This window comes from Mya arenaria, chromosome 15, assembly GCF_026914265.1.
Source record: "Mya arenaria isolate MELC-2E11 chromosome 15, ASM2691426v1".
NCBI lineage: Eukaryota > Metazoa > Mollusca > Bivalvia > Myida > Myidae > Mya > Mya arenaria.
In genome coordinates, this window is record NC_069136.1 from 18,098,941 (window position 1) to 18,151,640 (window position 52,700).

The 52,700-nt window shown below is 33.7% G+C and overlaps 2 protein-coding genes and 1 pseudogene across 3 annotated transcripts; 2 read left to right on the plus strand and 1 right to left on the minus strand.

The window, feature by feature from the left end:
• The window catches only part of LOC128219167 (glycoprotein 3-alpha-L-fucosyltransferase A-like), a 2,840-nt pseudogene extending 2,596 nt beyond the window's left edge, over positions 1–244 (plus strand).
• Positions 245–17,964: 17,720 nt separating this feature from the next.
• On the plus strand, positions 17,965–26,321 carry LOC128220804 (glycoprotein 3-alpha-L-fucosyltransferase A-like). Of its 2 annotated transcripts, none has more exons than XM_052929362.1 (3): positions 17,965–18,025; positions 23,298–24,717; positions 25,472–26,321. In XM_052929362.1, the coding sequence occupies exons 2-3, from the start codon at positions 23,783–23,785 to the stop codon at positions 25,818–25,820; spliced, it is 1,284 nt and encodes a 427-aa protein (XP_052785322.1). In that variant the 5' UTR covers positions 17,965–18,025; positions 23,298–23,782; the 3' UTR covers positions 25,821–26,321. The 2 variants fall into 2 exon arrangements, with proteins under 2 accessions (XP_052785322.1, XP_052785321.1); XM_052929361.1 differs by lacking the exon at positions 17,965–18,025 and adding an exon at positions 20,746–20,785.
• An 18,219-nt stretch (positions 26,322–44,540) lies between these two features.
• Positions 44,541–50,810, minus strand: LOC128220321 (uncharacterized). Its single transcript, XM_052928680.1, has 6 exons — positions 50,583–50,810; positions 49,921–50,131; positions 49,324–49,424; positions 48,897–49,003; positions 45,561–45,725; positions 44,541–44,834 (listed from the first exon to the last, which is right to left on the minus strand). Exons 2-6 carry the CDS (start codon positions 50,053–50,055, stop codon positions 44,683–44,685), a joined length of 660 nt encoding a protein of 219 aa, XP_052784640.1. The 5' UTR covers positions 50,056–50,131; positions 50,583–50,810; the 3' UTR covers positions 44,541–44,682.
• Positions 50,811–52,700: the final 1,890 nt, after the last annotated feature.

Genomic DNA, 52,700 nt, shown 5'->3' on the forward strand with positions numbered 1-52,700 from the left:
TGCCGGGCACCTCAAACACCTAAATTAGCAAGACGATGGCTATAATGACTATTTCCGCTGGAAACGTACCGGACAGTTTGTTGATACAACGTTTTGGTGCAGAATTTGCTAATTACTATGGGATACCGATCTCACCCACCAATCAGTACACGACTTAGAACAATGGTGGCGGGGCGAAAATATATGTATAGGCAAACGACGCTGGGATGAGATATCAAACAGCAGTAAATTACATGTGCGATAATGAGGGCTTGCAATATACTACGCGTACGTGTAGCCACATATGTATGTATCATATGTATTTGTAATAAAAACTCGTTGATATAATTCTTCTTAAATTTGATGGGATAATAGTCTCATTTATTATCGCACAATTCACTTTTCTGCTTGTGTTTCGCAGCAATTTATGGATTTCTTACTTAATGTGACGTATCCAAACGCCATGTACCATATTCTTTAAACAAAAGCTCTTTTGTAATTTAGGTCGTAATCCTTTAAATAAATGTCGTTTTGTCGTGTTTTCAGTACAAATAACTTGAGCATATCCAGCAATTGTTGGAAATCAAAATATGATGATATTGTGATACATTCGGCCTTTCTGTGCTGTTGTTTTTATAGACGGAAATATGTAACAAAGAGCTTTGGCGAAATAAACAGAGCAATTTTTATATTTGTTTGCATTTTTCTTTCTGCCATTGTATTTAAATGTATGTGTAAAATGTATACTCCAGAACTCGAAGCACAAATATCCCTTCATGCATTAAGCTCTGCCATAGTTGTAAATATATTTATTGCACAGTTAACGGTTGACCTGATCTTATTGGACTGAGCAACTGGCGGTTGAATGCACATTGTTCAGGGTTCTTTTTACCGAACGATCGTTTCAGGAATATAAAATTAAAAATCTGTTGTTTTTTTCAAAAATAGTTTAGATACATTAAACAACATAATTTAATTTAATTTAAATTAGTTTTCAAACTATTCAATTAAATGATTTATGAAAAACACATCTAAAGACACCGGTTTGCGTTGTTATTTTAACCAACACTTTTTTACTTTTGGTGACAGACTGTTAGACACTAGGATTAATTTGGTATGTTTAGTCGAGTTTATCAAGGTCTGCCCTCGCCTTATGGCTGCATAATGGCTTGACCCCGACGTGACAGCATCACCACTTAAATTGTCTTTATATGCCATTAGTGACATGAGAAGGAAGAAAGACTTAAATTCCCACTCAAATCCAGATATTTGAAGTATTGAAGAAACAGAGATAGATACAAGAGATCTGAGCGCGATACCCTAGCTCTTTGCGAAGAGACCTTGGTTATTTAACGGGCTCGGTGTATAGCACCAATACACGGGGATATAACTGTTCTGGGTTTAATCAGTACTGAGAACACAGTTTACCAGTACTAACCTTTAAATGCTGAGCACTAGACAAGGGAGCTACTGGTACCATATTTTAACGCAATTCTGTTTGACGGGGCGAGGATTTGAAACCACGACCATCTGCACCCGCAGCGAACACTCTACGACTAAGATTTATTAAATGCAAAGGCCTTTTATGTGTGTCATCTAAAGCAATTAACACAATCACGTTCATGTTTGACATTTTTGGCCAATAATTCGAGGCTCATGGTCAAAAACTTAAAGTGACACTCTGATGCAAATTTGATACACACACAAGTAAAACAACAATTTTGAGTGATGAACCTTTTACTTCTTACTAAAAAAATGCAATTATGTAAAATATAAATAACTGATAGCAAGATTGTAACCGTGTATTTAACAACTGAATACGTCAAAATAAATTGTTAGTGAATGCTAAAAGATTTACTGCGATCTTCTATCGTCTCATAACGTCGTGTTTTCTGCACCTTTCTTTCCAAATATACTCAGTACGCTTCATAAGTTCCATTATTTTCGACATTTATTCATCTATATTGGTATTTTAAAACAATTGTATCAATTGTGATAAATGGAAGTAAGAGTGCATCGTTGATAAGATTCCGGAGGCGTTACCGTTTATCGATGGTGTACAATACTCTGTACCTGATACCTGCGTGACCGACGTGGCCTACACGAGGCACCAGTTATATGTCTCATTGGTGAACATTGTATTTTATCAAGGACCGCCAAAGTCTTTCAACATTTTATAACGTTTTTGCATATAAATGCAAATTATTTTTTGTTGTCGTTTCTCGACATATTGGAGCGCGGCAGGTCGCCACTGCTACCCAAGCAACTACCCCTCAAAATTGGCCTTCTCTAACGTCTAATCCTGGATCTCTCTAGAGAATTGTTCCAGTTGTATTATAGGCATCCTCAACAAAGTCGTTGTCTCCTAGTTGAACTATTTGTGATATTTAATAAAACATGAAAAAGGAGACGCAACAAATGGTAGGAAATTAAATATTAATCAGATATTATAATACTTGTTATTACTAATCAGTTTAGAACAAAGAAGTTGAAACTTCTATGAAAGTTTCTCCAGATATCTATTGATACATATTCTCGTGTATGTGCCATCGTTTAAAACAATATGAAATGCGTTTAAACACCTTGGCGAAACCATATTGATTTTATGTTAAGCTCACTCTCTCCCTCCCACCTATCTCCTTCTCTCTCTCCTTCTCTCTCTTTTTCTTTCTCTCTTTCTCGCATAAATTGCTTTGGCTAAGTACGCTTTATCATGAGTAAAATACGTACACTAAATTAAATCAGCTGTATAAATCTTCTTTAGCTTTGAAAATTGTATTTTGTTTCTTCGTTGGTTAAATCACAAAACATTCTAGTCAGTTGACGTTAAACATGGAATTAATTTTGCATTGCCCTATGCTGTCTCACGGTTGTACAGCATTAATGGAAATATTTGGACAAAATTGAAAAATCTCCTAGACGTCTCGTAACTACTCATTAACGTCAGCGAGACTTCATTACCCGTCAAAGACGCGCGTATTCTAACTGATAATTAACATCAGTACGCGGCAAGTTTGTAATGAATTGGCAAGAGGAAATCTTCAGTATTGGACAAAAGCGGGTAACGAAAGGGAAAGGGTATACCTACCATCGGTTGTAAAACAGTCTGAAACTGTGAACTATATCCCTCCACCAAAAAAAGTATTTTTGAGTTTCTTTTTATTTTTTTCAATATGGTGATAACAATTCACCACAAGGTCAAAGTAACTGATGTTTCATTTGACAAAATGTCCGCACCCATTCCTTTGAAAATTGCCTAAACAAGTTGTTCAACCGACAGCCTTCATTTCTATATGAAATCAGTCTAAATGACAGGCATATTTTGAAATACTTAAATGCCACAAAATCTGCATAAATTGATTGCTATCACATTGCGAAATGCTTTGGACGGTTTTACTTAGTGTATTTCAAAATAGCGTTTATTGTGCCATTTATAGGACTATTCCATAGTACTATACTTCCACGTGTCTATATTTATTCCAAATCAGGAGATACTGTCTACATATGTATATACATACATATATAATATATATATCATTCAATTTAATAATTCAATATGCATACTTCCTCGTGTCATTATTTATTCCGAATCAGGAGATACTGTCTCGTAATAAGAGTATACTTAGAAGCTGATAAGTCATATTTTAGAGATACTAAGTCATAATTAGAAGATACTATCTCGTAATGAGGAAATAACCTGGATAATTAGATAACGGTATATCAACATTAGAAGGTCCTTATATTTATGACGACTAGCTTTCTCTGATTAGAAGATTATAAGACATTTAGGGATAAAAAGTCATTAAGACTCTCGTTGGTAGGACTAATTATCTTCGTGATCCAGGTTCTAGGTCCAGGGCTCGATTTATTCAAATAGAAAGTCCTGATTACGATAATGTAACTCCTAATAATAACTAAGAATATCATTATTTTGAATAAGTATCTTCTAATTTGAAAATAATTCAATGAAAGATAATATATAGCATGGCAGTGCTTAAAGGCCTTGTAGATCTGTCCATTCCGCTACATATAGCTTATCATTAGACAGGTGTTTCATGATATGCCTAAAAAGATATAAAATGGCAGTTGATTGTAATTAATCAGTAAAGCTCGCCACATTGTATACGAACGTATATTGTATATGTTATATTAAACTCTGAACTGTAAAAAATGAAAAATAAAAAAATGAATAATATTATCATGATATGGTCATGATCATAATCATCATCATCATCATCATCATCATCATCATCATCATCATCATCATCACCATCATCATCATCATCATCATCATCATCATCATAATAATAATAATAATAATAATAATAATAATAATAATAATAATAATAATTATTATTATGATATTACTAATAATACCATTACTGTCATATATTTGTTATTCTCATACACCCTGAAATAAATTAACTATATTATTGATGAAAGACAGATGCTCCACTGAATATAAAATAATGAAGACAGAATACAAACTGTTATTCTTAGCTCACCAGAGCACAAAGTGCTCAAGGTGAGCTATTGTGATCGGTCTTTGTCCGTCCGTCCGTGAACAATTGCTTAAAATCATCTCCTCTGAAACTACTCGGCCTAATTCAAAGAAACTAAAATACAACAAGGGGTCACAATTGATAATTAACAACAACAAACAAAAATAGCCGACTTCATGTTTTGCTTTAAAAAACATATCCTCTGAAACTAACAGTCCGAATTCAATGAAACTTTACAGGAAGCTTTATTGGGTGACCGTTTACAAAAATACAATAAGGGGTCACAATTGATCAACAACAACTACAACAACAACAACAACAACAACAACAACAAAATGGCCAACCTCCTCTTTTACTTTAATAAAAACATCTCCTCTTAAACTACCAGTCCAAATTAAATGAAACTTTACAGGAAGCTTCCTTGAGTAACTTTCTGCAAAAATACAACATGGAGTCGCGACTGATCAACAACAACAAAAATCTGGCCAACTTCTTGTTTTGCTTTAAAAAAACATCTTCTCTAAACTACCAGGCCAAATTCACTGAAACTTTACAGGAAGCTTTATTGCATGACTCTCAACAAAAATACAACAAATCATTGAGATTGATCAACATCAACAACAACAACAACAACAAAACTTACAACAACTTACTGTTTTGCTTTGAAAATGTCTCTGAAACTACAAGGCCAAATTCAATGAAACTTCACAGTTAGAATCATTGCGTGACCCTTTACAAATATAAAACAAGACATCGTCATCAGTAAAGATAAGGTTAAATTGCAACATTTTTATTAATGCTGTTTCACAGAGGTGTGGCCCTTTGCATAGGTGAGCATTTTAGGGCCATCATGGCCCTCTTGTTTCAATTTACATGATATAATTTCATCAGTCATCGATGACCGATCGGTCTCCGATAATTGATGGTAAGAACTAAGTACGATGTCAATACTACGACAATATGCATACGGTGTTGATTTTATACCTGGACAAAGGTGCATTCCTAGGGAATAAAAAAAGCCTTTAGATACACCACGGGATTTGAAAACACTTTTTGTGCAGTTTTCAGCCAAAAAAACCCGCAGTGTTTACCAAATAATCAGAAACCACGAGATAAAAGATTTGAAGACTTCACGAATCAGATAATCGTTATAAAGGCATGAATAATTTATTTTCTGAAACAGAATCTCAACTTCTATGCCATTTGTTACATCCGTAGAACAATCAATTTCAATAAAGACATTTTTCCGAAAAAGCTATTTGTTTCACTATATGGCGGTCAATTATTCATAATCAGGAAGAGTAGAGGTGTATTATTTCACTGGCACATATGTGCGTCTGCTTTATGCATTTTGACACTTCACAGCATTTTCTGGAAAAAAAAAGTAGTTGTTATGACTGAGGAAATAATTGATCTAAGGTTTAGAAATGAGGCGCTGCTGTTAAGGGATTACAATTCAGAAAGTTTTTCCTAGTATATTTCATATACTATAATTGTATTGAATAATTCTATATATAATTGTAAATTTTCTGTTGTGAAGATGACTTTCTAATGTCTATTGCTTAGCGCTCCGTACATTCGCTGTCAACAATAGAGTTCTATTCATTGTTTTAGAACAAAATGAATTGCAACTGCTGAATTGCTGCTGCTACTGATGATGATGATGATGATGATGATGATGATGATGATGATGATAATGATTATGATGATAATGATGATGTTGATGATGATTATAATTACATGTGCTCTTATTAAGCCTTTGTACAAAATAACCCTGAAATCTCCGAACCACCTCATTTACTCTCTCAAAAATTGACATTTATGCCCCAGTTTGATTAACGCATCAATAGATAATGAATTGATATGGCAAAGTTTGTATCATGCAATATGTAACCGTCAGAAGTAAATGTGGTTTTGGTAACGTTTTTTTTTTATTTAAACGTAATTGAACTTAAGCCTCTTAGTTATAGTCTTTTTTGTTTAGGCACATTTTGTAATTTTTCATTTTTAAAAGTTTTGATAATCCTAAAGGGAACTTACTATTTAACTGCCAAGCAGGATTAAATAATTAAAGAGCGTATATACCTATGATAAAGTCTCAGATAATGTTTGATAAAAACCGAAGGTTCACATGATTCAAAATTAAACAGAAACTGAGGTGAAATAACAAAGGATTCCCTTCTTTAACCACTGACTCACCATATGCTAATGGGGTAGATAAATGGGCGAAACATTAATTGCGCTTTAAAAACAGCACCTGGACAGTTGTCTGACTCTTTTTGAGGTTTTAGAATGGAGAAAAAAACAAGAGAAAAACTATATATTTTCAAAATGTCGAATGAAAAATTAAATTTAGCTTTCAATTAAAATATTTTATTAAAAAAATAACAGTAAGTATGACGTTTTTGTTAAATGATATTTAAACCAATAACTTTTTCGACATACAATAGAAATCAAAAGTATAAAGCAACATAGATTTTATTGCATTCCCTGTGTGGCGGATCCGTGGCCAAAATGAAACACACTTGACTGTCAATTCAAGGGTCGCAGGTTTTATTTCCCGCTGCAACACTAAAACAAATTACTAATCGTCTTCTGGGAGTTCGGAAAATTTCAAAATGAACCACCAAGTAGTTAAGCTACATATAATAATAAAAAAGAAACTTCGAAAATAAACTAGCACAAACGCCAATGATTTGCTATAATTGAAGACTTTGTTCTTATATTGATTACGCCTTTAAAATGGGAATTCCCCGGCATCGGTGGATATTTTCCTTTTAAGGAATGTCATTTGCGAAGGTAAGTTATTAAGCTAATTTGCATCTTCTAAATTTATAGAGATTTGTATATGACTATGATTTCAAAGATACTTTACTTCTAAAACTTATCATGAATTAATATATGATATAATATATCTGTCAATAGTCGGATGCATTTTGAGATTGGTTTTATTCAAAAGACAAGGATTAAAGCATGACATTACACCTTAGAAACACACTCTAAAGCATGTCATTACAGCTTAGAAACACCCTCTAAAGCATGACATTAAACATAAATATTACCTCTAAAGCATGGCATTAAACCTTAGGAATACACTCTAAAGCATGATACTAAACCTTAGTAACAACCTCTACTGCTGTTTCCTCAAAAGTGTGTTTTTCATTAATACCACAACATAGAGTTACTTCCTCGTTCCACCTACGAAAAAGACCCATGTTGTAACTTAAATGTTATAAGTGATATCAGAGACGTTGCGACACTCTACGTGCACGTATAATTAGTTGTACACGAATATGTGGTAAATATTAAGGTTGAGTTTGAAAGTCGTTTTAGATTTTAGCTAGCATTTCCATTCTCGCTGATACTCGCATCAATAACCGGTCGTCGTGCACGTCATTCTAAAGTCATACTCGAATGACGTATAAACGTATTCTAAACGTATACGTACGTGTTCAGTTACCGTTTCGAAGTCTTAACTTTATATAAGATAAGTTTCGGAAATCGAAGAACAGATGGTTTATTGTTGTTGTTTTCATGAATATGTTTTCTTCAAACAATAAAATAAGGTCCAACAGTAAGCGAGAAATGTCTTTTCAAACCATTGGGATTACAGTATTTTTCAAAATGTTCCACTCTAAATTTTATTTCTTTATTGTTTTATGTTCTGTAAACTTGTCTCTAACATATTTGCAGTTCACATTCATTTTGTAAAGAAATAGCTTGTCCGATTATTTAATGACGTAAGCGTCTAACTTCTTTAACAGTATTGTCTGGAGTAAGTGGGAACTTGCCATATTACGGTTAATAGATAACACATTACTTTAAAAGGCAACAAAATAATGTTTTAAAACCATATTTTGATATTATGATTAAATGACAAATTCACAAATTAGAGCTTTGCATGACAACACTTGTTCGTTAGTCAAGGAATACAAGTCAACATCTAATAACAATAATAACGGTATTATGTTATTGGAGTAGTCATAAACTGTCTAATGTTTAACAACTTTTCATGAAGACAACAATACAACAACGCCCTCGTGGCTCTTTTGCATGAAACACAATCCCTTGGTATTTGTTAACAAACGAAAAAAAGGAAAACACATAACCTTGGTATTTTTTCTCGAAAAGGAAAAATAAACAACAAACAAGGAAACACAAGTTCTTGTTAGAATATTTTAACGAAACAAAGGAACCCAGTTGATCTTCAACTTTACATGGCGATAACTTTAGCCACACATGGGAATTTACCTCTTATTGTGTCTCATTAGCTGCCAATATGACTTCGTTGATTACGATATAAAACAGAGGGATGTCAGACTGCATTTGAAGATCATTGTTTACAGAAACATTCCATGATGTGATAAATAAGAAACTATCATCAAATATATTTTATTTTATTATGCGATTTCAATTGATTACAAACCATGCATACAGTTGATATTTTGTAAAATATAAATATTTTTCACTCGTACCACTTTCAAAGTTTGCAATTCACTAATTGAAATACCAAAATGTTTGTTATCAGTTGGCTAAAAAATGGTCATGTTTTATATGGTCAGATATTGAGCACGAACCTGTGTGTGAAATTTGAACCCAATGCTGGCTTCAATGATATCACTAAAAATTCAAATCAGAGCTGTATCGTTAATTTTGATTTCAAATCACGAAATGTTTTGCCGATAAGGGTTGGTAACATATTAGCAAATTGAATCATATTTAACTGGGAGTGAGGATCCGCCAGTAGTTGTTTGATGTTTGTCCATATAGGAAGGTACAATAATAAAAAATCAACATATTAAAACAAATTTGCCAACTGCGTATCTTTAAATCGATAAATCTAAAGAGTTAGGCTCAAACAATTGATAATTTTTGATAACGAAATTAATTTATTATAAAATATAACATTTCGTGTGATTATAAAAAGAACTTCTTAAAATGTCATAGTTTATTAGATGATATAAACGAATTTTAAATTGTTAAAAAATAATTGTTACTCCGTTCAAATACAAAAAACAACAGTTTCCTACCCTAGTTTCATATATTATTACTGTAATGAAAGTCACTAACGAACTGAGTATGAGTTTGGGACTTAGAAAAGCAAATCATTAGGATTTTTTCTTTAAAAAAATAATAATTCACGAGCAAAGATTGAAAGCGAACTGCTGTTTCTGTTACAAACAAACATTTTCTGCAATCAAACGCATACCACACCTTTTGCAAAATTTAGTTGTTTTTGGATATATTCAAACATTTAATTTCAGTGCCTGAGTCTAAAACTTAGGTTCATGACATCCAGCAGTTTGAACATTTCATTGTCTTGGTATGCTGAATGTTGTATCACCTGCACGTTCTCCTCCTCCTTCTGTCTGGATTAGTAACGTTTAGATGACATTCATTGATTTAACGGCTCCTTTTTGTTTTGTTTTGGTCTTTCATCATATCAACATGATGGTTAATCTAAGTTTATACTTCTTAACTATTTAACACCATAGGGCCATAATAAAACCAATGTGTGCAGGCAGACTTCACACACCCTATAAATGTGTAATAAAATTAATGAACATAAATTTATCATACACGTGTCCGCATTTTTTCAGTTCCATGTAGAGTTGTTGTTATTTTTATGTGTGATTTTCAATTTCTGTCAAACAGGGATTCAGCAATAAATCGGAAAACATTTACATTCCACCAGTATATTCGTATTAAAATACATATTTTGAAAAATAAACTTAATTTAAAATGTCATCGTAACTTTATAGTTCCACCTATATTTCTTTTTCAGACACCATCACCAAACTTAAGCTTTCACACGCTATGTTGTGTCTATTTGTCTTCCAGGAGACAAAACAATCATCTACCGGAATTAAAACGAAAGTGATGCATCTGCTTATTTTATAGGATTTATTTTGACACCAGGCATAAGAGCTTTTATGAAAATTGCAGGAGGGAAAATCATTTAACTGCAGTGTTTTTTTCGCATATGATCAAAGTTAAATTATTCAGGAAAGTCTTCCATCTAAATTGGTCGTAACTACCAAACGAGCGGTACGGACAGCCTAAAGTGTCATGTAAGATGAAACCGCCTCGGTTTGTTCAGTATAACAAATATTGCTACAGATTCCTCTAAACAAGGGACATCCCACGGAGTTTAGAAATATATTGGTACCAGGAATGCGTTTATTATAACGCAAATATCTGGCTATTGGTGTTAATAACACTGCAGTATTCATTACATTATGGCAGTGCGGTTCAGTAAAGTCAAAAGTTGAGATTACTGATCGGATATTTTCTGGAATTGACAGTAGGTCTTCAGATTGTGCTTTCGTTTGGTTTATACTAATTTATTTTAGCTCGATTGTGACAAAAGCTGATAGCTTATAGAATCACTCTCGAGTCCGTTTCCTGGGCAGAAACCAGTACTGCGTCCTTTTTGAGAGGCTATGAGAAAGTACCCCTGGTGGGGATCAAACCCACAACCTCTTGGGTGAGAGGCGGACACCTATACCACTAGACCACTCTCACCCTTTCGTTTAATGAAGCACTAAACATTCTTACAACTACGATATTCCCACAGTTTGAGAGATGTTTATTAAACTATAAGCCATTTACCGTTGTCAAACGTCTGAAGGACACAAAATTGTGAACTGCAAGGCCATCCGAATAAAGAAGTATTTGACACTTTAAGGAAATAGTGTTGAACAGCCTCTTCTTCTGTGACGCGGAAGCATAAGTGCCCCGCCACCCAGACCAAGTTTGGGTCATGTTCGCGCTGGAAAGCCCGAAATCGTCGCCTTTTTACGAGGGTCTCAGTGACGTCATACATTGGAAAGCTACGTTTCTCTACAATTCTACGATGGTGACTCAGTAAGATAAATTTCAAGTTTACCATAATTTTGCACAGTTATCTGATTATAAGTCGAAAAAAATACACAGAGAGCAAAACTAAACCAGCTGCAATATTTGTGTCCAACTGTTATGCGCAAGAATTGAGTATGTGAAAGAGCTACATAAGTACATGGATTTGGACTTTTATGGCGGAAACGTGAGAGTTGATGTAGGGTTTGTGAATAACTGCTTTGAAAATATGCAGAGGGAATTTAAGTTTTATTCGTCTTTGAAAACGCCAGTTGTCGTCAATTTATTACCGAGAAGTTCTTTCTTAATGCATTAAGGTAAGAATCTAACTTAATTTCTGTCTCAAAATGCAAGATTCCTTCTAAAATTAAAATTGAAAATAGATTTTTAAACTTTTACACAATGCTAAAAAGTGTGATTAAGACTGAAACTAGTTTTGTAATTGATACGTTTACACTTAGCAAGCTGCGTGTGGCGCCACCTTTCATCCACGTGAAGCCATTCAGTCACGCATCAATGAGCAAGACGATGAATACAATACCTATATCCCATGGAGAATACCGGACAGTGTGTTGATGCAATATTTTGGTGCAGAATTTGTTCATTATTATATGATACCGATCTCCTCCACCAATCAATCAGCGACTTAGACAAATGGTGGCGGGGTGTTTATATATATATAGGCAAACGTCGCTGGGATGAGATATCAAACATCAGTATATAACATGTGCGATAATGTTACTGGAAGGGTTGCAAAATACGGCGCTTATAAACAATTTGGCTTGCAGGCTTATTGATATCCGCATTACTCACTTGATTCGTGTTTTTTATAATTATCATGACGAGGTGCGCAGATAGAAGTTACCCGTACAAGTCGTGTTGCGCAGCACTTCTATCGATTACTTACAAACAGTAGCATACCTTTAGAGTGCAATGTACCGTACTCTTTTAAACATAACTTCTCTTTTTAACTTAAGCTAACTCCTTTAAATAAATGATTGAGTGCAAATTTTTCAGCGGATCCATGGTTTGGAGGAGCACCCCGCCCAAAGCGTCAACATATATCTGTTGTCAAAATATTAAATGAAATATACTATGTTTAAAAATTATCTCAAGAAATAGATTTTTTTGTTGTATTTCGGTGTGTGTGTTTTTTTTCCACAAGGATTGATTTTGTATGTTTTTTTTCGAGTTTATCATTATCTGCCCGCGACCTTTGGGTGCATTATGGCTTGACTTCGCTATCACGCCACGAGTTAATTTATGCTTAAATTCCATAGTAAACATCAGATAGAAGTGACTGCAGTTTCCAGTCAAATCCAGATTTAAGAAGTCTTGAAGATATACAGTAAGGGAGCTTCCTGTGCCATATACGCTATTCCACTGGGAAGTATCAAATGCAAATTTCTTTTATGTGTGTCGACTTAAGCAATTAACACATTCATGGTTATGATTGACAATGTTGACCAATAATCCGAGGCTCCTGGTCCTAAACTCGAGAATAGCCTGCATGCTAGATTTTCCTCACAAGATGATACTCCTAATTAGGAGAAACTGTCTCTAATTATTCTCTAAATAAAAGATGATAAGTCATAATCAAGAGATGTGTATTAAAATTAGAAGGTACGATCTCGTAATTAGTAGATACTTTATCTAATAAAAAGATGATAAGTCACAATTAGGAGGTCTATTACGATATAGTGTCTCCTAAGTATAACCTTACTAGGTCTTAGTATCTGCTTAGGACCATTCTTATGTTGACTCAGTATTGGGGACAATTCAATCGAAAATATTAGAGTATATGGCATTGCTTAAGGTGTTCATTACTCTGCACCTGATTTATCAATCAAAGAGATTTACTGATAGATATGATATGACTAAAGATATAAAACGGCAGTTGATTGTAATTATTCAAGATAGCGCGTCAAATTGTATGCGAACGTAACATTTATTTCACTTGAGGTATAATAATAATAATAATAATAATTGTAATAATAATAATAATAATAATAATAATAATAATAATAATAATAATAATAAACATGATATTTATAATGATTATAATTTAAAAAAAAGTATCGATAGTGATCATGTCAAATCGAGTATTGAAATTGTATCCTAAGACCAGTTGTTCGCCTATTGGTGTACCATTTACCATTGTATTCCATTATCTATCGATCATTGATCGGTCTCCGATATTTGAAATTAAGAAATTTGTTAGATTTTAAACATTATTACAATTTGTATACGATGTATACTTTACACGCCGGAAAAGGTGCGATCAGGGAGAATATAAAACGGCCTTAAAATACAGCACGGTCTTAAAGTGTTTACAACAAAAAACGCAGACTTCACCAGATGAAGCAGAAATCGCGAAATGAAGAATCTAAGAACTGTTCGTATCAGGCAATAACTATTAAGGCTTGAACAATTTATAAACTGAAACATTTCGGCATTTCAACTGCAATGCCGTTTCAACATTCTTAGAACAATCAATTTTAATAAAGAAATATTTCCGGAGAAGCTTTCTGTTTCCTTAAAACGCAGTCAACTATAAAAGAAATAATTCATGTTTTCATAGTCGGAACAATAGTGATGCACTATTTGACTGTCACATATGTGCATCTGCTTTATGGATTTTTACATTTCTGTTCTTAATAGTTGTTTTGGAAATCAGGTACTGCTGAGCAGGGCTATGTAATTCCTTTTAATATCATCAGATTTCAGACAGCGTTTTAAGGTAGTTGCCATTATATTATTATTTAACTACTGCTACTGCTTCTGCAACTGTTACTGATACAAGTACTAATACTGCTTTATTTCTGCTACAAATACTAAAGACTGTGTACGAAATTGCTCTGAAATTTTCAAACCCCCATCTATTCCATCTGTTATACTGACATTTTTGCGCCAATTTAATTAACGCATAAATAGATAATTAATTACTCAAATTATTTTACAAAACATGAAATAGCATAATTTGTATCATGTATTTTGTAAGAAGAGACAGAAACAGGAGAAGAAAGGTCGACATTTTATTTTAGCAACCGGTCATTGCGGTAATGATTTATTTTAAACCGTCATTGAATTAAAAAAATAGACAATCGACAAGGTTATAATAACATGACGCGTTTCCTAACAATCTTAGATTCCTTTCAACAGGTATAAGATGAGCTCGCTGTTTTTTTGTTTAAGAATAAGTTGCTTTTTCCTCGTTTTAAGAGTTTAGGGACTCTTGAAGAGAACTATTTTAAAGAAAATCGTGCTAATTTTTGTTTTGGCAAAATAAAATATGATTCTTTCACCCGCAACGCTAAAGATATTTCGAGAAATTGACTACAATAAATTCTCATTAAAGCTTCACGGTGTCGATTCTTGGGCCGGGTGTATTTGCGGTAGGTTTGTGGTCATCAACCCGGACGAGTGGGTTTTCCGGGTACTCACCGACCTCCACCCTTTACCTCTATAACTCAGGATCGCTTATGCCAACAATAGTGATTAGTACAACGTTGCAATTGTTCTTTCACAATCGATGTTGAAAATTGATTTGAATGATTTTAAACACGTTAACATCGTGAAAATGTGGTCAAAGTTTTGCCGCTCTCAGGATACTCTGCATTTTATCGTTATAAAATTAAAAAAACAACTTATTGTTCAACAATGATATTTTGTCAAGTCGTTAATATAAATAAAACCTAATAATTAATTATGCGAACGATATGGCAATATGACTAAAGTGTTCGAACTTTCTTACCTGCACGAAGCACTGCGTATTGGGAATATTGTTTTAATCACTTTGATGAAGTTATTTTTTAGGGAGAAAGCTTTAATAGTAACTTTCAACATGAAGTATAGATTAACCATACATTTCAAATGCAACCATTTCAAAGTAATACGATATTGCTTTTAAAACGATCAAATGGATTGTTGAATGCGCTAATGCTTTAAATGTATATTCTGTCGAATCGGTTACAATGTCATTATGTGAATTGTTTTTAATATTTAACCCGCAAAAGACAGTTCGAATTGAAAGTACACTTTTTTAAACGAGGATCGTACTTGAAAAAGTCTGGAGATATACTTTTCTCCCACCTCAGATAAGTAGATCCAAAAATTTAACCAAGCTAGAAATTCTTACCCACGGGCAAAGATAAAACAAGTACCCGTATGGAACTCCTTTTTTATGGTCATCACATTGTAATTACCTCCCTTGTTGAAGACTGTCGTCTGGAGCATCATATATTTTTTTTGTCTTGTGGCAATATTTCGATTTCTAATTAATTATTTCTCGCTTCAAATGTCACCATAAAAGAGTATTTTAAGACCGATTTGACTATTTACATAATCTGAATCACTGCACGCATATCCATGACAACCATGAATTATTACATATCCATACGCATTTATTTTCACTACGCACAAAAGAGTTCCAGCAAAAAAATACCTTTTTACTTAATTTTGTTTCATAGCCGCTCCTGTATGAAAGGTTCATCTGTACCATCGCGCAGGGTGTTTTGCGGATTCATTTTCAAATAGAGAATGAAAAACGTCTGTTCTTATATACATGTAAAGTCGCATTAAATTTGTTTATGTATTCGAAAATATGAAAGTCTGGGATAGTCTCTTATAACTTTTCTGAAAATTCGAAATTAATTACCAACGTGATGAGCTAGAACATACATAAATGAAAAAAGTAAATTCGAAAAAATATAATGTGGCGGCAGCTGATATTGAAGCAGTACAACGAAATACCATGTTTTTACCCGATTGTATATAGTAACTCTGATAGTGTTCGATGAAAACATATTTATTTTTTTAAATTGTCACAATTGAAATGGAAATTGTGAACATTTGAATTTTTATGGTGAATATATTAAGAACAGTTGTGTGATGTTTGAAGATACATGAACACATATTATTTATCACTCATACCGGCTATGTATATGTGGTTCGATATTAAGAAACTTTCAAATGCCTAATTCAACCCTTTGTTATGTTATTTAGTCCTAAATACAATCAAATGACTGCTGCTGCTATCACTAATACTACTACTACTTCTACTACTACTACCACTACTACTACTACTACTACTACTACTACTACTACTACTACTACTACTACTACTACTACTACTACTACTACTACTACTACTACTACTACTACTACTACTACTACTACTACTACTACAACTACTACTACTACTACTACTACTACTACTACTACTACTACTACTACTACTACTACTACTACTATTTCTACTACTACTACTACTACTACTACTGCTAGTATGACTACTACTACTACTACTACTACTACTACTACTACTACTACTACTACTACTACTACTACTACTACTAATACTATTTCTACTACTGCTACTACTACTACTACTGCTAGTATGACTACTACTACTACTACTACTACTACTACTACTACTACTCTACTACTACTACTACTACTACTACTACTACTACTACTACTACTACTACTACTACTACTACTACTACTACTACTACTACTACTACTACTACTACTACTACTACTACTACTACTACTACTACTACTTCTACTACTACTACTACTACTACTACTAGTAGTAGTGAAAGAGATGTGATATTGCATGTATTATTAAAAAAATGATCAAACTTATTATCGGATGCGGTAATGCTTTAAATGTACATTATGCTTGATCGGTTAAAATGCCATTACATGTAACAAATAAAATATATCAAAACGAGCGCATTAATTGTAAAGAGTCTAAATGAATACCAGAATAGATGCCAGAATGCATTTAAGTAATATATATATATCTGCGCCGCATCAAACCCCTTTGTTCTGTGAGTACATACAAACAACATTCAATACATCGTTTATCTTGATTTTAACCAATAGCGGCCGATTGCGGATTTACTTTAAAATGTGCTTGAATAATTGAATAGCTATCACGACTTTACACAAAAGTAAATGTTGACTACTAAGTTATGATTTAAAGAATAAGTATCACTTCAAAATAGAACAGAAAAAATCAGATTAAGAATAACAGAATCATCTCCTTCAAAGTCCAATATTTTGCTCTTTGAGTGTTTAAAACAAAACAATAAATCTGAAAAAATCCAAAAACACACCACGGTGATAAAGTAGGACAAAATATACAAACATATGAGGATATAAGAGTTAAACTTGAAAATTAAAAAAAAAAATGCCAGCAGCAGGATTTGAACTCGGTTACTACGTGTACCATGAATGACCATGTCCATAGACCATGGTAAATAGTAACTCTGAGACAGTTTGATGTAAGACATAAACAATATTATCAACATTGAAACAGTAAACCGTCGAACATGATATGTTTATTGTTAATGTTTTGAAAACTGTTTACAATGACAATTGTTCGAGATGAGTACTTCAACCCTTTGATTAAGATGAGTACTTCAACCCTTTGATTATTTTTTATTATTTAATATAAACAAATTAACTCCCAAATCCGAGTATGGGCCTTTAAGATATTGCCTTTCAACCCAGATGTTTGTTATCAGTAACTTTCTCTTATCTGAGACCATAACCAAACATTGTCAACCGCCGGCCAATAATTTTCTAAAACTTAAGCGTATAACATCTGAGCTCCTTCAAAGTGTGACCAGGCATATGTGGATATTTTCTTTTTATAGAATGCCGTTTTTTTGAAGGTGAGTTATTTAGCTAATGTTTATTTCCTACCTTTATACACATTTATACATGGTACTGATAACAAAGATATTTTCTTCTTAAATTAGGCTTAAATTAAGTATGTGTTTAACATGAGCTTTTCATTCAATAGTTTGATTTCTCTTGAAATCGATTTTATTCCAAAGACACAGATTGCAGTATACAAGTTTAAAATACAAATAAACAGCAGTAGCACCCTCTTTAACAGTAACAAAACCCAGTTGTTGAAATATATTGTTTTTTACCATTGCAAGTTGACAGGTGTTTTATGTTACATGGACATAAATACAGTTTTCATCATGCTTCTTCAAATAAGCCTCACTGTTTTTCGATTCAGATTCGTTAATTACAGATCTTAAAGGAAGTTAAGTAAGATAACGATGCAGCTGTTTTAATGAAACTAACTACAACTCCAATTCAATGTTAACAAAAAGCATTCTTTAAAACAAAAGCATATTTGTAGCGTTAACATTGTATATTTGTTGCATACATACACATTGCTTTATTTTGCATTTCTATGGTATGTTTAACCACTGCAATTGGGGTGGTATACCTGCCTCATTACACTATTATGTATGTTATATGATCTGGGCTTAAACGTGATTTAACAAACTGTTATAAAATTCTACCTCACTACGAATAATATACCTGAATTATGATAATACTAAGGATGTCTCTGAAATTGGTATTAACATGCTTTTATAAACTGTTAATCAAGGTCTTCTACCCAAGAGTGAACAAAATGTTTTATTGTCTCTTGGACTATAATTGTCTGGTTACTCATCTGGAATGGTAATGCTTCTTGAAAACAAATAAGTATTTTAGAAGACTACTGCATTGCCATGTCAATATTTCATAGGAAATCGCGCGTCAAAAAGCCTCTTAAACGATCAGTCAGTACTGTGAAATTGGTTTGTAAACAACTGGTTCATTATTTTACTAAAAATCTCAGTCATAAAATGTTTCCAAATGATACAAATATTAGTTTGGGGTTATCACACATCGACCATTTGCCAATTAATACCTTGATTGGTAGCTAATTCCAATATCATCTCTACTTTAGCAATGTGTTTTTATCTAACTTGGGCAAAGATTCACATTTTGTCTCTATCCTTAGTGATATAGCGAGAAACGGGAATTTCTATTGTAAGTTTAATATTTGACATTAAAGGGACTCGATCTTCTTTTGTCATCAACAATGAGCTTTCCCGGTTATGCATCTGAACACACTAATATTATTACATAACTCTTTGATACCGAGATTGCAGAAAAAGCAACAATTTAAATATTAAAAAAACTGGTTGTAGTGGCGAGCGAATCCACGCCTGTACAGCCAAGAATTTATTTTAGAAATATGATACAATATCCACTAGCCCGAACGGACTTATCAAAGGGTTCTGGATCAAAACGTGTTTAAGCTTAAAAAGAAGAAAACCATTTGTCAAAAACTATACATGTCAAAACTAAGTATTAATATTGCTCCATTTTCTTACGCGTACATTCTTTATTCGTATGCGAAAACATGCTGGACTGAAAGGGGCGCGTCTTTCCACTGATCAAACATGATGTTAAACGGTATATATATGTATCATTTATTTTGGGGTCTTTATAAAAATGAATGTTCTGCAAGCTTTGCTGGGCTTAAACGATTAGTTTCCATCACGAATGTAGCGTAACACTATGGAGAACTCCCTACGTGTCCAACTAAACTCTTAAAGTTCACTTTGAACATAAAGACAATGATTCCGAGTCCATATTTTTATTTACGTTTACAATTTCAACATATCTATTTACAAAATGTGAGCTACAAGAAGGCAGACAAATATCGTTTGCTCCCAAAAAGTAATCTCAAGCTCAACCCGGACTCAACCCGGATTTCTTTACACAGAGAAATGTTCCAACTTAAATACCAAGAATACGAGGCAAATGTGACAGCTTAACGACCCAAATCCTACGTTTTTTTTTGTAATTAACATGACATTTTATGCATTACTGTACATTTGTACCCAGTCGGCTTTCCACCACTTACGCATACATTAACAATCAAATTTGCCGTACAATCATTAATAAACGTTCGCTATGGAAATATATAAGTCAAATATCCATTTAATTAAAAGCTATTTATATCATAAAAATAACGTTAATAAGCATATTATGTTACACGAATTCCAGATAAAAATACCATTTGCGAGCCAAACGATACCCGTTCCAAACTTGAACATAGGAACAAGGTTGATCTTTAACTCTAGTGGTAAATCTGGCCACACAGAGAACTCTAAATGCTAGTGTCTCATTGCTGTGAATTTGATTACTTCGTATAAAAAGACGAATTAGAATATATTTTTAACAGAAATATGCTTAGATATGATATGAAGCATTACAAAGGTTCTGTTATAAAACATCATGTTTGTGTTGTCTTATTATGTGATTTAAAGTGATTAAGAACCGGACCTACAATCGATGGTTTGTTTACCTTAAATACGTTTAACTCGTAGCACTATTAAAATTTAAACTTTCCTTATTTAAATACCTGAATTTTTGTTATCAGTAGACAAGTTGAAGTAGACTAGTTGATCTCGTACTTGTTCTATAAGGTCAGACGACGTACACAAACTGTATCATTAATATTAATTTTAAACATTTACAGAAAATGCTCTGTTTTGAAAAGGGCGTTTTTTTGTTTAAACTTGGATTAAGAGCTTCAAATGAAGGTCTGCTGTTTTTAATGTTTACTCATAAAAGTAAGTAAAATAACTAAAGTTACATAAAATGACCCATATTATACGAGCTAAGATGGAAGAAATGGTGTTACAAATAACCATTTCTACATTCTAACGCAAGTTTTTTTTAAAATAATTAGTAATTGTATAGATATTTTAAAACATTAGATATTCAAGGCCTGTATTCACTAAACATTGCTATTTCTGATACAAAAATAAATCATGCACAAATCGTTTGTCAGGTATAGTTATATTATAAAACATATAAGATTTCAGTTTTCTGAGCCTGAACTCAAACTCAAGGCGTTAATGAATATAGGCCTTGCAACCTGTGTCTGCGTCTCAGAATTCAGGTTCAAGACGTCTGTGAAAATATACCATGATAAATGGGTCTGAGTCTCAAATTCAGGTTCTAGGCGTTAATGAATATAGACCATGGTATATGGGTCTGCGTCTCAACTTCAGGTTCAAAGCGTTTGTGAATATAAGCCATGTTATGTGTGTCTTAGTATCAAATTCAGGTTTATGGCGTCTGTGAATATAGGCATTACTATCTGTGGCTGCGTCTCAAATTCAGATTCATGATGTCAGAAATATAGGCCATGTTATCGGTGTCTGAGTCCCATATTCAGGTTTAAGACGTCTGTAAATATAGGCCATGTTATCGGTGTCTGAGTCTCATATTCGGGATCAAGTTGTCCGTATATTTAAGCCATGTTATCGGTGTCTGAGTCTCAAATTCAGGTTCAAGCCGTCTGTGAATATAGGCCTTGCTATATTTTGCTGCGTCTCAAATTCAGGTTCAAGACGTCTATGATTTTAGGCCATGTTATCGGTGTCTGCGTCTCAAATTCAGATTCAAGACGTCTGGAAATATAGGCCATCTTATCTGTGTATGCGTCTCAAATTCAGGTTCAAGACGTCTGTAAATATCAGCCATGTTATCTGTGTATGCGTCTCAAATTCAGATTCAAGACGTCTGAAAATATAAGCCATGTTATCTGTGTATGCGTCTCAAATTCAGGTTCAAGACGTCTGTGAATATAGACCGTGATATCTGTGTCTGAGTCTTAAATTCAGGTTCCAGACGTCTGTAAATATAGGCCATGTTATCTGTGTCTGAGTTTTAAATTCAGGTTCAAGACGTCTGTGATTTTAGGCCGTGTTATCTGTGTCTGAGTCTCAAATTCAATTTTATGACGTTAGTACATATAGGCCATGCTATCTGTGTCTACGTCTCGAATTCACATTCCAGGCGTCTGTACATATAGGCCATGTTATTTGTGTCTGAGTTTTAAATTCAGATTCAAGACATCTGTAAATATAGGCATTGCTATTTGTGGCTGCGTCTAAAACTCAAGTTCAAGATGTCAACAAATATAGGCCATGTTATCGGTGTCTGAGTCTCATATTCAGGTGCAAGACATCTGTAAATATAGGCCTTTTTATGTATGTCTGAGTCTCAAATTTAGGTTCAAGCCGTCTGTGAATATAGGCCTTGCTATATTTTGCTGCGTCTCAAATTCAGGTTCAAGTAGTCTGTGATTTTAGGCCATGTTATCGGTGTCTGCGTCTCAAATTCAGATTCAAGACGTCTGGAAATATAAGCCATGTTATCTGTGTATGCGTCTCAAATTCAGGTTCAAGACGTCTGGAAATATAAGCCATGTTATCTGTGTATGCGTCCCAAATTCAGGTTCAAGACGTCTGGAAATATAAGCCATATTATCTGTGAATGCGTCTCAAATTCAGGTTCAAGACGTCTGTCTGAGTTTCAAATTCAGGTTCCAGACGTCTGTACATATAAGCCATGTTATCTGTGTCTGAGTCTCAAATTCAGATTTATGACGTTTGTTTATATATGCCTTGTTTTCTGAGACTGAGTCTCAATCAAAGCTTGATCATGACGATTGTAAGTATATACCTTGACTTTGGTTAACAAACCTCGCAGTTAGAACATTTCGTAGCCTTGGTTTTGATTCCTCTGGAGAATCTTCTCCACTTTCAACTCGGCTGTTTTACGCTGTGTTAGATGAAATTCATCGTCATTACTTAAGCATTACATCGGCTCTTATTTGTTTGTCTTACACCTTATCCCCATGAGTGTGAATTCCCTGAGTTGAGACCTCTTACTCTTTAATACCGCATCGCCAAAATAAAGCCAATATCTTATACACTAAAACAACTACCACTGTCGTGTAAGAAAAAGTTTTAAAATGTATTATACCCGTAGACCTATATAACTAATGTGTGTCGACATTATTAGTTCAATGTCGAAAGGTTTATTTTCTGTAAAGGGATGGCTGGCTATAAACCTAATGTTTCGGAAACAATACCTTACTTTAAATTGTAAAGTTTTATAAACATTAAAACATTAAGATACATTATTGTGAGGGGGGGGGGGGGTCAGTTTGAGCATTTTACTAGTGAACTCTCACTGAATTCCCATAAAACGTAGCATTCAAATACATGCATTGCTAAAAAAGCAAATTCAATGCTGGCTATTACTTTCAAAGTAATATTTCATTTTCAGAGAACATCGCCACATTTAAGCTGCCGAACGCTACGTTGTGCCTATCTGTCTTCATGGCGACAAACGATCCAGCTTCTTGAAGTGAAAGCTTACAGCAGCGGCGTTAAAATTCCAATGAAAACTGTAAAGTTATGCATCTGTTTATATTATAAAAAAATATTTACAAGTTGACAACCTGCCTGAGAGCTTTCAGGACAGTCGCAGGAGGGAAATTATTTTACTGCAGTGTTTATATCGCTAAATGTTATTTGAAATATTTTGGGAAATTCTCCCATCTAAATTGGTCGTCACCAAAAAACAAACGATACGGACTCCCTAAAGTGTCATGTAAGATCGATCTGGCTCAGTTTGTTCCATAGTACACATTGCTGCAGATTTCCAGCATGTGGATATCACGAGCAGTTTAGAATAATAAGGTACCATGAATCCGTTAATTATTAAGCGAATATCTGGATATTGGTGTTAATAACGCTGCAGTTTTCATTATGGCATTTCGGTGCAGTAAACTAAAAAGACAGTTTATATTACTGATCGGACTTTTTCTGGTATTGGCATTAATTCTTCAGACGGTACCTTCGTATTACGAAGCACAGAAAAACATTCTCATGGCTTTGAAACTCTCACAGTTTGAGAGTCGCTTATTGAACAATAAGTCATTCGCCGTTGTTAAGCGACTGAAAGATCCTGTCTCGCTCTGGAAAGTACATCCATCAGACGACAGGATTTTATTGCAAGCTAAGTTTAATCCTAAGATTGACTTAGGTCTCTCGCCTAAGAGGATTCTTCTGGAACAAGGACTGGCGGGCTGGAACGTCAATGGTGGAAAACAAGCGTTTGTTGATCATGATTGCCCTGTAAAGCACTGTGAACTGCATGGATATCCAAATGGAGAAGTGTTTGACGCTAGACTAATTAAGGAAATAGAGTTGAGCCGCTTTTCGTTCGGAGGTGCGCAAGCAGAAGTGCCCCGTGATTCAAATCAGGTTTGGATCATGTTCGCACTGGAAAGTCCGGAAGCATCGCCTTCTTACGAGGGTCTTAATGACGTCATTAACTGGACAGCCACGTATCGTTACGATTCTACGTTGATGACTCCGTACGATAAATTTCAAGTTTACGATAATTTTACACAGATATCTAACTATAAGCCGGATAAAAATTACGCTGAGGGAAAGACTAAGTTAGCAGCAATTTTTGTGTCTAACTGTTATGCGTCAAACGCAAGATTGGAATATGTTAAGGAGCTACAGCAGTACATGGATGTGGACTTCTATGGGTCATGCGGGAACTTGAGATGTGATAAGGGGGAAGGCAATAACTGCTTTGAAAATCTACAGAAGGAATACAAGTTTTATTTGTCTTTTGAAAATGCAAATTGTCGTGATTACATTACCGAGAAGTTCTTTTTAAATGCATTAAGGTAAGTTCCTGATTTAATGTCTTTTCTTTCTGAGTGCTAAAGAAATATAAAAGTTAAGACTGGAAATAGTTTTTGTACGATACGATACGATCCGACCCGATATATTTATTGCATGAACCATAATACAATGTTCATAGCATGTGCACAAATACATCTATGAATGGAGAGAAAGCATACAAACACATGTTCTGGAGCTAATGGATGAAATGTTATAACATCCTATTATAGTAAGTATGCGCGTGGAAGTATCAAATATCCTCATGGTTATAACAATCATTACAATAATTATTGTAATTATTATATAATCCCGCTAAACAAGTTTGCTATTAATTACTTAGCAACAAAATATGAAAAAATCTTTATAATTTATTTCCTTGTTAATTACATACATATTCATGTATAGTTATAAGTCTGTAGAAGTGTACAGTTATTGCTTTGTATGCATAACTAGTTTTACGTTTGTAGACATGTTAAAATAATGGTTCGTAGACATGTTCAGTTATATGTTTGTAGACATGTATAGTTACAGGATTGTAGATGAGTTACCTTATAGGTTTGTAGACGTACAGTATAGTTACAGGATTATAGACGTACGTTTGTTGACACGTTAAGTTTTTGGTTTGTAGACAAGTTTATTAGTTACAGGCTTGTCTGCAGTGTAATGTTTTACAAGGTGTATATACATTTCTAGATACTATTATTTCAGAGTTATAAGGCAGTGTTAGTATGTTTAACATGCACGTTTGTCTTCTAGACATGACGTCGTTCCGGTCGTGATGGGTGCGCATCCAGACGACTACAGACGCGTGGCGCCACCTGGATCCTTCATTCACGTGGAGGAATTTCCTCATGCACGGGCGCTTGCCGGGTACCTCAAGCGTCTGAATGAGCAAGACGATGACTATAATGACTATTTCCGGTGGAGAAGTACCGGACAGTTTGTTGATACAAAATTCTGGTGTAGAATTTGTTCATTACTATGGGATACGGACCTTCCCCACCAATCTGTTCACGACTTGAACAAATGGTGGCGGGGTGACAATATATGTATCGGCAAACGACGCTGGGATGAGATATCAAACAGCAGTAAATTACATGTGTGATAATGATTACAAGAAGGGTTACAGTATGCAACGCGTTAGTGTACACACATACATCTTAAATTGTTCTCTTTTACTTGAGCATTGTGAAAGTGTTTTTTTGCACTTGGGTTCATTGCTTTTTCGCATAACTCACAATTAGTCTTCTTTCGGACATTCCATAAGTAACGTGTTCAATGTAAACATACCTGGATGAAGTAGTGCACAAAAGTATGTTTACACTTATCCGTACCCGTACAGTTTTTGTGTAGCCTCTCAAAGAAATATTTACTGGCAATGGCATACAATCATAAAGAATTTTATGTACCATATTTATATTAAACAAAAGTTCTTCTAACTGAATTTAAGCTGAAATATTAAAAAAATATTTTTATACCGCGTTTTCAATGCAAATTGAGAGGTAGGAGGAGCTCTCCCTTCCGCGCCAGACCCACCCCACACCTTTTCCACTTAATTGTCAAAGTGAACTTACCAAGTCAATTGGGTTTATAAAATGTAACAATAAATAACACGAGAAAGCATAACTTTAGTTAACCCTAAACCCCAATGTTACAGGCAAGGACTTCATTAATTGGTTTCTGGGGAAGCGGGCGCACATCCCAAAACGCACCGTAAAAGTGTGCCACCTGTGATTTTAAATCCGGGATCATACCAGAAAATTGTTCTAGTTTTATCATAATCATCCTCAACAGACACGTTGTCTGTTAGTTAATATTTATGTTCTATAGAACATAAAACCAAAACATACTTTAGACGCCACAAATGGCAAGAATCTCCCATCACGCACGCACGCATACATACACACACTCACACACATCCGCACACGCACACACACGCATACGCACACGCACACGCACACAAACGCACACACACACACACACACACACACACACACAAACACACACACACACACACGCACACACATCTGCACACACACGCACGCACGCACGCACGCACGCACGCACGCACACACACATCCGCACACGCACGCACACGCACACCCCGCCACACACACACACACATATCCGCACATATTCGCACACACACACACGCACGCACTCACGCACGCACGCACACGAACCCCCACACACACACATCCGCACACACACGCATACGTACACGCACACGCACGCATGCACACACACACGCACGCACACACACACACAAACACACACACACACACACGCAAACATTTATCATGAGTAAAAAACTGCTAAACTAAATAAGCTTTTTAAATGCAATTAATTTAGCTTGAAAAAAATGGTTGTTATTTCTCGTTTGGGTAAATCCCAAGTCTGTCCAATCAATTGACGCTATACTTGGAATTAATTTGGCATAGCCCTATTCCACCTCACAGTGTGAGAGCAATACATTTAAAGAACATATATAGAAAACACTAGAAAAATCAATTAGACGCCTCGTAACTACTCATTTACGTCAGCGGAACTTCATTACCCCTGAAAGACGCGCGTATTCTACCTGATCATTAACAGCATTATGAGACTAGCCTCTAATGAATTTACAAGAAAAAGTCGACAATATTTGACAAGAGTTATGAGATTATTCCTGAAATGTGAAATATTGGACTCAAACAAAAAAGTCGTTACTGTCCTTGTATAATAAAGGCTGAATTCAATTTTTTCTCAAAACACTCCTATTCAGTAAAATGATATGCATAATTTGAGATACTGAAATGCCAACATAAGAAAGGTTCACATTCTTGTCGCATCACATAACGTAAAAACATTGTTTTGTGGGAGTATTTCATGACGGTATTACTATGGTAGGGTCCTAGTGCCACTGTTAATAATATTCATGAGATAATCTGAGCCCTTTTTAGTAGACAAAGAGTCTCAATTAGGAGATAATATCACGACTCCGGAATGAATTAGGAGAAACTGAATCCTATTAGATATACAATTTAATATCTAATATGGAAATACTTTATCCTAATTAGGCGATACTATATTCTAGTGAAGATAAACAAAAGGCTTAAATGGGTGACACTATGTTTGAATTTGGAAATTTCATATCGTCATTACCAGATACTAAGTCTAGCAACAATAATGCGCGTTAATGGAAAAAAGTAACATTTGGATATTCATTTTGTTCCATATACACCACAAGTCGACTGTTTTAATATTTATGCGAAAAGCAACAGAAACAAGCTCATTAGCAAAAACTTTGAACATAAACTCGGTTTAGTGGCACTAATCAAACCAATGCAAAAATACGTATCTTCCATGGCCGCTCGTGTAAAATAGGTTCATCCCGACCCGAGCGTATGGTATTTTGCGGGAACGAGGTTTACAGTTAAACAAAATTAGGCAAAAATGTATATTTTGCTGGACATCTTTTGTGCGTAGTGAAAATAAATGCGTATGGATATGTGATAATTCATGTGCGCAATGATTCAGATTAACTAAGAGGACATGCCTCGTTCTTTCCTTGACACCATTATTTTATCTGATAATGATGTTGCTGTATCCTGCTTAGGTTATATCTTATTTGACCACACACTTACTTATTTACGTAATTCTTAAAATCAGCCATACATGAAATAAACACTTATGTACTTAACTATCAAAGTCATATTAAACATGATTACCAAATTTGTAAAGTGGAAAATTCGACCGGAGTATCGATTTCTTAGATAAACACTATCTGGAATGCCTTCTTTCAAAAACGACAACAACTAATCCTCGCATAGCCCATTTTCAAAGACAATATATTAAAATGCCGAACTCTTAATGTCGAAAATAAGCATTAAGTGTATACTAAAAACGTTTTATTTTGAAAGAGACAACAGCTATAAACTGATTTGCGGACATTTATACCACTATATAATAGTATCGCTGCCGAACACTCCTTGCGGTTGAAACATTTACGACCTGAAACGTACACGATTAGTAAACAATAATATCATTATTAAATGAGGACGAACATTTTCCGACATGAATGTTTAATTAAGTATCACTATGCACATATCTGGAACACGTTCAATCAATTAAAGTAAGGAAGTGTTTGGAAACAAAGCTTCTAATGTATTAAGTACTGACTCTATACGGCTCTTTAGCAAAGCAGTTTTAACATGATAACTTTTCCGAGGAGGGGGGCGTAATTCATCAAATTCAACAGCTAAAATGCTAAAAATGATTGTGTAACGCAACATTTGAGATATCAAATACAAATACAAATGCTTATGTTTAAATATCACGGGCACCTCTTGTGTTGTTTTCTGTTACACATTTGTACCTATAGCATGTAGCAATAAGGTACCATATGACATAAGGCGCCTTATAAAATTTACGTTTTATCTTATTTTTCCATTTTTTTAAACTAGGTTCGGCTTGTCATATGGCTCCTTTTCACATCATTTTTTTTTTCAAGAATGAATTTGAAAATGTTGCTTTATTTCTCTTTGCACCAATGGAATGCTATGTTCTAGCTATCTCATCATCTAAGATTACCATTATGTAAAATACAGTTTACGACTCGATTTTGTTTAGATTTTAAAACAATCCTTTAGTTTCATGAACCCTTTAGTTTCTTTGTTGAATTTTATGGCGGAGGTAAGAAGCATCAACTCATTAAGACAGGTACGTTTTAAACAAAAGAAACATTAAATATGTTTTTCGTTTTAAACATTTAACTACAACTGCCCTAAGACATTGCATTAAGCCTTTTCAGAAAGTGTTTGTTTATTTTAAAGAAAATAAATATACACATTGTCGTACTAAAGATGTTTCCATTCGACATGTTTAATTTTAGATGCACTATAAATAATTTAAGATTTAATGTATTTGCTTCTAGCTGCACAAATATATTCAGAATCTAAAGATGGTAGATGAAGGAAATGATATCAATTAAAACTACTTTTACTTTATGTGTATCTAATTTGCCTTCATCAATAAATTCATCCAACAACTGAAGTAGTAAAAGGTATTACTCGTGGTAGTCCAGATACGTTTTTTTATATCTATCATGCTTTTTGATGAAATATGGAGTTTTATCAGTGAAATAACAACAAAAAATATCAATTTTAAGTTAAAATCGATGTTATATCATAAGCATACAAATATCCGTTTAAACTGTATGGCTTTGTAGTACGAACTTTCCTGAAAATGCACACAACAATTAACCGATTATTTTGGTATCAGACATATCCCTAAAACATTGTCAAGAACAAAGCGTGGTATTCACTCTTTATCTGGAAAACAAATCGTTTTCATGCGAATCAGACGGATCTTTGACAGTTAGTATAGATTGAATACAAATTTTGACATATAAAAACTGTTTTAAATCAATGTTTTTTCCCATTTGTTTTGCGAAACGCTCGACCTTTCAATTTTTAATTAAGTATTAAAATGGCGACCTGTGTTATTTTGGTCAAGTGATCACTCTTTAATTTAAACAAACTTTCGTGCATTAACTGTTATTCTTTAGAACACAAATGCTTATTTAAAAGTGCATTGATAAATGTTCATAAAATGTTAGTATAAAACAGGTCGAGCATATAACACTATAAAATATCGTCATTCTATATGCCTTTTAAGACTACTACCCACAAATAAGCATGTTCTCAATAAGCCCGTAGGCTGAAGTTTGATGCCTGGTGACCCCATACAATTTGTTACAATTTGAAGGTAATTGCTTACTGATAACTAGTTTATAAGATAATTGATCGAAAGTAGATCTTATATAAGATACTTGATCGAAAGTTTATCTTATATTAGATAATTGATCGAAAGTATATCTTATATAAGATAATTGATCGAAAGTAGATCTTAGTTTAAACATTATTCAGTTCATATATACCAAAAATAACAATTAAACAAAAGTAAGAAATGGATTGAAAAACAAACAATGTAAATTGCTTTTACTAATTCCATTCCATGTAGGAGTGTACAGTTACGAATTGCATAGAAAGTCAATGTATGTTGTGTACAGTATGATAAAAAATATTATTATAATAATTGTTCAAACTATGTTTTTTATTTTACTTGAATGTTTTGGGATAATGATAGTAAAAAAACAACAATAAAAAAAAACAAAAACAAAACGCAAAAATATTCTGTCAAAGTAGATCTTATATAAATTTATTACAGTTTGTATAATACTTCGATATTACAACTGAAATAGGGCGTCAATAACATTTTTTGCATTCTTTGAAGGCGGAATAAACGTGCTTGTTTTACTATTTTGAGAAGATTTCTACCCCTTTCTTTTTCTGCGCATAATACCTTTACAAATGATATCAAAATAACAACAGATCACCAGGCACCACACATCAAATATTGGAACAGTTTAATATGTACTCAATATGGACGTATCACGATGCCCAAACAATAAACTGACACACACTCTCGGATATAGCGCAAGAACACTATGGTAGTAAACAGACACACGCACGATGATATAGCGCATGTTGACCTTTTCGACAAATAAAACTGTGGTAGTCAAATGACACAGGTACTATGAGAGAGTGCAAGCGGATCTTTTCGACGAATAACATATATTCAATAAACACAATCTATTCAAATGAGTATTTCTTACGAAACAACTGCATTAGCAAGTACATCTGATTTAAACAAATAAAAACACGAACGATGTTAATGCATTTCACACATTATTATGGTGTATTTTGCAAAAATGCAAATACAGTTAGACGCGGGTATGCCTTAAGCTTTTAGTGAGCTTCATCATTAATCTGCAACCATTTTGTCAGATTATAAAAGGCGAGAAATAAGCATTTTGCCCGTACTTGGCGAAAACCATACTAGAAGATAACTAAGACGTCATGAAGGATTTCTTCAAAGTAAGACTGATTTTTATTGCAGTCTCTAATGCATTATTTACTTTACTTTCTGTTTTAATTTTTTGGCTTATTACCTTTGACTTTAGCTTTGGATAAAAGTTTTAACTAAAATAAATAAAATAGATGCAAATTATAATTTAATTATTTAATAAATAGATATAAGTTTTCATGACATTTTCGTATAGTTAAGTGATTTATTTACTTAAAATATGATACCATTTACTTTTACTTATAGAAATCATTACTTGGCTAAATTTTATTAATTTTGTGAACACATTTGGTTTAAAATATTAAAATGCATTTTAATCTATAGTCGACATGAAACCATACCAAGAAAATATATAAGTGAACCGTTAATAAAAACATGTGTATGGCTTTATTCGCTACATTTATAAAACGACTTTTCTATAAGTGTTTTTATATTTCTTCACTTCTGGGCTTGCCCCTGATATGAAGTATAAATTCTTTTAATAGAAATGAACTCTTTTTTATTAAAAATAAAAACGAAACTTCACCGGTATGTTAAATATTTATGTTGTCATGTACCCATTTGTTCCCTGTGAAGTGGCTGTTAGACTTCATGCCTTTAAAAATGTTTTAAAAAATTGGTAAATGATTAAATCATAATAAACTTCTTTCTTGATATATCGTCTTTATATTTCATCCAGTTTCAATTTTATGAAATAATGATATCGTTTTAATGGTACCAATATGAGGTCGAATGTTAAGGCAACCAGTGACAATACTAGCGGAAAGACAACAGCGAAATATGTATATTTATAAATGCTTTCTTATAATTGATAGAGATTTATCAGTTAAATAAAACGATTTTCAAGTAGAAAACTAATATTTTCAAAAAAAATTCTGCTTCGAAATTTTAAGCCGCTCTCAATATCAAAACAAACGTCAGCGTGAACTGGGCTGGGACATAATTTCAACGACATCATTCTCAAAATGACACCGCATACCATTTGGCGCTTTTTCTGAAAGATCTTTGAACAAATGTCATCGTATTTAAGTATATGATTGAAAGAAAACTTGGTGGTTTGAGTGAAACATTGCAATATATGTCTTATTCTTTGTTTGTTTTTCATCAATGGGTTAGTGAACTAATACTATTTAAACCATGCATGTACTTCACTTAAACCTCATACAATGCAACAACTTATCCGTCTCATATTTGTTTACAACCAAGGTTTAAGAGATATAGTTGTCAACGCCCTCGAGTAATTCAATGGGTGAACAAAAATCAAAAAGCATATATTGTTTTTCTACAAGAAACGCATTTTACGAACAAAAGTGAGCACATTATTAGATACTTACATCATAATAAACTGTATGTTATGATATGTTATGTTATGTTATTTAAAACGAATTTAGTGAATGTGAAATTTAATGATGTCGATGGTATTTTCTTACAATTATGTTTCATATAACTAGAACATGTTGGAAAAAGTCTGTATTAGCTCCTGATTTCATACCAGTCCTTAATAAAGCACAAATAAACAATAAATAAACTAGTGTTGGCGCGAGTAGTAAGCAAACTGTTCGTCGTAACGCAGTTGATCAACTTTGAGCATACTAATGCGCGAATTGAGCGTCACTAGATAGTTTATTTCAAATGATTCCATTATTTATTGACTTTTGCATTAACTTGTAATTAACGATGTTATGTTTTGTAAATTAACTATCTCACGACGCTCCAAAAAAACAACTCCAAATGAGTCAACCCCCTACGACGAACACATTACTAACTACTAAGATGACGGTTTATTTATTACAATCCCCATTTTACAATTAATGTGATAACCCTTTCACTGTCGCCCATTTGGGACAAACATATTTTTTTCAAAAGGATAAGCTTGAAAGATTTCGCGCCTTAATATAGTTTCAAAAAAAGATGTTAAATGTTAAGTCCGTGTAACCTGTAAATAATTTGTTTTTTAAAACAATAAATAAACTATTCTATGATTCTTCAGGGAAAGGATAGTATTAATAAAAGACGAATTTGAATATGAATTCCTTGTAAAATAGAATTTACAGTTTTCAAAATAAAAACTATTCTCAAGACTCCTCACCACGAATACGGTTTCAAAAAAGATTTGAAATATGAATTCCTTGTAACATTGAACAGAGTTCTCAAGATCTTCCGGGACAAAAAAGTTTCAAAAAATAATTAAAACATAAATTCCTTGAAACATTGAGAAGAGTTTCCAAATTAAAACTTTAATCAAGACTCTCCACCACGAATACAGTTTCAAAAAAGAGTTTAAATATGAATTTCTTGTTATATTGTAAAGAGTTTCAAAATAAAAAATAAATATTCTGAAGACTCTTCACTACGAATATAGTTTTAAAATATAATTTAAATATGAACTCCTTGTTACCGGATTGTTAAGAGTTTTTCAACAAAATAAACAATTTCTAAGACTTGACTTCAGGATAAAAAATGCCAAAGAAGAAATGAAACAAGAGTTCATTGTAATATTGAAAAGACTTTTCAGATAAAATAATTCTCAAAACTCTTCAGGACAAAGAAAGTTTTGAAAATAATTTTAAATATGGGTCACATGTCACATTAAAAGAAGTTTTCAAACCAAAAAAAACCAACTGTCCCCAAGACTCTCCGGGACAAAACAAGGATTTTTAAATATGAATTCCTTGAAACGTGTAAAGAATTTTTAAAATAAATACATTAGTCTCAGGATGTACGGGTCAAAAGATATTAAATTAAATATTCAACTAATCATCTATGGATAATAATGTAATAATAACGCAATAATGTAATTCTAACATTGTCTTTCGTGCAACATTTACAGTATATGCAGTGTACATTTTCATTGTCTTTAGCTTTAAAATAACGTTGTCAATTACAATATTAATACATGTTATCAATAAACAATTTGTATCATATTGTTACTTGCCATATCATCTCTTTACTTACCATATCTTTTTTATCATATTATTACTTGATTTATCATATTGTTACTTGACATATCATGAATAATCCGTATCATGATGAGAAATATATTGGTATATGAATTAATGAAAAATTATATTATCTTTCGTTAGATCGCGTGCCTGTTGGTGCTACTTATCGTGTTGGTCCATTCGCGGGGTTTCAAACATTCTGACAAGGATTCTAGTAGTGATATCAGCGACAGTAGTAGTCATAGAAGTAGCAGTGGCAGTAAAAGCAGTAAAAGTAGCAGCAGAAGCAGTAAGAGTAGTAGCAGCGACAGCAAAGTAGTAGCAGCGACAGTACAAGTGGTAGTGGAGATGACAACAGCAGCAATGGTGACGGCGGTAGCGGAGGGAATGGTAGGCCGATAATACACACGCATTGATCGATACTTACTTTAAAAATCATCTTTCAGCGAATACGCAATTTTAACACAAGCTGTTGCTTCTTATAAAAGAAATAAAAAACGAATGTCTTAAACATTTGAAAAGGTATATCCAGATGATTAAGTTTAGTTAGGCACTTATATGCATACTTTATAGCTGCTGTTGAATTTGTCAATTTGTTGATGATTAGTGTCAGTGATTCCATTAAGGTTAACATACGTAAACCAACGCGGTCATTTTTGTCGACTATTAAGTTATCAGGGAGTTTTGCGGTTTTCAACCAGATTATTTCGTTGCTTATTCTTAAATATACTAAAAAATACACGGCCTAAACACAGAGTCGGGCCTTATAAGGACACAGTGTATGTTGATGCAAAACTATTTTTAACTCATTTGACGTTAATGATCAGAATAAAAAGCATTAGATTTATAAACAGATATAACATATTACCGTTAATATGGCATGTTTCGGGAATTAGTGGCCATGCAGCTATTAAAGAGAATTATTCTACTTAATATGTACACGTATCATATTTTGTTTTTGTTTTGATGAGCATTAAAGTCAAATGAGTATAATGCAGTAATATGGTTTGTTTTTATTTAATCAACCTATATTATGCCCCTTTAACCAACTTTATATGATATTGATTCGTTAGGCAAATCTTTGGAAGAAAAACTTAAATATTTAAAAAAATAAAGCTCCATAATAATAACAAAACTGAATCAGTACTTTTTCTGTTTTGAAGGATGTTTGATGTACTTTCATCAATGTGTGTTATGAAAAAGAAAATAATGCTATTTTTTTCATCTTTATTTTCAGATTGTAACAAAACTTGTCCAAAACACAAATATTGTGATTCAAAGACTAAAAAATGCAAAAAATGTAAGTAACAGTACACGAATATTTCATCAATAGTGTACTTTTTAAAGTTTACTATTAAAAATGACATGATAACGCACGGGTAATACATAATAGTAAGCCATAATACGTCAAAGTATTCAAAATATTTTTGTACGCACAGCTTAAGACAAACATGATTAGACATAAAAATATGTTTTTCGGAAGTCAGTTGCTCTATTGGCTCATAATTTATTAACCCGTATTCATATCATATTCTATATTTTAGATAGTTGCCTCCGTCACGCTTCGTTGCTCGGCGTAGTTCTCTGAATCATGTTCGTGTCCCATGAACTTCCAAAAAAATTGCACCTATACTAATGAAACTTTATACGACTGTTGGTCACCATGGCCAGTTGTGCTCCTATAATTTAGGTGACATTTAACTTCGCTTATCAAAGGTTATGGCTTATCAAGTCTTTGTACGTAGGCTTAAGCTGTAAAGCCGTCGAGATCAATGCTATTGGTGTTTGATAGGGTTGGTCATGAGGATTCTTTGAATTTTATCTTAATAGCTTAGACAATTCATTAAGGTTGAAGCAATAAATACAACACAAGCCTAAATTTCTAGTACACGTTATTATCTGTACACCTAATTCAGCAGCTCCTAATGGATGTCTTAAAAGGAGTATCACAGTCGTGGTCATTCAATACGAAATTTATTGAACTCACTTACTAAATTGCAAACACAATCGCAAAGCTTTTTGTCAATTATCTTAGAAAAATTGTTTAATAAATTACATATACTATTTTAAATGACCTTCCATGTAAGATCCTCTTATTGTCATTCGTTTCTTTTTGATGATGTAAACAGGAAATGTTAACGTAGAGATCAACAGAATGGAATAATACACAAGTTACACGTCACCTCGTAACTTTCTTTATTAGTATACTAAAGGCTTAAAATTTAAGTTTGATATTGTGACGCCTACAGGTCACCACCTTCCTGATAACTATACAATAAATGTTTTAAGATAAATTTTCGGTAACGTTATTTTTAGTGACAAAACATGATCGAGTCACTTTTTACCTATACACCAATGTATGGAAAGTGCGTGGGGAAGGTTACTTTTTACTGATCGAGTTCATCCGATGAGTAAAGTCAAAGTAGCCACTGGGAATAAAATCGCATATGAGCACACCACTGGATATACTGTATAACAAAGCAAGATCACACAGGAGTGCATCAAAATGCCGAAAGTACCTGTCTTGTCTGTGTCTCTATACTTTCAAATGACGATTGTCTCCCTTGATTTGGCCGCCAATTCATAATTAAATCAGTCTTCCCATGCATTAGAGTTTATGTCAAACATAAACATATAAAATATTATACATATATTGTTTCAAATAACTGATGTTTGATTTGTTTTCACAAATTATAACACAATCAAATAGTTACTAAAGTAAAATGATTGAACTTGTTTAAAAATTGAAAGGTGCACACAATTCGCTCACCAGTAAACGTATTATTAACCTCCCCAAAAATATACTTTGAAAGTTATATATCCACCGGCATACTTTGTATTATTTGTGTATTTTAAAGTTTTATTAGAGCTCCTTTATTTACTTTGACATTACTATAACTAAAATAAGTTTAAAAAGAAAATTCCACCTTTTTCATTTAAAATAGTAACGTTTTAGTTCTTGTGAGTAAGCGCAAGTATAACGGCTTGTGTTTTGAAATGAAGCGGATGTGTTTGGGTCAAAACCAGAGTGTATTTTGCTTAAGAACAAATTCAAAACGAGTCACGTGTTCTTATTCTTTACAGTTAGGGGATAAGTGACTCAACCTACCGAAGCTTCGAAAACAAATGTGGAAGAGATTCACCTGAAAACAGTTGGCCGATGAACGCTGGGCTACTTGGTTTTGTTCCATTTCGGTTTACTTGACATACATTTTTGTCTATGATAATATTGATTTTATATTTATAACAGTTCGGTACATGGACTTTATAAATTAAGTGTTTTTTTTTTATTTCAGTTTGGTTTAAAAAAGCATTTTAATTGTCTCCGGGTAAACAATCGAAGCTGCAAATACAAACATGCAAGTGTTAATTGTTCAATGTAGTGTAAATGAAAATGTATTCCTAGTGTGTATGTATAGCAGTATATATATATTTGTATGCTTTTCTTTAAAAATACTCATAAATATATGAAAACGATTAACTTTCATTTAAATGTAATGCATATATCATACATGTAGTTTCTTTATATCTTCTTTTAGTTTGTTGAAACTTTTTGTCTTCAAATTGTTATCTTCGTACCAATCAATATTCGATACTTTCTTGCTTTTGAATGAATGTGCTTTAAGATGCAATAAAAAAATCACGATCTGATCTGTTTTTAATGCAGTATTAACCCCGGGGCCTTTTCAGGTGAACCGACACTACTTCACAGGCAAACCTGTAATCTCGACATGACATGCTTATGAATCCGACCACGCGACATGTCATAAACGTAATGCAATAAACCGTGAAACTGCTCTTGAATCTGCCTGCGAGAAGGACAAATTACACCAAGTCGGAGGCACCTTCACATTGTTTCATGCCTTATTTCTTTTAATTGACAGTGAATGAAAGCATGGTTATACAATCTCAGACCATTGGTTACGTTCCATGTTTTATGTTTTAAAGCTGAAAAGTTTGGGATTTCAAAAACAGGCTAAACATGCTTGATCAACGTGATCTACATTTTAGAGTTTAAATTGTCATCGCATTGTTTGTGCGATATTGTCACATAAGTGACTAACGACATCGTTGTTTAAATCTGAAATACTTGATAACGTGTTCATATAATTGAATTAAACAAAAAAAGCTGAAACAAGTGTCTCAAACACTGCCGTTCACAGGTGTATTCGTTAAAAATCAAGTGCGCTTAAGATTTAAAAGTTAACAACGATGCTGTTAACAACAATATTAACTTTAACAAAGTTCTTTACAGTGGACCAATTGTATATCAAGGACGACCGGCGACATAAAGACTTATTGTAAACATTGGTAGTTTCAACGAGTTATTTAATCGGTCGGCATGATCAGAACAGTTTTTAAACCAACCCCTATAGATGACTCGCCTGCGGAGACAAATGGAAGTACTGGGTTATTTAGGAGTATTGAATTTTAACATGCGTGTTTATTGAAAGATACATTGAGCCTGCCTTATGCATATCAATATAAACCAGATTGCGTCAGTCAAATTTCCCACGGAATTTAAAAAAAAACGTTAAGAAAAACGTACCGTGTCGACGAATGTAACTACAAACCATATAAGAGGACAATAGCAACTAAGTAAAGAGTCCACATTTTCAACAAGTATATAAAAGCTTACATTGGCAGGTTTCTTAGGCAACTTTGGATAATCTAGTTTTCAATTTTGTTGAAAAACATATTCCTACGTGTCCAAACTTACAGGCGGAAAAGTCGTATTTGAATTATATTCGGAAAATATGATGTACTTCGTCCTAATATTGAAAAGAATTGTTAGTTTTAAAAATACGGTGAAACATTTTCCTCGTATCATAGGGTACCAACATTGAAAAACCGACATGAAAACGTTATTGTAGTACTAAGAAAACGACAAAGACAAGGCCAGTCAATACCCAAACTGTTTAAAACGACCATGTTTAAAGTAAAAAAGATGAAGCCCAACATATATTAAATAAGAGCCACATAATGTACAAAATAAAACAAAAATAACAAACACCAACCATCACCACTACCAGGCATACCACACTAAAGAAAACACACATATTAAAAACAAACTAGACACAAATCAACTCAAACCACAAATATACCACAGACACACAAACACAAGCATAACAAACACACAAATATAAACAAACACAAAACATAACAAACAAACCACATGCAAAACGCTACACACATACCAAAAACAAAGCACCACAGGTATCCCCAAGCCAAGCAACACAGTCATACCAAACACAAAACAAACTACACGAATCATCACAAGCATACATAAGACACATAACACCAATTACACATACAGAAAACACTTTAAGCAAAACATAAAAACATACCAACCATAAAACACCACAGACAAACCACATTCAAAACATCACATATATTCCACACAAAAACACAACAGACATACAACATAAAAACACCATCGTCATACCACAGACAAAATACAGCAGGAATATATAAAAACCAAAACACAACAAACAAAACATCACAAACACACCACACACAAAACATATCAATCGTACAACAAAAAAATATATTGCACTAACATGATATACACCAAATAAAAGCGAAATACCAAATACAAAAGGAAATAAACTTACCAGACAACCAATACAAAAACACCATACACTAAGTATAAGAGATATACCACACACGAAACAGCATATTATTAATAGCACAGACATACCACACACACTCAACATCACAGGCGTACCATACACAAACACTTAACAACTTTTTTATACATATAGTGGATAAACCCCTATATAACCTGTTCTTCACGTTTGTTTGTTTGTTTGTTTGTTTGTTGTTCTTTAAACCAGTTTAACAAAAATCAATGGTTGGTGATAACTTTATAAAACAAAATAAACCCACGACAAAGTCAACTGACTTATCTACTGTGCTGTGGGAGGCACAGTGCACTTTTGAGAGTCACAATGTAACGCACTTTACTATTATGCACAGTTGCATACTTTAAGATGTTACAGTAGGTGCAGCTGACCAGCCAGGAATCAAAATGGCATCTGAATTGGTCAAACGACCAGTCCTCCTAGCCTCTGGGGCTCGTCTCCTAGAACAGTTTTCTGCCCAGACATTTTGGAAAGTTCTAAATATGGACACTTTCAAAATCATTTGTAGTAATTGCTGTACGGCCCTTCCCCTTTTTCTCAATAAAATGCGTGATGTGTCGGCTGGGGTCCTGGAGAAAGAGAATCTGGCGGGCCTAGGGGACATTGTGGTGACTCCTTAAAATTTCTAGAACCATATCTTGGAAATGCAATGCCTGGAGTTCCCATCTCCTCCAAGAATGTCTGGTTTCATGTGGATAAACTCATAACACATATGAGCCGTCAAAGTATGTCAGGACAACTTTGGTGACACAAGCCTTATTCTGTATGTGCATCCGAGATAATAGGGCCCCGATATATGTCTTGAAAAGTCAGGGGTTCGGTATCAAGGCCAAAATGTGTGTTCATCCTTTAGCATGTGCTAAGTGCGCTGCCACACATTCAACAGGGGACTTCCACACCCAGAACCTTAACATTAATACAAAAACTGTTACGATTCTTACCCAGCTGACTACAGAAAGTGTGCTTCTTTTTAAAATGCGAGAATCATCTCAACCACAATATATGTCAGTTTAAAAGCCTGTCAGGGAGCTGAGCTAATATACAATGATATGGATGCAAAATTCTCCCAAGCCAATCATCCTCAAAACAAAAGCGCGGGAATAACTCATTGTCACACGCCATAAAGACCCCCACCACAATTATTTTTATTCCATAGGACCCTCCAAATGTTATACAATCTACCAGACACTACTGAACGGGGGCCAAATGGCATCAACGCCTTAAAGCCAACATCGGTTGACCGAGCCATTTTCCCGCGGGGTGGGGTTGGAGCCTCTGACCACGGTTAGTCATTGCCCTGACTTCAATGTGAAGGACATGGAATCGATCGTTAGCCAGACATCCCCTAATCCAAAGCAAAGTAAAAGTTAAACTAATGGGGGAAAACATAATTATGATGAAAACCCTCATTACTTAACTTAATAAATATAATTATTGACAAAGCAAGGCCGTCTGGGCCGGATTTGGAAAATTATATTGAACATTAAAATCAAGACAAACTTGGTAATATCCAAAAGGAAATAAAACCGGACAATTTAGGGAATTTAGTTCGCACTTCCGCAAGGTCCGGATTGCGCCTCTCTTGACTTAAACTTCAGGGTCCCTCGACACCTAGTAAATTGAAGGCTGGGAGGACGAGTCGTAGACTTTACTCCAAGTTTCCAATTGGTGAAAACTGAAAAGATCAAATATCCTCTCCAGGTTTATGCACAAGTCAAATGTTACCACGGCCCCAAGGTTCGAGGGTATAACGGAGGAAATGAGCCGTTTTAATACCTTCCAGGTAGCCCCGCAGTGCCGAGTAAACCAAGGCCCATCCAACGTCAGGCGCTTTGTTACAGCAACCCTTTTCAAGCTCCATATAGCCCAACGTTTTGACAATAATGGCTCTGATCTACCACCCTGTAACGTTGAATTATCAGATGGTTTGTTTTATCACAACATAGAATGCCATGAAACCCAAGAAGGTTCTGAAATGTTTTCCGTCCCTGTTTAAATATAATTATACTTTTTTTTAAAAAACACTGTACTTAGTGAGGGGAGATAAAATGGTATTCAAATGATTTTTGAAAGACTTAGCCTGATTTTGAGAAAGTTGTATTTGGCAATAAAACACACTGCATTTAAGTTTTTTTTATGGATATAATGTTTTCGTTAACACGATAAAAACAATAAATTGTGCAAGTTAAAAACGAAACTAAAATACTTTTCGCACTTAACTGTAGTTAACTTAACTTAAGTGTATAAAAACATAATCAATTCATCAAGTTTGTAATATATTGTTTTTAATGAACACATGTATTCAATTAAAAGATACAATAGGTGATAGTTGTAAATTGTACAAAACCGTTATTACGGACAGACATGTTGAACGGCAAATATTCGCTGGGACACACATAAAGGACAATACACCTGCATTGTATTATAACAAACATGTTCATGATTTAATATTGAGACAACAAATTGTTTTCATTTCAAGGTGTCATTTTTAAATGGCGTTTGTATTTAAGCATATAATGCGTATCCATTCATGTCCATAGATCATTGTTGTTTCAGTCCTTGCCTTGTGCCTCTTAGCACGGTAATTATTTAATGTTTGGCTACAGGGCTTGGTCTTGTACTTTCATTGTATTATACCAAGTCTTTGCACCTCCGGAGTTCAACTTGGATTGATCTTATTGTTTGAAGAATATTGCGGATCGAGTGTTTGACATCTTGACATATACACGTCTGGATCGTTATTAAGCGTTAACCTTGGTCATGACTCGTGAACCGTGTCAGATATTTGAATGAAACTTGGTACACATGGTGCCAACGATATTTCGCACATAAGTAACTAGGCCTGTAACATTATCTTAAATAATTGTACAGTTATGCCCCTTGTTCGGCTGAGAAGAAAATATACGAACAACAAATATATGCGTGTTTGTAACCGATCCGCAGTGCTCTTTTTTTTTTTAAATAAGCCGACTGGAAGTGACTATTATGTTTTTTTTAAAAACATATAGAATGATATACTTAATGTTTATTAAGTAAAACAGTGCTTGCAAAACACAATTCAAAAAGTGCTTGCAACCTTCTGCTGCACAACATGCGTGATAATAAAACAGTCCCGACTTATCGTCTATGGCAATGGCCACTCGGCGACCACGACCTCTTTTCCGGAAAGCTAGCCTTTATTTTACAATTATTCGTCTTAACTGCAAGGCTATTGACACGTTTCATCTCACCCTAAGGGCCAGGTCTAGGCAACATCGTAACATAAGTCCCTATCGCCACATTTCTGGTTGTCACTAGAACAAGCCGTACATGTACATATACGGTACCGGTCTATAGATCGAGAAATACCTACAATATGAATGCTAGTTTCGAGTTTTCAAGTTTGAAATTTAGCAACATAATCCATGCGTCCTTTATACATGTATATATGTATTAAGAGCTTTACAAGTTTTGTTGAAGAGGATGCTATAATTTTTCTGTCTTAAAACCATTCGCTCTCATTTTGCAAAGGTAAGGCAAGATTAAAATACCAACATATTTGATACTATCCACATTATAATGTTTTCTTGCATAGTAATGTAAAACGATATTTGCACCCTTTTAGTAAATGCGAAGTGATTTGATAGCATCTTTTTATTAGTTCATTCAAAATCGTTCTTGTTTGCCCTTCACCACCCATTTTATTATTGTGGAAGACCCCTTATGTTCTCTTGAATTGTTTGAAGTGTGGCTTTTTTCAAGATGTAGGAAAGTATAATCTAGTTATAAATTATGCGAAAAAGAGACTGAAGTGATACTTTTATCCAAATGGAAGATTTAAAAAAACAACAAGTAGAGCATTGTTTTGTAACTGCAGGAGAGGACATTCCACCCCAAACTTTAATTACGAGGTACTTTGCAAATGGCCACTGGAACTTAGGCTCATAGTTATAGTATACTCATACCTCTTACATTATTTCGATATATTCAACAAAACTGAGCTTCCCTTCAATTCACCAGTCCTTGCATAAGGTTTAAAATATATATCTTTTTAATGTCTTTTAACGTTCGCATTCCTCGTTATTTTACATAACCCGATACACAATAGATATAAAAGAGTCTTTTCATTAACGATTTGATACAGTGATAGAACCACCCCCAGTTTGCTTCGATAAAGGTTTCTTATCCAGGGGAGACCACCAATATTTTGTTATATTCCTTTCGATCTGTAAGTGTTTTGTTCTCAGTGAATGTTGTCTTTTTAGTATAATTCAGTCACATAAGCATACCGTTGAGCTTGCAATTTAGATCGTCCTTCAGTCAGCCAGAAATGCATACGAAACTATATACTAATTGTCATAATTTAATAATATTTATTGCATGATACCTCATGGTACACAGAATATATATATATTTTTTAATTCCTTGCTTTTCTAATTATGGAATATTTTGATAAAACAATCTGAGTCATTGGTATTTATGTGATCTGACGTCATCCGGAAGCAATAGCCATACATTTTCGGATGTGTTCGTCCTTCTCTGTTATGTCAATCATGAACTTAGCGACGTCTTTCCGGCAAACGACAAACCGCTTCCTCTCTGCAGACTGGATGCTCTGTCCTTCCATGAACAACACCGGTTTACCTTTAAGGGACAATTTTAGTTTGTCGATTGGTAATATTTTATCATTTATAGTTAGGTCTCCACAAATTTGTTCTAACCGTAAAGAATTTGTCGGAATTTTCTAAATATAAATTTTTAAAATAACAAACATTTAGTAGCTTGAAGTGTTTCCGTAGAAAATCGTAAAATATGTGTCAAAATTCTATTTTAGCCTTACGCTACACGTGAAAATATTTTTTTTCTAAAATCAAAATATACGCGGTAAGCTATACAATTTGCTATTAAACACATTACCTATTTTGTCGTGTTTGTTTATACATACCAACAACGTTCAACCTTTTTTATTTGATTGAATATATACCCTAAACTGATGTGGGCCGCATTAAAAGAGAGAATATCAAATCACTGTACACAGATGTAGTAGCCTTAATGCGGGTAAGGACAACTATGAATTCTGATAACGCCGTATGGAGTGGGGACAGTTACGTTGCGCTGGGCAGCAGGGAAGTATTACACATACGTTGGCATGAGAATACCATGCATTACACTGTAATCAGAAACTTGGGTAGAGTGGTTAAAACGTTTATTCACTTATTGTGTATGTCTATTCTCGCCTATATATATATGTGTACCAATAAACTCGTAAACTCGAATAGTCACTGCAACGTTGCAGTTGGTCTTTAAACACAGTTGTTGAGCAATGCCCTACATATTTAGCTATTCTTTAAATATAATCTTTAAACATACCAGTAGATTCGCTGTCGCTGAGCTCGGGCGAACGGACTGACGTATAGCGGACATCCGGGCATTCCGTCTCGAGGAAGTCCTCCATTTCTCCACTGTTGCGTAGTGTCTGTCCGAGAAGTAGGGGCTTCAAGACCCAGTTGACGATGAAAGGGTCAGCTGAATTGTCTGAGGAATGATTGACAAAATCAAATAATGTAGTAACTCGAACAGTGATTGCAAAATAGTTTAATTGCATTTTATTCCATTGTGGTACAAATGCTCTCATACAAACGAACATGTATAACACTATACATTGTTTCCGACTTGATAAAACAATCAATGTATTGTTTTATTTTACACAATTTGGCAGCAGCGATTTATAGGGGACACTATGTTAGGAGGATGTATCCGTCGAGACCGCATAATGCCACTGAATAGAAAGTAAATTCAAGTATCAAATATGTAAAACACTTTAACAAACATCAGTGCGTAAAAGGAAACACTCAACCCATGCTAATGTGCTGATATGGATTTGGAAAACAACAGTAGCTTGATACGGGAACTTTCAATACAGCGTGCTTTATTTTCGTTGATGAATATGGAAAAGGAAACTAATAGGCATATAGTTAAATCATTTCCAATGATTTCATGTTGTTATTACAATGTATTGCAATACGGTTTGTGGCACTTTGTTGCAACCCTATTATTTTTGAGTATTATAATATAGCCTTATTTATAATGGCCAGAAAATCACTCTGCAAGTATGTAATCAATTCAATTTAAAAAAAAGATTGATTTATTTGACAGTATTCTAGTTAAACAATTTTATTTCTGAATTTGTTTTTTACTGATCTTCCATTCGGTAATTAATGTTAATGGACTGCAAATGTTTAGAAATCAACTCATTATGTGAATATTAAATATTTGTGTTGATCATTCGCCAACTGTCGTGTTTTTCACAATACGGTTGCACCTATTTATTTCTGCTTGTGAAATATGGGGCTATTGATATATTTACCTGATAGACGCATCAGACTTCAGACTCTGTGTCATTCCTTTACCGATTGAAAAAGAAAGATGAATAGAAATTAAAGAAATAGAGGATATTTGTTTATTTCAGTGTAAGATCGTATTTTATTTCACGAATGTCATAGAAAAACATATTTTCACGAGTGGCGAAGCCACGAGTGAAAATGTAGTTTTTTTATGATCACGAGTGAAATTAAATACGATCTTACACTGAAATAAACAAATTTTCTGTTTCTTTTATGCTTATTTTCGGAGTTTTATTTGTTTGTTTTTTTATTTATTTCTGAATTACCCCCTTTTTGAAAAGGGTGGGCTTTACGCCGCTACCCGTGGGGCGCCCCTCATGCATAATTATAGCTGTCAACTTTTCTACTTTCGGTTTGCTGAGAAAAAGTTCTCTGCTATTCATTCTTATAGCTTAATATTCGCTCGTTTTTTATTGCAAAGCTTTATGAACAGTAAAAAATGAAGTATTATTAGTGCACAAATGTTCCAAAAAATAATGAAAACACTTTTTATTTTAACCAAATTACTACGCCGCTATCTATAGAATGAACATTTGGAAGGTCAAATGTGTTAGCAAAACAAATGTGGATACTCATTGGATTTTTACCATTCTTCTTAGTTTAAGACTGCATATACGCGTGTTTTTATAATAAGTTAATATTCAGTCATCTTACTGTCAGAGACCAGTCTGTTTCGCTTTAAAATGTTTGTTTTCCAGCAAAATAAATGCCACGTTAGTTTGTTGACACATTTTGAGATGTGGGTGGGGTAAAAAATATCGGATCTATCTGTAAATTGTTGTGTGAATTCTCCAGGAAGCTCATTTTACGTACTACAACGGTTAACAGTTCAAAATACATTTGAACGATGCTATAAATTTTTATTTATGTTGGAACAGTTGTTTTTGTCTGTAATTTGTTTGGAATGAAAGCAAATGTTCGAACATTCAGCTTCAAAGATCAGTAAAATGTTTGATAAACGGGATAACCGGTAATAAACGGTAAGTTGTTAATTTCCAATTATATATTTATTTAAATTTATAAAATATTTCTTTATTTTTTTTAACCTTTTTTGACATAATTTACTGAAGTCCAGTGTTCTGTTTTGACCAAGGCAAGTACATGTTACAACAAAGGAATTTAAAAGTAGTTCTGAAAATTGATATTTTCACTCCTTATTTTGCAGTGAAAATATCAAATTGATATTTTCACTGTTGTTATTTCACTGTTGAAACCCCATATTTCATCGTAAAGCATGAAAGAAAACGGCATATGTAACTTTTTCAAACATGCATACTGTTTATAAAATAATTTTCAGAAATGAAATGTGTGAAAATGATGAATAACCTAAGCAGATTTGTTGAAATTCTATGCAAAACTTTTAAAAACCCACCTTGTAACCTTTTGTCAACAATGTTTAGATACTTCCGTTTGTAAAAAATAACGCACTGTACATAAATAGATTTCCATATGACTCTTTCAACTGTTTATGCAGCTCTAAAGTGCAACTTGTATTTATTAAATTGACAACCATACAGATTGTTTAGTATATATTATTACTATTTAACAAGTTTATACACAAACTATGTTGCATGATATTGACATCAAAACACATACTATCACTAAGTGATGAAAAATAAAACAAAATAAAACTGTAAAAAATATCTTATAACTTATAACCGAAAAAAGCGAAGCTAACCTTTTGGTAATGTGTTATTTCTTTAGAACATACATTTTAAAAAGTAAAAAACGCGTTTGTATGTATTAGAAATAAGATTATATAAGAGAATTGGCTTAAGGAACTAAGCTTCTTAAGCCATCGGGGTCAGATGTTTATCACCTAAAGCGTTGTCCTAATTTGGTTGATTTACCATGCTTCACGAACCAGTAGGTTTTAAACGTACTGTTCTCAGCGACACCATTGTTGAACATTTAAGCTTTGTATTCATGAACTCGCTTGATCGCTTTCAAGCTATATAGTTTAAGTTAATATTTACTAACTCTTAAAAGCATTATCTGACATATATGTAGCTAAATATAATTCGGGGATCAATTAAGCTCCGTTTAAAGGGCAAGCAAGCATACATACTATTAGCCATGTTGCCAATATATGAACACAATATAACAACACCATTGTTTTTCATGTCTAAAGTCGATATTTTAAACAAGCTACAAATACACGTGATTTCACAAATACTGTCCGATCAAATCCAGTGATTTGATTTTTTTAATTATTTATGAATAAGACTTTGAATCTAACAACACTTAAAATAGACCAACTTACTGTAAAAGTACTTATATATGTATGTTTATTATTACGCACGCTTTGTGTACCATGACGACATAAAGACGAGACGGGTGACCTTGACTTTTCTTATTGCCTCGACGATCGGCTGGATCGAGTCGGTGAAGAATGTGATTTTCCGCATGCTGCAAAAGTTAGCATAAACATATTACAAAGTTTTTCATGACTTTGGATACAAATCAACAATACGGAAACCATATCTAAATGTGTTCAGAAGTATTAAAAGTATATTTATATTAGAAGTAAAGTTGTTTTATGGTTTTTACGCAAGTGAACAGGTCTTAAAGTGCAATTAAATATTATCATTTATTTTAAAATTAAAGATGACAATACTACATTTAAATGGGCCAAATGTAAAGTTACACTCTTTTAGACAATTCAGCAATTGTACATGTACATGAAATGCCCTATACCTTGATACATTATACAGGAAATAGTATACAACCTAAAGACGCTAGGTCCACAACCGAGACAGGATAGGACTGCATCCCGACCTTCGAAGTAGGAAACTAGCGAGTCGGGGTCGAAAATGTCCGCTGTTACAACCTGTCGAAAAATACAATTGCTGCTTTTGGACTCGTTCTAATACTCTTCTTGTATGTTTATGAAACAAACGATGAAACCATTCTAACTTCAAACATTTACAGGCCTTTTGCTTCTTTCTTTACAAACACACAACAATGACTATTTTAGTACGAAAGTTTCCAAATTTGTGGATTGTCGTGTTTGCTCGTAAGATGTATACGTTTTTTACCACGAATGTGATCACAGTCCAACACATCCTTTTTGACCTAGACCTCTAAGGGTCCCGTGGCCCCTTATACTGATAGCTTAATAACGTCGGTATTACCTGCAAGTTAACGTGTTTGTCGGGGCTTTTGGGAACCGCAGTGTTTGATGACCACAATACAGCGCCTCCCTTATTATTGAACCCCTAAGGGTGCACTGACCACTCATACCGCCAGCTTTCATTGTAATGTTAGTCTTACAAGAAGGTCCTTTAACCGCTAGTATCATAAAAGTGTCTTGAAATACATCTTACCTGGAGGTTGTCGTGTTTGTCAGTTAGTTTTTTCAGATTTCTGACCACCGCAGTGACCTCGTGACCTCTGGCTATCGCCTCCCTCACAACAATTTTCCCCGTGCGACCCGAGGCACCTAGCACCGCCAGCCGCATCACAGAATGTTACGTGGCCTTTTCGTGTTACGTAAGGTGAAACTGTTCGACACGTAACGCACTTTTCCTTACATATCTGTTATTGGAAATGATGTAATGTAATAATGTAATATTATTGCTGCAGCTATTGGTGTTCATTTGATACAACGTGTATATTTTAACGGTTTCTATTTAAGGTAATCATTCAATGATTAACACAAGCAAATGCTGCTTGTAAAATTTCCTTGAATTTTCAAAATGTTTAGTTAAAAAAGTATTTGAACTAAGAACCTTTTTATATAGATACTACATTATATAAGAAACACATTAATAAAATTGCTATATTATCATCGTATGTTGTTTTTTTCTTTTATAACATCCCTTTAAAATTTCATATCATAATAGGAGCGTCTGGTTTTATTCGAACATGTTGTCAATGCAAACATAATATAATAGTAAATCAATATAAATCAAACAGGGAAGTAATCCCGATGTCAACATCTTAAATGAACTAACTCATATTTGTATCCTATTGATGAATGGCTTACCTTAAAATGAAATCACAATCATGTAGTTTCCTTTAATTTCAATCCTTTTACAATGTGAATCAGAATCAATGCTTATTTTATATTGTTATCTTAAAGATTCCTTCCGTGCATTATGATAATGGGCTCAATGCCTCACGATGATCTCATACACACTATTAAATATATCAACCGGTTCACAAAAGATAACCGACCAAATATTTCTTTATCTGCGTACACTGTGCAACTTAAATCACCTATTTTAAGTCGTTTGATACATAGCTACACGATATCACCAACTATTATACAGCATAGTAGGGTTGGGGTATTAGCTGATGAGAAAGGCAAACAACGTCACTCGCATTTAAACCATACGCTCAAGTAATATTGAAATTAAAAATCGTGCAAAGAACAGGTTTTTAAACTATTTCATAATAATTGTATATCGAAGAACTGACTTAATGAAATACTGAATTTTTTAAAGCTACATTGGCGTTAGAAAGGACATCACAGTATGGGGTAGCTTTTTGTTTAAAGTGATTTCCCTTGGCTATTTAGCAGACGACACATTTTCAAGCCTATAATGAAGATACGTTGTAATGGTTAGAGACTACTCAATAAACTTTGATTTATTCAGTCGATTGTGGAACAGTGAAAATACCAGTTTGCACGCGAATCTACACATATTTGTTGTGTTCTACGACTCTCAACACCTTATTCTGGGAAGAAATCCACTTGTGTATTAAACATTGAACAACAAAAGTTTAAGGTTACGCTTCTGATCAGACAAAAATAGGTGCATTTAACTACGATAAATTAGAAAAAGAGCCGAGATCCCGCGTATGAGTATGAAACATGTTAACCAAAAAAGAAGATAAAGTAGATCTGGCATGTTAAGCAAAGTTTTGAAAACACATGCTATTCAGCTTAAAGATGCACACTTACTCGGAAATTAAATTTACCAAAATTAATTTAATTTTAAATATACCAAACAGGAAGAATAAATGTCGAAATCAATGGATTCTATGAAATAAACTGGGTTAAATTTGAAAGAAATGTGCAGAAAACACGGTATTTCTACCTTGTGAGACGATAGTAGAACGCAGTAAATATTTTAGCACTCACCAATCATTAAATAATTTTGCGTATTCAGCTATTTAATTATAATGCAATAAACCATATTAAAAATACCTGAACTATTCTAACTCAACCATTTAACCAATTCCATTTTTTTAATTTCTTTACACTAGTTTCTTCTCCTCAGACGCCATTTTTTAAATCGATTATGATGTGGATACAAACGACTAAGAATTTATTCATTTTTGGGACAAAAATTAAAACAGTTTTACGCTTGAACATGTTACTTTGGTTGTCATTTCATTTACACAAAAATTGTATCATTTTCTTTACTTTAATGAAGATGTAACTAATTGATGATGAGCCATGTGAAATGATAAACCTAAGATAATAATTTATTTCATAGACACTGTTCTGCATGGGAGCAGGACCTTTCAACACCTTTCTTGAAGAAGACTTTTCAACCCTTAGACTTTTAAACCACTATTTCAAAGACTTTTCAACGTGTTTTGACTTTTCAACCCCTAGTTTAATTATTTAAATAACTATATTAAAGACTTTTCAACCCCTAAATCAAATACTTTTTAACCACTTTTATTTGATTTTGAGCAGGTCAAGGTCAAACACCAATAAAAAAGCCTCGTATGCATTTTAGAATGACAACATTCATCATGTGCCCATTCTATGTTTTAGAAAAATATCGAACTGTATAAAAAATAAAGGTTATGTCATAGTGTCACTTTACTACACTGTAGTATATAAGCCAGTCATCCTACAAGATAGCAGAGAAGCAAAAACACACATATGTTGATTACTTGTATGTGAATCATCTTGTATATGTGAAAATGGAGTTGACAAATTTTCAGTAAAGAATTTGTACTTGTAAGCTAGCTGACGATTGTAAAAACACTTTGTCATTCTTAAAGGAACTCGCACCTTTTTGGCACCAAATACTTATTTTCCAGGTAATGTGTCTGAAATAATTAGTTAACTCTTTGATACCGAAATTGCAGAACAAAAGACAATAAAATTATGAAAATAAATTCGGGTTTTAATCAGAGGCGA

Excerpts from the sequence above, each read along its gene's own strand:
- LOC128220804 (XM_052929362.1), top strand. The coding sequence starts at position 23,783 with ATGGCATTTCGGTGCAGTAAACTAAAAAGACAGTTTATATTACTGATC. Across the intron at positions 24,718-25,471 it reads TTCTTTTTAAATGCATTAAG|ACATGACGTCGTTCCGGTCG; the intron begins GTAAGTTCCTGA and ends TTTGTCTTCTAG.
- LOC128220321 (XM_052928680.1), bottom strand. The coding sequence starts at position 50,055 with ATGCGGCTGGCGGTGCTAGGTGCCTCGGGTCGCACGGGGAAAATTGTT. Across the intron at positions 49,004-49,323 it reads TGTGGACCTAGCGTCTTTAG|CATGCGGAAAATCACATTCT; the intron begins GTTGTATACTAT and ends TAACTTTTGCAG. Across the intron at positions 44,835-45,560 it reads CAGCGACAGCGAATCTACTG|GTAAACCGGTGTTGTTCATG; the intron begins GTATGTTTAAAG and ends TGTCCCTTAAAG.